We start from the raw sequence: 72089 nt of genomic DNA, 5'->3' as shown, positions 1-72089 counted from the left end.
TGGAAAAGGTGTACTTTAGTCTACCTGTGTACTTTAGTCTACCAGTTAGCAGAGAAGTTGACTGATTTGGCTGGGCTGGTTTGGAGTTGTTGGGTAGAAAATAGGCAATACTCCAGAATGCAGGTGGTGTTGGAGATGACCAGAAATTGGTGGCATAGGTATGTAGTGGAAACCTAGGTGTTAGTGGAGGCAAGAGGCCATTATAGCATATGGGTCATGTGGGAGTATGTAGGTGCCAGCTGAGCCAGGAGGCCTTGAGATTATGTCTTCTGCCTGGGAGCTCTGCTTTCTATGTTATCAAAAAGCTGAGGCTGCCAGGTTGTGGAGGATTGTGTTTTGGGTGTGTGGCTGAGCAGTGCTCCATAGGATGTCCTCACATTCACACCACTTAGTCTCTGCCCATGTTGGAAAACACAGAAGAGGCTCTTCCTTCTGGTATGTCCCTCAAGCAGCCTCTGCATGAGCTTAACATCATGTTCACTTTAAAGGGGAGATGCTTAAGGAATTCCAGAGCTTATCACAGTGTATGTATTAAAGAGGGCATATGGACTGGAGAGGCAATAAGTTGCTAATTGACACCCTACCACATGATGATACAATGTTGAGTAAGATAGGATTTTGAATTAGACTTTATGGTTGAGGAAAGTCAGCCTATACTGAGAATGCTTTTGAGTGACTGGTCATCCATATGAGTTCCTGCATTTTTTTTTTTTTTTATCACTATGAGGAAAACGAAAAGCAAATGAAAATAATATCAAAGATAAATTTCTTGGTAGGACATTTCTTAATTTTAGAAAGTCAGGATGTTCTTGAAGCCAAGATTTTTTAAAAGATGTCTTTTTTTTTCTCTTCTTCAGAAAACTGTCTTAATCATAGTAAAAAAAAAAAAAAAAAAATTCTTACTCTGGGAGAAAAAAATAGTTCTCCTCACACTAAAATTCCATGTTGCTCAAAGGGCATGATCCTGATTAGATTTTAAAAGGAGTAGAGCTGTTTTCTCCCTGGGTGGATTTTGTACTTCTCTCCACCTCCGCATAATAAATCTAGGACTGCATTTTAATGTTCAGGTCATATCCTATTTTAAAATGTGAAAGTAAAAATGGTACTTTAAAATTGTTAAGAAATTTGCTTGTTTAGATAAGATGTATCTTTTGGGGTATGAAAATGAGGCTTTAAAACATTTCTGAGAAAGGTGGCAGTTCAAGGCTTATTAAGTCATCCATAAACAGAACTAGTTTACAATCAGACTCGAAGTCTGAGCAAAGGTTTTGCTATTTTTAGGGTCTTTTACTCCATTTAGTGGCAGGAATGGAAGCTGGGGGGAGCACTATGGGTGGATCATGAGCTGCTCCACACAGAGATTAGCTCCCAGAAGGCTGCCTTGCCTGGAGCAATTTTGTTATAAATGTAAGGACATGTTTGAGAGCATGCTAGAGAGCAATATATTCCCATTTGGGCCTCATATCTTACATCGTGAAAAATGAGTTCCTTTTGCTGGCATCCGTTATGAATGATTTACAAATGTTATCTATGACATAATGTTGCTAATAAAGTAGAGCATCTTTTTAGGCTGTGGTTCACATTTCTGTGTCCTTAAGATACTGTTTCAACAAAGAGATGGAGGGTGTTATTTTATCCTGCCAAAAATGTTGCAGCTGATGGAGAAAACTGTAGGCTTTTGCCCCTGCAAACTCCAAAACCCAAATTAGATTAAGTCTTGATGATATAATATACATGCAACTAAAATTAATCTAGAAACAACCATGAGACATGGAGCAGGCAGATTCCGACCCTTCCAATTCAAGAAAAAGTCAACATGGATAGCAGACTTTTTATGTCTCACGTTTACCTCCCAACATGATGAGACTCCAAGAGTGCAGGAATAGCACACTGGTGCAATCAGCTCTCTTACTGCTTGCATTTTCATTCCTGAGTGCAAGTTTACAAATCTTCATTTTCTCATAAAGCTAAACTGTAGTTTTCTGAGAAACTCTTCATAAACCCTTCCTCAAATGTTCTTTCAGTCCTGGTCTTGTGCCTTTTGACCTACTGATATATAGGTCTTCCTTCCTTTATTATAGTGGCCATAGTGTCATTGCCTGCATTTCTCCCAGCCAGTCACATCCCCAAGCACCTCAGCAGATAACCTAGTATTCTGCATATACCCAAACATCAGCAGAAGCTCTATTTTAGTGCTAGACTCAAGAGAATAAGTGGCAATAAATGGGATTTTTATCACTGGCCCATTATCAAGGCATAAACTCTCCTGGCCCATCATTTTAAACCTCAGGAAAAAAAAATCTCTCCTTTTCAAAAGAAAAACATAGGTAGATAATAGAAAGTATAGATAAAAGAAAATTCCTAACCTCAGGCTTCTGAGATTTGACCTCCTCTTCAACTGTTGCTTTAGTAGCTGGTTACATTGTTAGAGCCATCTCTCCTTGAATATGAAATCCACTACTCAAGGACATGTTCTGCCTCAAGCAAAGCATCAAGGACAGAACAGTCACTGAACAAATTCAAAAATACACTTGGTGCTAGTATTCATTTATTTATGTATATGTATATATATTGTGTGTGTATATGTATATTTGTTATATTTACATATATATATAAATGAATACTAGCACCAAGTGCACACATATGTTCATATATGTGTTTATATTATATATGTGTGTGTGTGTATATATATCTCTCTCTCTTAAGTTTTGCCTTAGATTATACAATAATGAGTTACCTAATAGCTTCCCAGGCAGAGTTGATGGCTCAGTCCTCACTAGCCATGTATTTTCAGTTCATGTACTGCTATTAAGCTCAAGATAGATATTAAATAGGTCTTTATGTCAGATTTTTGGAGAAAGATTTAGTTTCTGCCTAATGAGCCTTTCCTGCAGTTCCTAAAGGTGGGAAACTTTGGGGCCTGCTTAGAAGCTGAAAAGTATCCATGATAATTGACAAATGTTAGTTTCTTTAGTAAATATTTGAATTAAATCCTTTATGGAAAACAATTTATTCTTTTCAACTTACAACTTATGTTCAGAAAACTTCTGCCTGTCCATCAAAAGTTGAATACAGATTTGTAAGTAGTGAATGTGTAGCATTTTCCTGTCAGGTAAATCATAATAGAAAAATGCCTTTTCTTACTGGAGAACCTATAGATTTATTAAATAACAAATTGATAACAAGGATGTATTTACAAATAATATCCAAATGATAGCCAGTTGCAATTTAGCACCTCCAGTTTCAGTGGGAAGTGATGTGTCAGCAGAATCTCCAAGTGCTTTTAGTCCGTGTTGACATGAAGTCTGTGGTTGTTTCTTCACACATTTGTATTTATGCATATTTCAGTAATGACTTTCCCCATATGTCTAGCAATATGCTCATGTTTTTTCCCTCCTAAAATGTTTGTTAACAATTCATTTCTCTCCTCTTTTTTTTTTTTTTCTCCTCTTTGTTTCAAACATTTTTATTTTTTGTAAAGACAGGTCTCACCATGGCTGGTCTTGACTAGTGACCTCAAGGGATCCTCTTCCTCCTGCCTCTCAAAGTGCTCAGTTAACAAGCATGAGTCACTGTGCTTGGCCCATTTCTCTCTTTTAATATTAGCCTATCTTCCTTCTTCACATCATAGGAAAAATTCCCTAAAGGGTGGACTCTAATGCATTGTCTTCATTTTATCCCAGTTTTTTCATTAAACAAGGTTTCCTGTAAATATTTTGATGTTATATTTGATGCATATACAAGAATATATGAGACATAGATGCAAATTATAAATCCATCATCTACACTAGAAGTAGAACATTACCAATATCACTGCATTTTAAAATGTCTCTCCCCTCTGCCCTGCCTTTGTTTTTCCCTGGAAGGTGACCATGATCCTGAATTCTGTTTGCCATTTTGTGGCTTTTTTTGTTATAAACACACATGCCTAAATTCATACATATGTACACACATACATTCATGTGATGTATTTTATTTTGTATAATCCTTAGGTTTACACAGATTACACTATGTATCACCTTCTGAGACTTGCTATGTACCTGAGATTCACCCATGATGTTGCATGTGGCTAGAGTTACTTGATTTTACTGCTGAATATAAAAAGTTATGTATCTATTCTTCTGTCAGTGAACATTTTAGCATTTGAGTTGTGTGTTTTTCCACTACTACATACATTTTTATAGGTAGAAATTTTGTCTGTGGTACATACTTAGAAATGGAGGATGGAATGGAATTGCTGTGTTGCTGTGTTTTTATTCACTCTTCAGCTTACTGCCATTCCTCTACTGAAACCATTCTCATTAAAGTTGCTAGTGAGTTTCTAATTACTACATGTAATAAACTTCATTTTATATCTCATATTATTGATATTATTGACCTCCTGCTCCTTCATTATATGCTCTGCTGTTTTGAAATTGATACCATTTATTCTGGATTTTCCTCTTGGCTCTCTTCTCTGTTTTATCCCAGATATCTTAGAAGGACTCTCATAATTTACCTGCTGTTTAGTGGCTGGGATCTATGCTGGTTATTTATAATTGTTTAACAAACTACTTCAGAAACTGAACAGATATATATATATATATATATATATATATTATATATATGAGAGAGAGAGAGAGAGAGTGTGTCACTGTTTTCTCGGTCAAAAATTCAGGCAGTGCTTGGCTGGGCAATTTTTTTTACTGGGATCACCTGCTGGTATTCAGCTGGTAGCTGGTTGGGTCTGGAGAATCCACTGATTTTTTCACTCAAATATCTGACACCTTGGTGGGAAAGATGAAAGGCTGGCTCAGGTGAGCCATTCTCCTTCAGGCCCTCTCCATGTGATCTTTTCAGCAGAGGGATGGACTTCTTACATGATGGCTCAGTGTTTAGAGAGACTAATGTATAACAGGCCCATTCTCTTAAAGACTAGGCCAGAAATTAGCATGGTGTTCTTCTGCTATACTCCATTGTCAAAATTATCTAATGGGTAAAACATTTTTCAATTATTTAAATGTGTATGTCCTTGACTATTATTATTATGGTTGAGTTTCTTTTAATATATTTACCTATTGCTTTGCTTCTTCAGAGGTTTAGTTGTTTAAATACTTTGTCCAATTTTGATTGGGTATTGTTTAAAAAGTAATTTGTCAGCTATTCTTGCCCATTGGGGACATTAATTCTTTGTGTACTGCATGTTTTACAAGTATTGTCTTCCTACTGAAGAAACTTTCATTTGTTTTATGAAGCATATTTTGACATACAGAATATCAAAAATGTTACTATCGTCAGATTTGTTCATTTTCGCCCTTTATAGGTTTTGAGTCCCCTGTCTTGCTTAGAGAGAATTATCTTAAGATTTGTGACCATACAGTTTGCTAATAGCAGCACAAAATAAACACACCTTCCATAACATTCCTTAAACTAAATAAAATACTCATAAACATGTCACTATATTGAATTCAGTTTAGAATAGCTCTATTATAATGATATATGGACACTAACTTGGAGGATTGATTAGCACAACAAGCAGCAGAAGCCTTTACACAAACTGAGCTTTGAAAGAGAAGTTACTATCCCTTGGCGTTTTAAAGCAGAGAATTCCTGGCAGCCATATGTCTTTTTGCCTTGTGTTTAGGTGATGTGTGTGTGTCCAGGAGAAAAAAGGGCCTTTCCTCTCTTCTCAGTTTATTTAACATAGGCAGAGCCTTGTCTTCTGTGCTCTAGGAGTAGCAGTATTTGTGTGGAGAGATCCATTCAAAAGTCTAGATTCCCCTTCCATAATTTCACACTAGCTTTGGGTATTTTTGATTTCATCTCTATTAAAGTCTCCTTCACCCTGCCGCTGCCTCATCCCGCCCCCCAACTTGATCCTGGTCAGCTGCTGTAGCCTTCTGTTTGTCCCGCTGCGGAGTTTACACTCTGGGCTAGAGTCAGTATTTTTGTCTCTAAAGTGAAGCCTCTATAGGTGGTCACTGCTGGCAGTTTGAGGCTTTTGGCTTCCTTCAAGTTCTGTCTGATCCAGGAAACTTTATCCAAAGGAGTACAAAAAGTGAATGAGAAAGTTATTTTGAAATATCCACTTAAGTTATTATTGATTATAGTCATCCTATTGCACCATTAAATATAGGCATTATTGATTCTTTCTATCTTTTGTACCCATTAAGCATCCCCAGCTCCCCTGCAACCCCCCAAAACTTAAAGAATTTAATTGGATTACTTGTAACTCAAAGGATAAATGCTTGAGGGGATGCATATCCCTATTCTCCATGTTGTGCTTATTTTACATGGCATACCTGTATCAAAAATATATGTATTTTTACATATCCCCAAAATATATATACCTACTATGTACCCACAGAAAAATATTTTTTAAAAAGTCAATGAGAAAGGCCATCTTAGGGTTATTGACAAGTACAATTAACCAAACACAATTTCCTGTTTTATGTTAAGAAACTAGGATGGTTCTCAGGGGTCTGAAATTAAGACTAATTCACTAGGAAGTGACACTTGGGTAATTTTCCAAAATTCTTCTCCTGACCACGCCCTAGTGAACATCTTCACTGATCATCTCATTTCTGAAACTACTATCCCTGTCTTGGACACGATTCACAATATATTCTTTTTTACCCCCCACTTTCATGGGATTCCAGTAAGGCCAGCAATAGAGAACCATCATGGTATGATAGCTGGAGTGTAGTCGATGTAAGACCAGCTCTCAGATCTACTATTTGCGAAGTCAGGCCACTTAACCTGTTTCCCACTTAACCTGGAAACCTGTTCCCACTTAACACAAGAAATATTAACATAAATCTTAACTTGCCGGATTGTCATCAGGATTACTGATAATGTATAAAAATCATCTATAGTAGTATTTGACCCGTTGTCAAGTCCTCAAGAAGATGGTAAATTAATGTATTATAGTTGTTTAGAATGTTGTAATCAATATATAGGGACCTGGCTATAAGAGACCTCCCGGGCATATCAGTGCCATCCCAGGACTCCCAGAGAGGAAATATGTAGAGTAAGTTTCAAACTGTGTTTCAGGGCTACATTTTTATATTATGTGTCTTATTCTCACTGGTCTGCATCACCAAAAGTGTACATCCTCTCAATTAATGAAGAGAAATTAATTTTGACTTATTCTACTATAGAACTTATACATTTACCTGAATCTAGAAATCAGAGAAAGGAGTATGCTAGAGTTTTTGTAAGCTCTCTTGTGACTTTAATCCTATATTTATGAGTGGGATTTTAGGAGGGAAAAATTATCACTTGAACTTCAAATTATAAGTCTAGGACTTCAGTTCTAAATTCTGAAATTTAGTAGAAATTTTCAATCAAATTTCAGTGCAGAGTCCTTTGCCCAAACTAGCATCAGGCCAAATGTAAAAAGGGAAAGAAAATAAGATATCAAGAATAATTGTCCAGACATATATGACTCATTTCCCGAAAAGATCCATATGTTCCCTTGTCCAAGATCAATTCCCAAATTTTGCACTCCTAAAATAATTCGGAAATCAAATAAACAATATGCTTTCAACACTTCTGTGAGTCCTCAGAAGAAGCCTAGATCCTATTCCTGTTCTTCCCAGAAAAGACCTCCCGAATGTTATATTAAAGATACTTTGCTAGTGTTTTCCTTATACTTTGGCCTCTACTAGACTGATCATTTTATTTTAATGGCTTGATCCTTAGCTGTAATTAGTACTACCAGCTGTGCCCTCTCCTGGGCTTTCTTGACATAGCTAAGCCCATATGAACACTAATTAGAGACACTGGAATTGATCACATTATCTCTCCTACATAGTTTCTGCTCTTGCAATGATCAGTTATTGCATATAAATACCCCATTACAGCAATGGGGTAGAGAGAGAGAGAACAGATGAATATGGTGTCCTTCACTATTTCTTGTTACAGGATGCAAATTTCTAGATTAAATGATCTGACAAGTCTAACATGCTCAGTAGAGGACATGACCTGGGACTAGTCTGTCTCACTTTACATTTTCAGCATTTATTGGTAGTTGATACTATTATTTAACCTCAGTATTTCATATTCTTACTAGTTTTTTAAATGTTTAGGGATAATACCACCATTTTTTTACCAAGGGTTTTCCAATCTCCAAGGTAGCTTAGTGCTTTAATGTTGAAGGCTTTCACATAGATTAATATAGATTTATATGTACCAATATTCTCTTGTAATTCTAAATTATTTGTTTTCTGTTACTGTTTTTGCCATTCTCATTTCAAGTTTATAGTTTATAATTTATAATTCCTTACTTCCATTTTCAAAGTTTTCTTTTGTTCTGGTTGTAACTTTTAACTTAGTAATTAACTCATATTCATCCCTGGTCAGCAAGTAATATGTTTAAGGTAGGTTTCTTCTCTGAATGTGTATATCAAAAGATAGTGTATTCTAACCCTTTTCCATTTTATTAGAAGATATAGTCCTTCTTTTTGTTTGCTTGTAATTCACTGAGGTTTTCCTTATGGCTTACCATATTATAATTTTTATAAACATCCAATATGTAATAGAAAAAATAAACATATATTCTCTTTCTGCATTTGCATATTTAATATTTTCCTTTATATAAACTTAACTAATTATACTTATCTATTTAATCTGTAAAATACGAACATTCCCATTGTAGATATGCCTGTCTTTTCTAGTGTAGGACATTTTATTTTATAACTTTGAAAACTTAATTCTGATGGCAAATTGCCAGAATGTTCCCACTGTAACTTTACTGTATTTATGTTTGAAGTTAATTAACAATTTGTGGAGAGACTCTTTGAGACTATCATGCTTCTCATCAAACTTCTTACTGTTGTTACTTTTTTCTCAACATTGATAATTTCCTCTTTCCATTATTTCTTTTATGTTTATTACCTGACATTCTACTATAAGAAAGAACTTTTTCTTCCTTCGTTAATTAATATTTCTGTAGATTCATGGGTTATTATTTTATTCAATAGGTTATAATCTATTGTTATCATTATTTGTTTTACTACTCCGTATTTGGCCAGTGAAAGCCTCTGGGAAGTACAGGTGGCTCTTGTATGTTTTTGATATTTCTTCATCATTCTACAAGTACCTCCTTATATCTGACACATCAAGATGTGAAACTATATTTTTGGTACGTAAAGGCTCATGAAAATGTCTCTCTTTGTGGATGTAATTTCTCTTTTAATTTTATAACATCTATATACTTTAGGTAAACAGAATTTTGTTGTTGACAATAGCCATACTCCTTCTTAACATTGTGGTTTCTTTGGCTTTTAGAGTAATATTCAAAAAGTAAGCACTAGTCAGGGTAGCAGAATCTTAGGAAATGTTAATGTCTTGTGACATTATGAAAAATGGTTCTAGTGAGTATAGAAGACAATTCAGTGAAGGAAACTTTCATTGCTATTTTAAAATGAAAACTTAAGGCACAAAAAGTTTCTAAAAAATCAAAATAATCATTAATTGATTCAGTTGGTAATGGAATCACTTGAATTGATTCAGAGGATTATGTATGTAAAGTAAATAAGTATATAGGTGTTCAAATAAAATGGATCTGAATTTGAGTCCCAGCTCTACCACTTACTAGCTGATAATCCTGCAGATTTTATTTAAAAAGTTTCTAAACTTCAGCATTCTCGTTTGTGTAATTACCATAGTATGTTATCAAACTCATAGGTCTGTTGAGATGATTAAATAATACGATGTAAATAAAGTGCTTAAACCAATGTCTAGCACATGGTGAGTGTTCCATAAATATTAACTCTTATAATAACTTTTATTATTGTTAATAGATTTAAAAACTTAAAGTAATTGATAGTTTACTTAACTTTGCTTTCATTCATTCATTTAGTCATCAAACTTATGTTGAGCTCCTTTGTTCCAGCCTGTGTGCTCAGTCCTAGAAAGAACATCAGTGAACAAAACAGACATGACTCCCATTTTCACAGAGTTCAGAGTGAGGTATTGAGGAAAAATAATGGAATCCTTAAGTTTTTAAAAAGTAAATTAAAACATTTATAAAAATGCACAAAATATGAACATACTATACTTATTATAACAATCCTCATATAAACACCTTCTATGTCAAGAAATAGCACAGTATTAGGACCCAGAAGCCCTGTGAATCCCTTGATCTATCTCATTTCTTTCCTCCCTTCTGGATACAACCACTATCCTGAATTTTATGAGAAAAATGTATTGGCTGTTTGGTTTGTATTATCACTTACGTATGCCCTCTTAAATGATAATGTTAGCTTTGCTTGCTTTTGAATTTTACCTAAATGCAGGCATACTATATATACTCTTCTCTGCCTTACTTTATGTATGTGCATGTATCATCATTTCCCCCCAAACATTTTGTCTGTTAAGGTGATCTATATTATTGCTTCTGTTTTGATTGCTCCAGTTGATGGACATTTGGAATGTTTCTCATTGTTGGCTATTGTGTTAGAGTTCTCTAGCAGGACAGAACTAATAGGATAGATGTGTATATGAAGGGGAGTTTATTAAAGAGTATTGACTCACATGATCACAAGGTTAAGTCCCACAATAGGCCATCTGCAAGCTGAGGAGCAAGGAAGCCAGTCCGAACCCCCAAACCTCAAAAGTAGAGAAGCCAACAGTGCAGCCTTCAATCTGTGGCCAAAGGCGAGAGAACCCCTGGCAAACCACTGATGTAAGTCCAAGAGTCCAAAAACTGAAGAACTTGGAAGAACTCTGATGTTCGAGGGCAGGAAGCATTCAGCACAGGCGAAAGATGAAGGCTGGAGGACAGAGCAAGTCTTCTCTTTCAACCTTCTGCCTGCTATTTGTAGCTCCGCTGGCAGCTGAGAAAGAGGCAGAACCACCCTTAATCTGTGAAGAGGCAGACACACGCAGATTAAGGGTAAATTTGCATCTCCCAGTCCACTGACTCAAATGTTAATCTCCTTTGGCAACACCCTCACAGAAACACCCAGAAACAATACTTTGTATCCTTTAATTCAATCAAGTTGATAGTTAATATTAACCATCACAGCTACTATAAACTATGCTGCTCTGAACTTTTGGATACATATCTCTTGGACATAATTATGCTTACTTCCTTTGGGTATACCCAGAAGTGGAATGGTTGGGGTCATATGACAGACATATCTTCATACCTAGTAGATAATGGCAAACATATTTTTGAAGTAGTTGTTGCAATATATACTAACATTAGTGGTTTATCATGTTTTATTTAAGAAAATAAAGAATCAGAGAAGAAGCCTACCAAATAAACCACTCAGGGAATTAAGTGGTGTCTTTTATGGTTTATGTTTATACTTGCTCCCCCTTTTTTTTTTTTTTAAATAATGTGACCTAGAGATATAATGTGCTTTTGTCCAGATTTAACTTTGACATAAACATGTCAGTACTCTTTGTATTTCCTGAAGCTTCTTTCTTTGCTAGATTGGCTGTGACATAGAAAGCCATTTACTCAGTGCCTTAGCTCTCTGTTGTGCTACTTGTTCACCTACCTTAATTCTTTGAATAAAGTATAGAGGAGGGAAGATGAAGGGATGTTAAAGAGGGAGGAGAAGAGAAAGAAGAGACACAAGGAGATGATTCTTTTCAGTTTTAAAGTTTTTCTGCTAATCAAAACTAGGTAATAAAAGTGTTTACAAAGTGTCCAAAGATTTGAGAGTTGTCATAGCCAGACTATAGGGTCTTACCCTTTCCACTGTAGTATTCACATGGAGCCCCTTTGGACTTTTAATCTCCCTGTTTATTCCTTAGAGTAATGCTAACTTCTGTAACAAATCAGTCTGAACATTTCAGTTGTCTCAATTAGGCGGCTTGCACAACTGGGTGACACTTGTGTAACTAGGTTTTTACCTCACTTGAGAAAGGTTTCCAGTTTTAGTTTCTCACAACTTTCTTCAGTATTTTGAGGTCTCTCTTTACCTATGCTGTAGTAGGAAGAGTTGCAGACAAAACTCCTCAGACACCAAGTTAAGGGAGGGGTTTATTCGGCTGGGGGCATTGGCCAGACTCCTGTCTCAAGAGCCGAGCTCCCCGCGTGAACAATTCCTGTCCCATTTAAGGGCTCACAACTCTAAGGGGGTGCACGTGAGAGGGTCGTCATCAGTTGAGCAAATGGGGTACGTGACTGGGGGCTGCATGCACCAGTAATTAGATTGGAACAAAAGAGGATAGGGATTTTCACAGTGCTTTTCTCTACAATGTCTGTAATCTACAGATAACATAACCAATTAGGTCAGGGATCGATCTTTAACTACCAGGCTCAGGGTGTGGTGCAAGGCTGTCTGCTTGTGGATTTTATTTCTGCCTTTGAGTTTTTATTTTTTCTTTCTTTGGAAGCAGAAATCGGGCATAAGACAATATGAGAGGTGGTCTCCTACCTTATTCCCCGCCTTTGAGACTCTCACTCAATAGTGGGAGTTTTCACTTTCATTTTTACTACCTATGCCTTCTTGCAAGACAGGTCGATAGTGATTCATATAGTACACTTTTGCTGAAGCATTTGGTGAACTACGGTAGTAATGAAGCTTTTTATCATTTGAAGAAGTACAAGTAGCAAACAAGGGAGCAGTAAGCAGGTTCCTATTACTATTATAACTCTTATTATAAGAGTTCTAAATCCTCCTAGTGCTGGGAACCATTTTCTGAACATGGCCCCAGGATCAAATCCATGCCACACTTGCATGGGCACATGTGCCAGCTTTGTCATATCTCTATGTCTTCAACTACTTGCCCTTGATGATCTATGTGTAGACAGCAATTAGTAAGGTTAAATTTCCTACAGACCTCTCCTTTAGCTGCTAGCAAGTAGTCGAGAGCTAATCTATTTTGATAGATAGCATTTCTCATCTGAGTTTCTTGCCAGATCAGAATAGTCGAGGCTCTGCCAGTTTTATTAGTGATTATTTCTAAAACAACTTGTAACCTTATGATTTGGTTGATGATGTAAATGTGGGTCCGGTATCCCCATGAGCCGTCTTGTGCCTAAGTAGGAGGCCCATAATAGTATATGATTCTCTCAGGGGGCCATTTATCATTTTTTCAATTTTCTATAGCTATGCTTGTCTTTTTGTGGGAAGCATAGACAGGGAAGCCCAGGAGTTTGCCTGTTTTTATGGGCCGTAGGAAGAAAGATGGTTTAATAGTGCCAATAACACAACTACCTGCCCACTGGTCAGGTAATATGGTGTAAGCTCTATGCCCACATATCCAGTACAATCCAGTGGGGGCTGTCCAGCCCCAGTGGGACTCTGGGTAGGTCCACATGGTTTGCAGCTTTGGGAATTTACTAAATGGATTTCTCTCTGTGTGATCTGAACTCCACCAAGTGACCATTTTTGTGATACCATTATACAGTTTCTGTCTCAGACAACTAAGTCGTCCTACGGGGTGAGTGAATTCTTTTCCTTCTTTAGCTATGCAATATTGTCCAATAATGAGGCTTTTAGGACCTAGAAATTATCAGGGTAACTCTTTTGAGCCAGGAATTCATCAGAAACTGGGTCTGTAGGTACTAATTCTGGGGCTTCTTATGGCCATTGATCTCCTATTATAGTTCTTCCACATACATAACATGAAGTGACATTGAAGACTGGGCTGCATGCTTGGCTAATTGCAAAATCAAATTTCTTGTTTTTCCTGGAATTTCTGGTACTGGAACGTTTAGTTCATCATAGAAAGTTTGAAACACTCGCTCAGGAGAGCGTTTGTAAACTCTCCTTGACCCAAGATATTTACTCGAGGATCCAGTCTGGCCCTGTTGATTCTTAAGGTCACATGCTCCTCTTTTTTCCAGCGAGGATCAAGGAACTTGGTTATTACTAGCTCTAAGGGGTTACATTGTCCCTTAGTACAGGAAAGGCCATTTTTTCTTTCCTGAAGGTGGACTGGATCCTTTTCTTTTCTTTCTTTCTTTTTTTTTTTTAATCTAAGTGGCCTAAATGACACAAGACCAGTATTTACATTTATTTCCACACAGTCCTAATTTATGACAGATGTACTTATTTTCTGCCATATAGCCTCTTTTCTAATTAAGAGAACCATATCTTATTCCTCACTTATTACTATTAAGGGCAGCACAGGCATCAAATTTTAAGGTGACTTGTTTGGGCATCCCTCTTTCTTCTCTTTTGGCTAACACTTTACTTCTATCATTTATGAGCCCCCACTGATCCTCAGTCCTTCATCTTATTTTAAAAACTGTGGTCATGGGAGACTCAGATGGGTCATAACACACATCAGGTTGGTCATTTCCTGGGTTACATCCTTGTATAGAATAACATTGTACAAACAAGCTCTTTTTAGAGTTCCAGTACACTTAAAATAACCATAAAATAATAGGACTGTAGCAACCTTTTGTCTTACCTCAGTGACTTGATGTATACACTGGGAACAGCCCTCAGTCTGAGGAAGGTCAATTGAAGTCCTTACTGTAAAAGTCCAAATTTTAAGGAAAATGAGTCCCATGATGAGTTTCCTCATGCTTCGGCCATGTGTGGACCAGTCAGCTTCTGGGTGTGACTGGAGCAGGGCTTGTCGTCGTCTTCAGAGTCACTTTGCAGGGGTTGGCGAAGCTGCTCCTGTCCACGTACCTCTCACAGTCTACTGAAGTTTAAGGATGGTCTCGGGGGTTGGGCCTGCTAGAATAAACTGATTCCAACACCTCTACACAGTTATGTTCGATTGGGCTTTCTGATACCGGGAGCAAGGTGGCAGGGTTTAGGTTGTTGCAAACTTTAGTGGTTATGTGGGGACTTTCACATAGCAAGCTTTGGTACTTGTTTAGTCTAGCATTTGTTAACAAATGATGTCCTTTAGTAGTCATTAAAGTTACCACAGCATGGGGGGCCTTTATATTCAGGTTTTGCTTGCGGGTTAGTTTATCTGCTTCTTGTGCTAACAGGGCCATTGCTGCTAGGGCCCTTAGACCTGGGGGACCAGTCTTTGGAAACCCTGTCTAGTTGTTTTGAGAGATAGGCCACTGGCCTTGGCCAGGGCCCCACAGTCTGGGTTAAAACTCCAACTGCCATTTTTTCATTTTTTCTCTTTCTGACACATAGAGTGTAAAAGGTTTTGTCAGGTCAGGTAGCCCCAGGGCTGGGGCCGACATGAATTTTTCTTTTAATTCCTGAAAAGCTCATTGCTGTTGGTTGTAATAGATGTACTTTATCTAATCTACATTTCTATTAACTGCCACCTACCAAAATATTGACTTAAATCCTGCAGCTATTTGATTTCAGGCTTTAAATTGATCTGGTATTCCTTGCGGGACTCCAATTCCATCTAAATAGACATGAGAGTCAAAAGACCCATAAGGGGCTTCTCTTGCTTTACAATGTCTTATTTTTTTTTCCTTCTGGTTGATGAAATGCCAGGGTGAAAGGGATAGCCAATGGGACTAAAGTACAAGTGCCACTCCAGTTATTCGGCAGAGTGCTCAGTAAAGGTCCACCACAATACCACCACACATCCACTCAGGGATGAACAAAGACTGACTGATTGATAAGTTATTGAAAATTCTTAAGCTCACTACATCCTTTCAGGTCTCCAAGGAATGCTAAGTTTCCTCCCTGTCGTGAGAGGCACCAAGTGAACTTGGTGTTGGGAGACAGAGGCTGGATGGCCCTCAAGGGCTGACCCACAGGGTGCCGGACTTTGGGATATAGCAGAGAGAGCTTGGCATGACTTATTACTCCCGACTGTAGAATGTGGGCTACCATGCAGCCCACACCTGGTTGACTGAAGGACCGCCTTAGTGGAAAGGGGACAATCTGGGCCTCTGGCCTGCCATGTGCACAAGAATAACAATTTTTTTTGTTTAATGTGCAGATGGAATATTTGATCCATTTTAACCAGGCATTTGCATCTTGGTATTCTGTCTTATTTGCTAAAGATTGTATTAAGTCCTTAACTTCTATGATCCTCTAGTAAAATGAATGTATGTTTTTAGGAAATTACAAAAACCAGTTGGGGCAGTCCATCCTTGCTCTTTAGTGATCCACAGAATGATGGACCAGCTACGGCATGAAAGCCCTACATCGGGGGACAAGACTCCTGGTTGGCACTGGGGTCTTTATTGAAATTTCCTCAGATTAAATGGTCCTAGTTTACTAATGCCTAGTCTGAGGAGAGTCAGGAGAGACAGAAATACTTCTCTGAAGTAGAAAGCTGTCTTTGCCTTGGCAAGTCCTCACAGGGTATAACAAGGCAAGCATTAAATGCAATAGTTTGAGGCAAAATTGACTTGATTATGTTAATAACTAGATGATCAGCAATAGAACGAGGAAAGAAGAAAGAGCAATAGGATAGATGAAAAGAGTTAAATTTTTCTTTTTTTTTTTTTTTTTTTTTTTTTTTTGAGACGGAGTCTTGCTCTGCCGCCCAGGCTGGAGTGCAGTGGCCGGGTCTCAGCTCACTGCAAGCTCCGCCTCCCGGGTTTACGCCATTCTCCTGCCTCAGCCTCCCGAGCAGCTGGGACTACAGGCGCCCGCCACGTCGCCCGGCTAGTTTTTTTTTGTATTTTTTAGTAGAGACGGGGTTTCACCATGTTAGCCAGGATGGTCTCGATCTCCTGACCTCGTGATCCGCCCGTCTCGGCCTCCCAAAGTGCTGGGATTACAGGCTTGAGCCACCGCGCCCGGCCGTAAATTTTTCTTAGCATTAGTTTGGTAGAGTTTTCCCCTGGGACTATGGCCCACGACTCTGGAGGGGTGGTGCTTTCTTGACTTGGGTGTGATGAGTCCATCCTTTTTTTTCTTTTTCCCTTAGGATACTTCTGAACTGATGAGGTATACTCACAATGAGGTTTCCTCTAAAAGTTATTTTTTTTTTGTTTACGTTTTGTTTGTTTGTTAGCAAAGCAGTTGCCGCTACAGCTTGAATGCATTTGGGCCATCCGCAGGTTACTGGGTAAAGGATATTCGATAGGAAGTCTTCAGTACTTTCGGGATACACCCGTGTTTACACTGACAACAAAGTGGTATTGGAGTGTTATAGGGTTACAGAGAATACCATCAATTATCAATTACAGGTTTTAAATTTACCTTGGCTTTTAAAGGAATAGGGTACACTTTTTTTTTTTCTTAACTACTTGTATATCTCTCTTTCTCTTTTTCTTTCTCTTTGACTTTGTCTCTCTCTCTTTGACTTTCCTTTTGCCTCTGTCTCTTCTCTCTCTCTGCCTCTTTTCCTTTATGTCTCTTTCCTTTCTGTGTCTCTGCTGGTCTTTCCATGTCTCTGCCAACCGCTTATGCTGCTGTTCTCTCAACCACTATGTGTTGGGGGCGGGGGTTCTAAAATCAACTCTAACCAAATGTCTGTGTATGGGAACTGGTCTGGGTTCCCTGGCTTACAGGTTACCTTGTGCCATACCTTTGAAGCAAGGGACCTGTCCAAGCTTCCTTCTAATGGCCAACCTACCTCTAATGCTGGCCAGTCTATCTTATACAAAGTTTTAAGTTTTCCTAGTGTCATAGTACTCCATAGTCTCCTTTAAATTCCTTTTTGAATTTTTTCAACAAGTTCCTAGTAGGGTGGGCTTATTTGTGCCTGACCTATGCTTCTTTGATACAAAACACTGTGCTCACACCACACACACACCACAAAACAAAGAACAGGTAAAAAGGGCACACACACACTTTTGCAGTTTGCACCAAACCAAAATCAGAGTATCCAGAAATCCAAGCCAGGTCACAACCAAAACCAAAGTATCAAGCAATCCAAGTCAAGTCAAAAACAAAGACCACAGTGCCTATACAGGCACACCATGGGTGATTAGGCCACACTTCCACTCAAATGGAGTAGGCAAGTTCCCAAGACCAGTCCTGTCAAGCAATTCAAACCAAGTCAAAACCAAAACCAAAGTGCTGGTAAAGGCATGCCATGGGTGATCAGGCCATGCTTCCACTCCAACGGGGTGGGCAAGTTTCAAAGACTAGTCTTACCAAGTTGTAGATGTCCAGACTCCAAGTGCCCATTCCTTCCCTGTGTTCAGCCACTGCGTTGAACCTCCATGGGGGCCAGCCACACACTGCTCTGGCGAGGTGTCCCACTGAGACAAATGCCTACCTGGGAGTGCTCTCAGGATCCGCGTTGCTCAGGCTGGTGGGAGTCCCCAACAGGGATACTCCACAGGGCAGGCTTAAGCCGCCTAAGGAGCTGTTTCTCCAGTCCGCCAATCACCACACTTCCCAGTTGGGGAACCAAGAAATGTAGCAGGACTAGCTGCAGACAAAACTACTCAGACACTGAGTTAAAGAAGGAAGAGGTTTATTTGGCCAGGGACATTGGCCAGACTCCTGTCTCAAGAGCCAAGCTCCCTGAGTGAGCAATTCCTGTCCCTTTTAAGGGCTCACAACTCTAAGGGGGTGCGTGTGAGAGGGTCGTGATCAATTGAGCAAGCAGGGGGTATGTGACTAGGGGCTGCATGCACCAGTAATTGGAACAAAACAAGATAGGGATTTTCACAGTGCTTTTCTATACAATGTCTGTAATCTATAGATAACACAACCGATTAGGTCAGGGGTCGATCTTTAACTACTAGGCCCAGGGAGTGGTGCCAGGCTGTCTGCTTGTGGATTTCATTTCTGCCTTTTAGTTTTTACTTTTTCTTTATTTGGTGGCAGAAATTGGGCATAAGACAATATGAGGAGTGGTCTCCTCCCTTAATGCCTGCTTTTGGAAATTTTAAGAAATTTTCAGTTTGAGATCTAGGCTACAGGGGCTGTTGATTTTATTCACTGTCATGTGCTCTTTGTATACTGAGCAACTTACTCCTGCACTAAGCAAAATATGATCATGTAGCTCCTTCAGATGTGTGTCATCAAGTCCCAGTCACTTGGTGTATAGATGGCAAATTATAATTGGAATCAACATCCTGTATTGGCTGGAAGCTCCCACCCCAAGCTACAGAGATAGTATGTGTGTGTGTGTAGGTGTGTGTGTATATTTGTGTGTGTGTGTGTTTTCAGAGGAAGAAAGTGTACCAAAAAAGGCAATAAAAGATTACTAAAATAGAATTAAATAATATTATAAATGTAACCATAGTGTCATCGTATTCCTAAAGTGACAGTGAAAACTAAATACAAGTAAATAAATGTCAAAAAAGATTGATTTTGCCATTATGGTATAATTTATTTATTAGAGACTGATCTTTATTACCCAAAAATGTTCAAGTTATTCTTTCCTCCTTAAGTCAGCAGATTTGTAGTTTTGATTTAGGATGCTTAGGATACATGGAAGCAATGCTTCTGTGTGTGTGTGTGTGTGTGTGTGTGTGTGTGTGTATTTAAGTGCTTAGGCACAGCCTACATATGAGTGATTATACACAGTGAGATATTTTAAAATTATTTTAGATGTTGATTTGAGCAATAATAACCAAAATAACCTTGAAAAATGTTTCTCATACAATGGGACTATGAACATAATTCATTTATGTACCTCAGAACTTAGTTTCTATTATAATTAATATTCAGCAATTATGAGATAAGGGAAATGAATTTCTAAACAATTGGCACAAAAACAAAATACTGTTATTTTTTCATAAAATGGTAAAAACGTATAAAATTTTGCTTTTGTACTTAAATGTTATAGCAATGTGGTGTCAACTATAAATTTGTCTTTTGCTTGTAGTTTTCATTTGATTCCAGTAGATGGCAGATTTATTTCCTTTATAGGACAGCTATATTCTAGTTCTATTACAGTGAACAGGGAGTGAAAAGATCTTAGATTTATCATCTATTGAATGTTTTGTTGACAAATTATAGCTGTATTTAGTATATAAAATTTACTCACAGTAGTTATCATAAACAGATACTTCAGATATGGTGGTTAGGTTCTGCTTGGGAAGTTGAAACAGATCAGGTATGTGCTTACACGATACCTGTAGGGGTATCTTAGGTAAGGGTGTTCTTGGAGGCCAGGTCAAGCTGAAAGGAAATTTTTTTAAACCAGGTAGTGATTTATATAAGTTTCCAGGCAAGAAAAGGAATGAAATTGAAGTCAACAGAACAGTCAAATTCAAAGGCTGAGAACAATTTGACAGTGTCCAATGAGTGACCAAGTTGTGAACAGTTAGCCAGATGGTTGAAAGTCAAGAACATTATGGACTGAAGCCCAATTGAGGTCAAATCTGAGGTCAAGATGGTTTAGGTCCCATGTGTATGCACACTATATTATTTTTCTATTGCTGCTGTAACAAATCACCAAACTGTTGTGGCTTAAAACAACACAAATGTATTATCTTGTAGTTCTGGAGGTTAGAAGTTCAAAATGAATCTCACTAGGATAAAATCAATGTCAGCAGTACTGTGTTTCTTTCTGGTGGCTCTAAGAGAGAGTTCATTTCCTTGCCTGTGTCTAGTTTCTCATGCCTGGGATTACAGATCCCTTCTGTCTTCAAAGCCAGCAGTGGTTCATTGACTCCTTCTCACACTGCACCACTCTTGACTCATGCCTCTTGCTTTCCTTTTCGACTTAAAAAGTTCCTTGTGATGCCCTTGCACCCACATGGATATCTCAAGACAATCTCCCTGTCTCAGGCCATCTGATTAGTAACCTTAATTACCTTAACACATTTGCAACTGTAGTTTCCATTTGCTATGTAATGAAACATAACCACAGGTTCTGGAGACTAGGGCATGGCCATCTGTGAGGTTTTTCCTCTGCTTATCACAGACACTGAGCATATTTCACACTTAGACGGCTGGCAGGGGTAAATGTTTTTCTCAAAATAGTAACACTAAACTAGGCTGGCCCAAATAAACATACAATTCTATAACTACAGCCTGTTTATATAATCTGCAGGTTCATTCTCTGCACAGTGATACAACTACAGGTGAAAAAGAACAGGTTTGGGCCAGTAATTCTCTTTCATTTTCTTTCAAAGACAAAGCTTCATTTCTATAAAAGTCAACATCTCTGCAAGTTAAAAACCCTCAACAAACTGGGCATTGAAGGACTGTACCTCGAAATAATGAGAGCCATCTATGACAAATCCACAGCCGACATCATACTAAATGGGCAAAAGCTAGAAACATTCATCATAAGAACTGGAACAAAATAAGGATGTCCACTTTCACCACTCCTATTCAACATAGTACTGGGAGTCTTAGCAAGAGCAATCAGGCAGGAGAAAGAAATAAAGGGCATCCAAACTGGTCATGAGGAAGTCAAACTATCTCCATTTGCAGAAATTATCATTCTATACCTAGAAAACTCCAAAGTCTCTGTCCAAAGACTCCTAGAACTCATAGACAACTTCAGCAAAGTTTCAGGATACAAAAATAAATGTACAAAAATCACTAGCATTCTATACACCAATAGCATCCAAGCTGACAGTCAAATCAAGAATACAATAACATTCACAATTGGCACAAAAAGAATAAAATACCTAGAAATACAGGTAACCAAGGAGGTGAAATATCTCTATATGGAGATTCACATTTCATCAGTTTCTCTTATGTTTCTGTATTCTGTGTCATAGTTTCCCTTGGAACAAAGCCGATTAAGAATCACAGACTTACCTGTAGTTTACTTATTATTTACTTATTACTTTACTTAATTATTTTACTTAACTAGCTCATTAATATATACTTTATATATATACACTTTTTTTTTTTAATGTTTGAGATGGAGTCTCACTCTCTCTCCCACGCTGGAGTGCGGTGGTGCAATCTCAGCTCACTGCAACCTCTGCCTCCTGTGTTCAAGCGATTCTCCTGCCTCAGCCTCCCAGGTAGCTGGGACTACAGGCACATGCCACCATGCTCGGCTAATTTTTTTGGAATTTTCATAGAGAGGGGGTTTCACCATATTGGTCTGCCTGGTCTCGAATTCCCGACCTTAGGTGATGCACCCACCTCAGCCTCCCAAAGAGCTGGAATTACAGGCATGAGCCACCGTATTCAAATTAGGTAATTGAGAGAAGTACTGTCATTGTTGGTGTTGACACTTAAAGCCTCAGCTCTGATTTTGCTTATAGATTCTTTCAGGTTACAGTGACATTCGTAAGATTTCACTAGCCAAGAAATTTTAGCAAGTAATATATCTGTAAATCAATAGAAAGTCAAACAAGTATTAGCTCATTGCTCATGAACATCTTCCATTTCAGTAGTTCTCAAAACTACTTCTACATTAAAAATTATCTGGTGAGTTTTAAGAAATATGACACACAAAGTCCACCGTAAACGAATTAATTTCAAATTCCTGAGGATAAGGCCTGAACATTGGTATTATATGAAAGCTCCTTGGGTATTTTGGATGTGCAGCCACAGTGAAGGACTGTGTAGTTTTCTCCCCTCTATTTTTCATTCTTTTCTTGTCTACCTTTTTCTCCTCTTAGTCCGGGTTTAGCTGAAAGATTACCTTTCTCAGTAATAGACAGAGTTAATTGGAAGCCTCTGTTTTTATTGAAGCTGCCAGGCTATATTTCCTGTGGAAAAGCAAACCGGCTTGTTCCTGACAGCCACTGCCTTACCTGTTTCTCTGAATCAACAGATAAATTAAGGTACAAACATATTCAAACAGATAACAATAGGGTTTACTCTGCAGGCTCAAAGTGGTTTTAAGTTACTCAAGTGTTTCATATTTATCGCTGATAATGTTTTAACAACGAGGTGCTGAGTTATGATTACCATAAACCACTAGCAAATTTGCCATTTCAAGTCCAAAGTATGGTGCAATGCAAGTCATTTGCATTTATCTCTTTATCACCAGCCAGACTTAAACTACTTAGAACTGACTTCATAACAGATTACTATTAGAAACAATGTTTGGACATGAATAATGTTGAAGGCACCATGAGGTGTCACAAGAATTAAGTGCCTCTCGGGTCATGGCATCTCTGAATGCCATTTTATTTGCAGAGCTTTATGTTCCACAAATATTTGGTAGATACAGTACAGAGGTGCTATAATATTTGTACAGACAATTCTGAATGAGTATAACATCATGTTACAGATTGGAGGAGAAAGACGTTTATTTATCTCACATGTCTGCAGCCAACTACGTAAGTTTGTCTTTTCATGCCAGGAGATTTTTTTCTGTCCCTTCCTTGTATAATAATGGATTTGGTCAATATTAAACAAAATTTAGACTATATTATTATATAAAATTATAGGTTATTTGCAATTCTTCCTCTGTTGAGGCTTCCTGAATTTCCTGCTAATTCAGAGCTTCTTTCTACTTTTATAGCAATGTTCCCAGAGTGGGAGCCTAAGCTGCATTCATATGATAAATTTGTCACTATCTAGGCTTGCCTTGAATGTTCGCACTGTGTGCTAACTAGAAACTGATTGGAATGTTGAACTACATACAGGCATACTTCGTTTTATTGTGCTTCACTTAATTGTGCTTCACAGATACTGCATTTTTAAAATTAAAGGCCATGGCAACCCTGGCATGGCATCCAGCCAGTTTATCAGGACCATTTTTCCAATAGCATGTACCCACTTCATATCTCTGTGTCACATTTTCATAATTCGTGCAATTTTCAGACTGTTAAAAATATTCTATCTGTCATGGTGATGTGTGGTAAGTGATCTTTGATGTTACTATTGTAATTGTTTTGGGGTTCCATGAACTGTGCCTGTGTAAGATGGAGAACTTAATCAATAAATGTTATGTATGTTCTGACAGCTCCACTTACCAGCTGTTCCCCCATGTCTCTCTGTCTGCTCGGTCCTCCTTGTTTCCTGAGACACAAGAATGATGAAATTGGGTCAATGAATAACCCTACAATGGCTTCTAAGTGTTCACAGGAAAAGAATTGTCACACATCTCTCATATATAATCAGAAGCTAGACATGCTTAAGATTAGTGAGAAAAGCATATCAAAAGTTGAGATAGGCCAAAAGCTAGGCCTCTTGTCCCATCCTGTTAGTAAGCAAACTTGTGATGGCAAAGGAAATCTTCTTGAAGAAAATTAAAAGTGCTACTCCAGTGAACGCACAAATGATAAGAAACCGAAACAGCTTTTGCTGTTTCAGTGAAATTGCTGATAGGAGAATATTTTAATGGTCTGGATAGAAGATCAAACCAGCCACTACACTCCCTTAAGCCAAAGCCTAATTTAGAGCAATGCACCAACTCTTCAATTCTATCAAGGCTGCAAGAGGTGAGGAAGCTGCAGAAGAAAAGTTGGAAGGTAGCAAGTATTAGTTCATGAGGTTTAAGAAAATAACCCATTTTCATAACATAAAAGTCCAAGATGATGGAGCAAGTGTGAAGTAGAAGCTTCAGCCAGTTATTCAAAAGATCTAGCTAAGAGAATTGATGAAGGTAGCTACATAAAACAGTAGATTTTTCATGTAGACAAAACAGCTTTATAATGAAAGAAAGTGCTAGCTAGGACTAGCAAGAGAACTAGATTTAGAAGTGGAGCCCGAAGATGTGACTGGATTGCTGCAATCTCATGATAAAACTTAAATGGATGAATTGGTTCTTATCAATTAGCAAAGAAAGTAGTTTCTTCAGATGGAGCCTACTCCTAATGAAGATGCTGTATACATTGATGAAGTGACAACAAAGGACTTAGGATAATATATAAATTTGGTTGATAAAGCAACAATGGAATTTGAGAGAAATGAATTCAATTTTGAAAGAATTTTGACTGCAGTAAAATGCTTTTAACAGCATTGCATGCTCCAGAGAAATCTTTCATAAAAGGAAGAGTGAATCAATGTGGCAAACTCCATTGTCTGATTTTTAAAAATTGCCACAGGCCGGGCGCGGTGGCTCAAGCCTGTAATCCCAGCACTTTGGGAGGCCGAGACGGGTGGATCACGAGGAGATCGAGACCATCCTGGCTAACACGGTGAAACCCCGTCTCTACTAAAAAATACAAAAAACTAGCCGGGCGAGGTGGCGGGGGCCTGTAGTCCCAGCTACTCGGGAGGCTGAGGCAGGAGAATGGCATAAACCCGGGAGGCGGAGCTTGCAGTGAGCTGAGATCCGGCCACTGCACCCCAGCCTGGGCGACAGAGCGAAACTTCGTCTCAAAAAAAAAAAAAAAAAAAAAAAAATTGCCACAATCACTCCAATTTTCAACAACCACCAGCCTGGTCAGCAGCCATCACATCAATCCTCCACCAACAAAAAGATGATGACTTGTTGAAGGCTGAGATGGTAATTAGCACTTTTAGTAAGAAAGTATTTTTAAATTAAGTTATATGCATTGCTCATTAAGATAGATATAATGTTATTGCACACTTAATAGACCAGAGTATAGCTAAATGTAACTTTTATATGCAGTAGGAAACCAAAAAACTTGTGTGACTTTCTTTATTGTGATACTCACTTCATTGTGGTGGCCTCAAACTGAGCTCACAATATTTCCAAGATATGCTTGTTGTTTCACAGGAAATACATCTGACTGGAGTCCATAATGCCTGTGGACCTCCAGAGCTAAAACTTCAAAACTACAGTGAAAGAGTGGTCTTCTCTTCACTGTTATGCCCTCATAGGAGAAGGGACTTATTCTGAGGAAAGGGAGGTCTGAGGTGCAGAATTCTAGACAGAGACATCCTGTTGCTGAGACAGCGGGAGTGTCATCCAGCCTCCACACTGGTGTTGAAGCCAAAGCTGCACCAACAAATGTAAAGGCAAGGAAGACGTTATTTATTTATTTATTTATATATTTTTTGAGACAGAGCAGTGGTGAGATCTCCGGTCACTGCAACCTACTCCTCCCAGCTTCAATCAATTCTCCTGCCTCAGCATCTTGAGTAGCTGGGACTACAGGGATGTACCACTGTGCCCAGCTCATTTTTGTATTTTTGGCAGAGATGGGGTTTCACCATGTTGACCAGGCTGGACTTGATCTCCTGACATCAGGTAATCTGCCCGCCTCAGCCTCCCGAAGTATTAGGATTACAGGCATGGGCCACTGCACCCAGCTAAAGAAGACTATATTCAAGACTATTGAAATAGGAAAAAGAGACTGAACTGTTCTTCACTGAAACAAAAGTTAGAAGGGTTTTTAAGCACTGGGATGAGCTAATGGAAAAGTACTGGTTGACATTAGGGGCTAGATTGATCAATGAGATAGTTGGATCACATGTAGTTATTCCTGAGTTTGCAAATGTTTTTCTCTGCATATAGGCCATCTGTGTTTGCTAATTGTTATCCATCAAAGTTAGGTTCCTCCCTTCTCAAAGAGACTGAAATATAGTGATGCCATCTCCTTCGATGTTTGCATGTCTAAAAGATGGTTTCCAGGTTCTTGAGAAAGACATTTCCTTGACTGTAAAACTGGCAAATAGCTGGGAAGAGACTGACATGCATTTCAAAAGGGAAGAGAAAGAATTTACAATTGCAAATTTTCTAAAGTAAATGCTCTAAAAAAAATGGAGGTCAGGGGTCCATTGTCTGATAGAAATATGTCTAAAGCTTAGTCAGGCTGAGGGGAACTATTTTCACCATTGGAGTAGTGCTAATGTCTCAAGGAGAGATGACCTCAATAAAGAGTGACTCCTAAAAAGTAGTGTCATGAAAGTTTCTTTAATAAAGCAAAGACCTGTGGCAGTGCTGAGAGAAGAAGGGCATTTCTTCATACCAAGTCTGCACAGTAATCACTGAAGCAGATAGGAGCAAAGTCTCTGCCAGGGCCAATGAAGAACAAAGTCAATGAAAGATCAATAGGCAGTAACAGCAGAACTGACACAAAAAGCATTCCTGTAATAGCATCTTTCTGGGAAGTAGATGGGAAGTTTAATTCTCCATTTGGCCAGTGTGACAGCTGTGGTGCCAAGCACAGGGAAGTCAGTGGGTGTGATGGAAGGTGGCAGCTACTCATAGGCACATGTGAGCACCCCATGAACCACTCTGGAGTGAAAGGGAAATATGCATTGCCTAACAACAGTCATATGTTCTGAGCTATGTGTCATTACACAATTTCATCATTGTGCAAACATCATAGGGTATACTTACACAAATCTAGATGATAAAGGCTACTATGCACTTAGGTTGTGGTGTAGCCTACTGCTCCTAGGCTACCAACCTGTACAACATGTTACTGTGCTGAATACTACAGGCAATTGAACTGTTCAACCAATGTAGCCTAAAATTGCCTCCTTACATAGTTAAGTTTGGCCTAAAGTTTTTCCTGTACGTCATGAACTATATAACATGTGGAGGGGTAAACCGATCACAGCCCACACCTGTGCCAATCACTGAGTTTTGGGCAATCAAATGTAGCCAACTGTTCAAACCGTGTTCAAATAAGGCAAACACCAAGCTGTAATCAATCTAGTTGTTTCTGTACCTCATTTCTGATTTCTATATGTCACTTCTCTTTTTTTGATCTATAAATCTTTTTCCACAATGTGGATGCATGGGAGTCTCCCTGAATCTGCAGCATTTCTGGGGGATGCCTGGTTAGCGAATTGTTCATTGCTCAGTGAAACTTCCTTAAATTTAATTTGGCTGAAGTTTTTCTTCTAACAGAACACAATGGTAAATATTTGTATATCTAAACATAGAGAAGGTAGAAGGGTGGTAACCATAGGCTGGGAAGCATGGTTAGGGGGTTGGCAGGGAGGCGGGGATGGTTAATGGGTACAAAAAAAAATAGAGAAAATGAATAAGACCCACTATTTGCTAGCATAACAAGGTGAGTACAGTCAATAATAACTTCATTGTACCTTTTTTTTGGAGCCAGGTTTCACTCTTGTCACCCAGGCTGGAGTGCAATGGCGTCATCTCGGCTCATTGCGGCCTCTGCCTCTCAGGTTCAAGTGATTCTCCTGCCTCAGCCTCCTGAGTAGCCTGCCACCATGCCTGGCTAATTTTTATATTTTTTATTTTTAGTAGAGATGGGATTTCACCATGTTGGCCAGGCTGGTCTCAAACTCCTGACCTCAGGTGATCCACTGGTTTTAAAGTAACATAGAATGTAATTAGATTGTTTATAACTCAAGGGATAAAAGCTTGAGGGAATGAACACCCTATCCTCCATTATGTGCTTATTTCACATTGCCTGCCTGTATCCAAACACCTCATGTATCCCATAAATATACACACCCGTTATGTACCCACTGCATTTTTAAAAAATGAAAATAAATTAAAAAAGAAAAGATACAGTAAAAACGCGGTATTTTAATCTTATTAGATAACCATTGTACATGTAGTCTGGCCTTAACAGAAATACTCTTATGTGGGATATGACTGTATTTGGAAGTGGTTATGGTTTTAGTGACATTGTAGGGGGAAATGATCCTAGGAATTTGTCTTTTTTTTATTTCTGATTCTGTAATATCTTTCCAACTGATGTAGTTTTGGAGGTAGCAAACTTCATTAAAAATAATACAGTTGTCTTCATTATTCAAATGGAAATTTCAGTTTCAGTTTTTGCCACTTACTACCTATGCTATCTTTAGCAAGTTCCTTACATTTCTTATGCTTGAATCTTTGCTTCTGAAAAAATAAAAATAGAAATCCTGTGTAAGATTGGTATAATGTTTAAATGTATAAAAAGCACAAAGCATGTGCCTGGTACATGACACGCCCCCTACAAAGGTAAATCCCCATCCTCCATTATATTCCTATACATGATAGTCTCCAACGTATTAAATTATCTCAATACTCAAAACTAACTGATGTTAAAAACTTGACTAAGCCATTTGCTTTCTTTACATAGTCTCTGTGCAAAGAAAGTTTAGAAAGTCAAGAAATTCTTTTTATTATTAAGATGACTGAAACATCTGGCCTCAATTACTTGGATAATTCAATTGAAAAAGACATAGTATTTTCTTAGCATGATGACCTCAATTCTCTAATCTATTTTGCACGTTTAGGCATACCCAGCAAACCAAGAGAACTGGAACAAAATGATCACAATTTGCAACTAGAATATCACAAAATCAGTTCTAGTAACACTTTTTGACAAGGTGAAATTTTGTTATGTAATAAAACACTAATACACTTGTAAGAAATCTCTTTAACTTTTCTCATGCTTTACTAAAAATATAAGGATGCTATGGTTTTTAGATTGAACACCACCTTTAAATTTATGACTTCTATCCTATGGAATACATCAAGATATATCATCTAAAAGAATGATTTACAAAGATGTCATGTATTAAATTAACATTAATACAAATTTATAATGTAATCATACTTGTTTATTTTTGATTTATTGCCTGGGCTTTTGGAATCTTATCCAAAAAATTATTGCCCAGAACAACATAATGGAGCTCTTCTCCTGTTCTTTTTCTTTCTTTCCTTCTAGTAACTTAGAGTTTTTGGTCTTATGTTAATAAGTCTTTTATCCATCTTAAGTTGATTTTTGTATGTGGTATGAGATGAGATCCAATTTCATTTTTCTGCATGTGGATATCTAATTTTTCTTTAATTTTATTTTAAGCCCGGGGGAACATGGGAAAATTTGCTATATAGGCAAACTTGTGTCATGGGGGTTTGTTGTACAGATTATTTCTTCACCCAGGTATTAAGTCTAGCACCCATTAGTGTTTTTTCTTTTTTAACCCTCTCCATCCTCCTACCCTTGGCCCTCTGATAGGCCCCAGTGTATGTTGTTCCCCTCTTTATGTCCATGTGTTCTCATCATTTACTTCCCATTTATAACTGAGAACATGCAGTATTTGGTGTTCTGTTACTGTGTTACTTTGCTAAGGAAAACGACCTCCAGCTCCATCCATGTTCCTGCAAAGGATATGATCTCATTCTTTTTTATGGCTGCATAGTATTTAATGGTGTATATGTACCATGTTTTCATTATCCAATCTATCATTGATGGGCATTTAGGGTGATTTCATGTCTTTGCTATTGTGAATAGAGCCACAATGAACATATGTGTACATGTGTCTTTATAATAGAATGATTTATATTTCTTTGGGTATGTACCTCGTGGTGAGTTTGCTGAGTCAAGTGGTATTTCTCTTTTTAGGTATTTGAGAAATTGCCACATTGTCTTCCACAATGGTTGAATTAATTTACACTCCCACCAATGGTGTATAAGAGTTCCTTTTTCTCTGCAACCTTGCCAGCATCTGGTAATTTTTGACTTTTTAATAAATAGCCATTCTTCCTTGTGTGAGATGGCATCTCATTTTGATGTGGATTTGCATTTCTCTAATGATCAGGGATGTTGAGCTGTTTTTGATATGATTGTTGGCTGCATGTATGTCTTCTTTTGAAAGCTGCCTGTGTCCTATGCCTACATTTTAATGGAGTTGCTTGCTTTTTCTTGTAAATTTAAGTACCCTTATAGATTCTAGATGTTAGATATTTGTCAGATGCATAGTTTGCAAAACTTTCTCCCATTCTGTAGGTTGTCTGTGTACTCTGTTGATAGTTTCCTTTGCTGTGAAGAAGCTCTTTAATTAGATCCCACTTGTCAATTTTTGCTTTTGTTGCCATTGTTTTTTGTCACCTTTCTTATGAAATCTTTGTTCATTCCTATGTCCAGAATGATATTGCCTTGGTTATCTGCCAGGGTTTTTATAGTAAATAATCTGTAAAACAAACCCCTATGACACAAGTTTACCTGTGTAACAAACCTACACTTTTACTCCTGAACTTGAAAGTTAAAAAAAAAGTTTTGGGTTTTATATTTAAGTCTTAAATCATTCTCGAGTTAATTTTTATATATGGTATAAGAAAGGAGTCCAGTTTTAATCTTCTGCATATGGCTAGCCAGTTATCTCAACACTATTTATTGAATAGGAAATCTTTTTCCCATTGCTTAATTTTGTCTGGTTTTCAAAACTTAGATAGTTGTAGGTATTCAGCCTTATTTCTAGGTTCTCTATTCTGTTCTGTTGGTTTATGTGTCTGTTTTTGTATTAGTACCATGATGGTTTGGTACCTCCAGCTTTGTTCTGTTTGTTTAGGATTGCCTTGGCAATTCAGGCTTGTTTTTGGTTCCACATGAATTTTAAGACAGTTTTTTTCTAGTTCTATGAAGAATGAGGTCAGCATCTTCCTGATACCGAAACCTGACAGAAACACACAATAAAAGAAAGCTTAAGGACAATATCCTTGATGAGCATCAATGCAAAAGTTCTCAACAAAATAACAGCAAACTGAATCTAGCAGCACATCAAATGCTTATTTACCACAATGAAATCAGCTTTATCCCTAGGATGCAAGATTGATTGAACATATATAAATCAATAAATGTGATTCATCACATCAACAGAACCAAAGACAAAAACCACATGATTATCTCAATGGATACAGAAAATGTTTTTTTTAATAAAATTCAACACCCCTTCATGTTAAAAACTCTTAATTAGGTATTGAAGGAACATACCTCAAAATATAACAATAAGAGCCGTCTATGACAAACCCACAGCCAACATCATCCTGAATGGGCGAAAGCTGGAAGCATTTCTTTTGAAGACCAGCACAAAACAACAATGCCCTCTCTCACCACTCCTATTCAACACAGTATTGGAAGTCCTGGCAAGGAGAGTCAGGCAAGAGAAAGAAATAAGTGTATTCAAATAGGAAGAGAGGAAGTCAAACTATCCATTTTTGTGGATAATACGATTCTATATCTAGAAAACCTCATAATCTCAGCTCAAAAGTTTCTTAAGCTGATAAACAACTTGAGCAATGTCTTAGGATACAAAATCAATGTTCAAAAGTCACTAACACTTCTATACAGCAATAGTCAAATCAAGAGCCACATCAGAAATGCAATCCCATTCACAATTGCCACAAAAATAATAAAATATCTAGGAATATAACTCATTTGGGAGGTGAAAGATCTCTACAAAGATAACTACAAAACACTACTTAAAGAAATTAGAGACGACAAAAACAAATGGAAAAACATTCCATGCTCATGGATAGGAAGAATCAAAATTGTTAAAATGGCCATACTGCCAAAGCAATTTTTAGGTCAATGTTATTCCTATTAAACTACTATGGATATCTAGATTACCAACTTCATTTGTTTAAAAGACTGTCCTTTCCCCATTTTGTGTTTTTATCACTCTTGTCAAAGGTCGGTTAACCAATACTTACATTTATTTCTGGACTTTCTGTCCCATTCCACTGATCAATATGTCTGTTTTCATGCCAGTTTCATGCTGTTTTGATTACAATAGCTTTATAATATATCAAACTAAAAAGCTTCTGCACAATGAAAGAAACAATTAAGAGAATAAAGACATAACACACAGATTGGGAGAAAATATTTACAACCCGTACATCTAACAAGGGGCTAATATCCAAAATATATAAGGAACTCAAGCAACTCAATAGCAACAAAATAATAAACCAATTATAAAATAAGCAAAAGACATGAATAGACGTTTCTCAAAAAAAGATATACAAATGGCTGATGGATATACGACAAAATGCTCAACATCTCTAATCCTCATGAAAATGTAAATTAAAACTGCAATGAGATACTGCCGCACACCTTTAAAAATGGCTATTATCAAAATGACAAAAGGTAAAAAGTGTTGGTGAGGGTGTGGAGGAAATAAAATCTTTGTATGCTGTTGATGGGAATGTAAATTAGTACAGCCATTTCAGTAAATAGAATGGAAAACAAAACAATAGTATGGAAAACAAAAAAAACATAAAAAAGAATGATCATATAACCCAGTAATCATACTTCTGGGCTTATATTTAAGGGCATTGAAATCAGTATGATGAAGAACGGTCTGTACTCCCACGTTCATTGCAGCATTATTCACAATAGCAAAGGAGTGAAAGCAACGTAAGTGCCCATCAGTAGATGAATGGATAAAGAAAATGTTGTATGTACATGCACAGTAGAATGCTATTTAGCCTAAAAAGGAAGAAAATGTTGTCACTTGTGACAACATAGATGGAACTGGAGAACATTATGCTAAGTGAAATCTGGGCACAGAAAGACAAAAATACTGTAGGATCTCACTTATATGTGGAGTAAAAAAAAGTTGATCTTATAGAAACAGAATAGAAATGTGGTTGCCAGAGGCTGGGAGGCAAGGAAAGAAATGAGATAAGGTAAGTTGATTAAAGGGTACAAAATCTTAGATAGACTGGAGCAATAAGTTGTAGTAATCTATCATATTGCATGGTATCCACAGTTAACGATAATGTGTTATATATTTCAAAATTGCTATCTTTTTTTGTTTTTGTTTTTGATAAGAAGTCTGGCTCTGTTACCCCGGCTGGAGTGCAGTGGCATGATCTTGGCTTACCACAACCTCCACCTCCCAGGTTCAAGTGATTCTCCTGCCTCAGCCTCCCGAGTAGCTGGGATTACAGGAGCCCGCCAGCACGCCTGGCTAATTTTTGTATTTTTAGTGGAGACGAGGTTTCACCATGTAGGTCAGGCTGGTCTTGAACTCCTGACCTCAAGCCTTTCACTCACCTGAGCCTCCTGAAGTGCTGGGATTACAGTTGTGAACCACCATGCCCGGCCAAAACTGCTAACAATTTTGTTCTCACCACAAAAAATGATAAATTGGTGAAACAACAGATATGTTAATTAGCTGGATTGAAGCTTTCTATAATGTATTTATAGATCAAAACATCACATTTTACCTAATAGTATACCCAATTATTTGTCAATTAGAAATAATTTTACAAATAAATATATATCCTAAATATGTTATATGAAAGAAGAGTGGTAGGTTTTGTGTTTCTCTGCAGGTATGTATGTATGTATATGTGAGGCTCTGGAATATGAATTGAGTTAATCTTACTTTCTTGGATCTCTGCAAGTAGGTATTTGAAAGTATTTCTCCTTTTCTCTTGCTTTGTGTAGCATCTGTTTCAGTGCAAATATTTTAATGAATTTATATGGGTAATTAGTTTCATGTGATTATACTTTCCTCCAGCATTTCTAGAAACATCTTAAATACCAATATTTCCTATCTTTTATCACACAGATAAAGGAAGGCTGACAATCAGCAAACGACTATGTTAAACTCTGCATAGGTGTGCTACTGTGCCTTGAGCATTTTTTCTCACCCCTGTTTCTGAAAGTCCATTTGCTTCATTTATACTGATACTCCATATTCTTGTGTTATAGGAAGAATAATAGCCCCCAAAGATGTCCACATTTGTATCCCTGGAAACTGTGATAATGTTACCTTACATGGCAAAAGAATTTTACAGATGTAATTAAGATTAAAAACCTTTAGTTACGGAGATGATTCTGGATTATCCAGTTGGAGCCAATCTGATCCCATTCATCTTTAAGAATAGAGAGCCTTTCCAGGCTGTGATCAGAGAGAAGTGACCATAGAAGAAGGGTAAGGGAGCTGGAGATTGCTGGCTTTGAAGACAAAGGAAAGGGATGTGAACAATAGGGCCAAGGAATATACAGATCCTCTAGAAGTAGAAAAAGGAGGAAATGAATTTATCTTTAGAGACTCCAGAAAGGAATGCAGATCTGCTGACATCTTGATTTTAGCTCAGTGAGATCATGTTGGACTTTCGACCTACAGAACTATAGAACAGTAAATTTGCATCATTTTAGACCATCCCATTTGTAGTAATTTTGACAGTAGCAATAGAAAATGAATACACCTTGAGTCCAAATATATAAGCCTGGTATAAGCTGAATGATGGGAATGAGTTGTGGGGAGGCATTCAGCTTTACAATTCAAGTATGAGTCCCGTCTCTTTCCTGATATTCCACTGAAAACACTAACTTGAACAGGTTTCAAGACCAGTTCTGGCCACGTCTTCAACATGGTATGTTGATTACTTATTTTCCAGAACTAGTCTTTGTGTACATTTTGGGGTTGTGTATAAAACCTTTTCAAACAGAACTACTTTAGCCCCACTAATGTCTCTTCACATTTCTAATAATCCACAGACCATGTGATTATCACCAGCCACTTTACCTGTTCACTCAACCTGTGATTTCTCATTGCTGAACTCTTACTAATTTAGCTGAGGGAGAGGGAAACCTGATTTGTTCTTTTCTCCTTACTCTTAGGGAGTTTAATGTTTCTCTTCTTATTGCCTCTTAAAGGTATTTCCTCCAAATCAGACTTATAAAACCTTTCTCTTATATACCTACTCCCACAAGGGTGTATTGTACGTGTGTGTGTATGTGTTACAAGTTTACTATAGAAGGGCTTATTTCTCATTTTCTTTCAGTCTACATTTCTATCTGTAATGTGTTTTTTTTTCTTCCCCACCCACACCCAGTTTACCTATCCCATGAATCTTTGACTTTATATGTTCACAATACAAAACCAAAGAGTGAATTTAAGTTCATGCCTATGTGTGCATGTGTATGTGTGCCAACAGGTGCTTATTATCTTTTTACTTATAAATTGCTACTCAACTGCATATACACACATATGTTAACATGAAATAAATCGAATTAAAAATGAAATAATTAATATTAGGTAGCTTTTGCTTTTGATTGATTTTCTTTCCAGGCCTATAAGTGTTGATGGGAAAATGAGTATGTAATCCATTAACATTCTGGAGGCTTTTTGTTAAGGTTGTAGTTGTCGCTCCTTACTGAGATTATACCATATACTCTGATTGCCAGTGCTTGTTTTGGCTCATATTAAGAGTGATGATAAAAGTTTTTATTTTATCAAAGCATGCTTTATCTTCTGCCCACTAAATAATTCACTGGATAAATATGTATAAATTTATATGTAAAATATCTGTAAATTATATGCCACACATCATTTAAAGAGAATGTAGACACACATTTATTATCCTACTCAAAATTACATTAAAAATAGCAGGGTGTGAAATTGAGTCAAGGATGTGATAAAGTTAGTCATGGATTTATCAAATATTTTAGCTATTTAAAAGAGTACTGGATCTTCCCTAGTCTTCACCATCTCTTACTGTTGTTCCCAGTGTCCCAATATTCCTACTTTATTATTTTTCTTACACATATCCTAAAACAAATAAAATGTTTATTATAAACTCAAAGATTAGAACAAAAGCTAAATATGACTGTAGTCATAACCCTGCATGTAACCTAGAGAAAATGTTTTTCCACCACTTAGGGAACTGAAAGATTACTTGCAGCAGGCTGGATGCCGATACATTCTTATAGAAGTTACTTTGGGGACAAAAAATAGACTACCACAAGAAATTTGGAGCAAGTAAAAGGAAATTAGAAAGACTTGTTGCAAAGTGCAGATGGCAGTCCAGGGGATTTTGTGACTTTCTAACATAAATAGTTCTGTGAGGCAAGCATCCAACATACCAGCCCAATTTTGTTTGAATTGCACTCCAGGAACAGAAAAATATAGGAGTGATAATAATGCATATCAACTAGATACAATTCAGAAATAGCAATTCTCTTCCGTTTTCAGTTGGTTGGAAGATGAACATACGATGGGAGAAAACAAAACATGGTCATTTAAATCTCTTTTTGTGGTATTCATGTTTGTATTTTTGTATATTATAATCCCATGGTACCAGCTGCATATAACTGCTTGCTATCTATTCCAGTTAAGTAAATTGTGCTTTCTTGAATGTTAACTACTCATAGACCTGTTATGATGACTCTGGGGTAAATTTACCCACTTCAGTGAACACACTAATAAGGCAGACTCTCTATATCATGTTCTAACGGAATTAAGACACCAAGAGCATGGCATTCCAAATCTTTGGAAGCAGAAAAAGGTAGTCAACAAAATGCTATCCTCTAATTGGAAGTTAACCCAAAAATGTGAGAGTTTACTTTAGAATCGTTATACACACGCACACACAAAATCATTATATATACACACATATATATAGATCATTATATACATCATTATATATACACATATACATATGTGTATATACATGCATATATACATATACATATATACCTACATATATATGCACACACACCCATTTTATGGGTGTATGTATAGATATACCTATTTATATGTTTTTAAAATAATACATTTACATATATATATTATCCATAGAGCTATGTAGTCCTGTTCTGTTTCTCTTTCTATCTGCACACTCTGTGTCCTATAAATATTTTATATTCCTTTAGCTTTGCATTCACACTTACTTTCTCAGAGAATAATTGAAATTTCAGAAAGCAGAGGAAAATCACATATTAAAGTCTTGGTCTCAGGAATCTGGATGTACTCATGGCACAAACTATACATTTGAGAGAGTATTTGATAAGTAAGGGAAAAGTTTCCAGGTTATACCCCAACTGTATTTGAGACTAAACTGCATTTCTAAAGGATGGGGAAATAAATGAGGAAAAGATGTAGGGATTTGGATAAGAGGACTCTGCTTTTCTAACTCTGGGATGAATCTGGGGGAAGAGGGACAACAGAAACTCAGGTGGGTTTAGAGGCTCCTAAATGCTGAGAGAACCTGTGCCCCTTTCCTAAGAAAGGTACAGGAAGATAGCAAGACCTAGATTAGTAATAGCTGTATGGAATATCTAAGCAAATGATCTGAGTCAGCTACATAGAGCTCTCCTGGGTCTTAGCATGGAAGTAGTCTAATAAATTCCATGTTCTTGAGAGTGGAATGAAATAGCTAGTCTTTCTGAGTTTTCTATGAATCAGCCTTGGCATAGGAATAGAAAAATGATGCCCCATGTACAAGAAGGACAAATAATTGACCGGAGAGTTAGACACAGATTAATCTGCCTACGAATGGTGATCAGTGTGACTCATAAGTATAGTCTAGATATGGAATAGGGAGCTCTCAACTGATGTAGGCATGAGTCAACGATGACCTAGTTCAGATGACATCCTTACCATGTCTTTGCATTATTTAAAACCCCAGAATTTTAATGCAACTGAGGGAAGTGGAGGAAATCCTAAATTGGCTTAAATTAATTATTCTGCCTACACTGAGTAAGAAAATATTATTGCAGAAATTAAGATTTATTACAAAGAATATATTATATTTCATAGACATTGAGTTTGTATACTTGGATTTATTTCCATAATTTATAGATACCACATTAGAGATGCATAAATTAGCTATCATAACAATGAAAGGTTTCACTGGGGTTAGAGTTGTCAGATAAAACCAGGATGCCCAGTTAAATCTGAATTTCAAATAAACAGTGAATTTTGTAATGTATATAACAAATACCACATGTGACATAATTGTGCTAAAAATATTGTTACTTGAAATTTAAACTTAACTGGTAGTTCTGTTTTTTATTTGCTGAACTGACAACCCTAACTTGGGTAAGTTGTTCAGGCCTTAGAAAACTAATCTTTAATAGGCCAAAAGCTCTTTAGAAATGAATTGCAACTTCTTGATGCAAATCTTCTTAAAATGTTTTATGTACTTTCATTACTTTAAAAATATACCATAGATAAGCTTAAGTTGAAATTTAATACTATAATTATGCAATTATGGGTTATATATTTCTTTTAAAAATATTGATTGATTATAATAGCATATTAGGAAATAGAGTCTTAGAAAATGGAGGATAATTAGAAATAGAAAAGAAGTCTGTTCTTCCTCCCCATTTTTAATATACCCTCTCTAGTTCAGTCAAAAGTAGTATTAGTTATTAAAAGTACTGAAGCAATGTTGACAATATTTAATTTCTCATTAAATTTAGGGAGTGACAAATGAAGTAAAAGATGGATCATGTTTATTGTGTCATTTGGGATGATAGTGCCACTAAATAAGCTAAATTTCAGGAGGGAGAATAGTTTTTGGTAAGAAAATGAATTTATTTTTAGACATTTGAAGTTGATATGCCTTTGGGGCATCAGAGAGAGATTCCTAGACTACAGTTTGTGAGGAAGTTTTGACTTTTGGAGAAAGGTGGGTAGATGAGAGGGAGAGGGAGAAGGAGAGAGAGAGAGAGAGAGAGAGAGAGAGAGAGAGAGAGAAAGAGATGATAAATAGATAGGGAGGGAAATGTATAAATACTCTTTATTCTTCAACATTTATGTAGCAGTTGGAAACATGATTTCATAAGATCATCAAGGGATACTATTTAGAGTGAGCTTAGAAGAAGGCTGAGCAAGTTTAGGCCATAAAGGAGATATAAGAAAATAAGAGAAAAATAAAAGGAGAAGTAGAGTGTATTTTCACTGTGACTAAGGGAGTTTTGAGAAAGAAGGTATGATCAGCAAGGTCAAATGGCAATATTCAAATATTTTAAACTATAAGATGACAGTTTTATGTGGTTCGCCCTCGTAAACCTAATAAGTTAGGACCACATTGGTTTTGATAATTAGACAGATCATTGGGGACAGTTTTCTTGAGCATGGGGGATAAGACCGATTGCTCTAGGTTGAAAAAAAATGAAAGTGATAATGTGGTAAAAGCAAAAATTTTCAGAAGACAGTAATATACAAGAATGGATTATAATATATGCTCTATCCTTTAGCATGAATGTGGGTCCTGGGATTCTGAGTCTTAGGTTTCAGACAATAGAGTTGCAACTGGGAAGCAAAAGCACTAATTCATTTATGCAGAATATGGGGATTATAAAACCCAAAGCTCAACTTATCAGTTTGGGATATATGAAATATTAAGTTTAAGAAAACAGGGAAAGTTTAAGAGCTAGAACCTAAGAAAATATTTGCAGAGGTCAATGAGAAGTACAAAGTAGGTAGGAAAGCTCAACCTTCTTATGATGCTGAGGACTTAGTGGCAAGAAGCCTTTATCCTGGGTAAAGGGTGAGTGGTTCAAGAGGCTTATCCAGTCAAGAAAGTTTGACATAAATAGAAGCAAGATCAAATGAGGGATTACGTTTTTACTTTTTAATGGAAAACCATTGAACATTCGTATAGGGTAAAAAGAATTAATTATTTAAAAGAGAAGAGAATATCAATAGATATCAATCGTAGGGGAAGCAGGTGAAAATGAGATCAAGGACAATGATTAAGTGATTACTTTAATAAAGGGGAATAGATACCTCTTCTTCCACGACAGGAAACTATGTAATGATTGGGTATCAAAATACAATTGAGGTTTTGGAGATAGAATATTGTTATAGATTATACTTGTCAACGTATGTCTTTTCATAAAGTCAGAATCCATATTGTTGTTGAGAAAGGGTCTCCTTTTGTTGAGTAAGAGGCTTGAATAGAGTTGTAAAGTCTTGGAATAGAGCTGCAGTCTGTAGGACACACTGATGAACAAATAAAAAATAAATGATTAGTGGCATTTCTGAGTGCTCAGCTAGAGGCTGGTCACCATGAATTTGTAATCACACAAGCCTTCATAGCTGTGCATTTTTTCATCTTTACTAAGTATTACAACTGGAGGAGGTAGGCTTTAGAATTATTTTAGTGTTGTGGTTTTGCTAGGCTGATGCAAAAGAGTATGAGAGTATCTGAGTTTATAATTTCTTTTTACCAGAAGATCAAGCATCAAATCTAGGTTATGAAAGGTGGCCCATGATGGACATAATATAAAAGCAAAAGATAATAGGAACAATGAAGTAGAAATTTCAATAAAGTCAAAGTTTAAGAGTGAAAGTGACAGGATAGACAAAGCACCAAAAGATTCAATGAAATTGGAATAATTATTAAAGGTCAATATTACAAAGATAGAACTATTTTAGTTGACGCCAGGAATGGATGACCAAACTGAAGAGGGGCTTGAATGGAGATCATTAGAGTTGAGGTCAAACAATTATCAAGTCAGTGTATGTTCTTATGGGCTTTGAAATCACTCATATTGATGGGAGGATTAAGATGGATACATGGAATGAGTCATGGTATGTAAGTGTTTAAAGAATATGGAGGAGTGATCACAAGTTTGTAAATATCAAATAAGGAGGCACCAGTATTGCTCAACGAAACTATAAAAATCTTATATTTAAAGGAGGGTAGAAGAGGAGTCATAGAAGCAGGTCTAGAGAATGAGGGGAACTCTATTTCATTTTCTGATTTGGAGGTTCATGGGCAGTCAGAGGGTTGTTACATTTTATTGGAGATATCTCATGGGGGCGCTGAGTTTTCCAGAGAAAGCCTGGTTTTAGTTAAGGCCAACAAATGAACAAATAATTTAGGGAGGAGCTAGGATTCCGCAGTGCACAGAATAAAGGATGGATAGCATTGGGCAGAGTGGGGATAAGAATATAGGAGGTTATTACAGTTTGGGAGGTTATTACAGTTGATAGAGATGTAAAGAATTGGGCTCTTAATTGCCTGGCTGTTTTAAACATATCACTAAATAAGAATTTTGGTGTTGATGAGAACTGAGGCCTCAGAAGCCTGTTGAAAAAATTGCCAGCAGCTAGGTCTGAATTGCAGGTGGAGTAGGGCAGAGCTGGAATAGATCTCAGTGGCTAAAGACCGTCTCTAGGTGCTGAAGCTGCCATAGGACCAAGTCAAGTGACCAGAGAGACAACAAGGAATAACCCCAGGAACAACTCTAGATGGTGAGAGGCCTTATATGCTTCACTGAATGCATACACTTTGCAAATACACACAGAAGTATCTTTTTATTTATAAATTAAATTTTAATTATTACTTCATTATATGCACATTTATATATGTTCACTTCAGTCATTTTTCAAGTTATAAAAAATGTTTTTATGTCTCAGACTGTGCATAACTAAAACAAAAATGGGAAAAATAAAAATATATACCAGTGGCTTTATCCACACCACATAAAGAGCCTGATTTGCTTGAATTTCTTTTTTATATTGAATGGGCTATCCTGATTTTTTAAAAATTATGTTGGCTTTTGTATATAACCAAGAACACCTAAGTGAAATTAATACACACAGCATGGGGCATTTTGCTGAGTCATTCAAGGGGGAAACTGACCTGCCCTGACTTTTTGAATAGGGCATGGTGATAATTGGTAAAGTGGTGTGGTGGCAGGTTTACCCAGCTGGTCACCTGCATGGAGAACAGCTTTCCTATTAAAGTTAATCCATCCATGAAGGATCTTTGAATGTGTTGTTTCTGCAGGTTGGGTGCTCTGCTGATGTATTCCGCTCAAACCCCAAATAAAGAAACGCTTGAGTTATTTTTGATTCAAACCAAGCAAAGGGGTGATAAGCAACTGCCTGTGCAATTGGAGCATATGCTTGCTGAGTTCTAATTCTCTTTTTGCTTTGAGACCAGATGCTATATCCTAGTAATTCCCAAACCTGGCTGATCTTCAGAATCATCTCGGGAGCTTTAAAAAATACCAGTATCTGGGCCTCTCACTCAGAGATTTTGATTGATTATATTTTGGCTGGAATATAGAAATTGGATTTTGGAATATGCTCCAGATAAATATTTCATATTTGGGGAACACTGCTCAATATCAGGGTCTTACAACCTTGATATGAGGTTTGTGATGTGGAGGGGAACTCTTCCTATAATTCAGACACATCACCCATTGTCAAGCCCCTAGTTCCCAAAATGACAATTATTGCCCTAGACCACTTATTAGACATAGATGTTTATCCACAAGATGGGCCTGCTTTAGAATTGGATTGCCTACAAAAGTGTAAAAGGATAAATGGGAACTGCTTGACTTTTTGATAAGATACAGAACTGGGACCTCTATCTACCCCTCCCAGACTTAAACTTCAGTCTGCTTGGCCAAGAAATTACCTTAGATACTTTAACACAGGGGCCTAATGTTTCCCCATCAGTAGAATGGTGCATAAAAATCATGAATGGGCCACTTACCAGTAGGGATGATTGTAATAGCAATATTCATGTATGAGAGGCTGGTGCCATGACTAAGTGTTAGTTCTTTAATAAGTGATTAGCTCAAGAGCATGCTGTATCACAAGCGAGAATACACATAGGAATATGGGGAGAAAACACAGGTTCAGTAACTTGAGCAAAAGTGAAGAATGAAGTCACTGGGTTTTGGCCCAATAATTGGTAGCAAATGTGCCAACGGTGAAAGAAAGCCAGTAACAGGATGATCAGAAATGAACCGGGATACCATAGAGTGAGAAGGGCGTTTCAAGAACTAATTCTGCTTACCTGTATAACAGCACTATTATTAAACACTGCTCAGCAGATTTCTTTGATTAGGCTGATTATTCATGAATGAATCATTATAGATGTTGAAGATACTGCCATGCAGTCTAATTATATATTTTACCATTCATTTCCTTCCCCCATGAAGCAGTTACATGGAGATACCAAGTATATTCTACAGTGAATATATGTTGTTTTTGTCACCTAGCATTGATCTCCCTTATTTAGTAACAGCATTCTAATACTCTCTGAAGAATTACCCTTTCCTAGGTAGACACATGAATCAGTCTCTGCCCATTAGGTTATTATACTTTTATGGTTACAGTGATAGTCCTGTTACCAGTTAGAGTGATGAGACTGAATTCTTAGCCAATTGTTAGAATATTAACGAAGGAGATACATGCTTTCCATAGGAGCTTCCAGGAGGATTGGATAAAAGCCTGGAGCATCTGGCAGTCATCTTGTTGTAAGAAAAAAAAAAAAAAAAAACTACCCATAAATGAAGCCACCATGAAGAAAACAGAACCAGGAATTTTAGCTCCTGAATCCAGACTTTACACTCACTAATATAACCTGGACTTTCCAGAGATGTGAGGCAATAATCTCAATCTTTCTCTCTTACTCTCTCTCCATCATTAATAATTGAGTCAATTTGAATTGGGTTTTCTTTCCTTTTCTCTGTTTTTCTGTTTTCCTTCCCTTCCTTCCCCTCCCCTCCCCTCCCCTCCCCTCTCCTCTCCTCCCCTCCCCTCTCCTCTCCTCCCCTCCTCTCTCCTCCCCTCCCCTCCCCTCCCCTCTCCTCCTCTCCTCCCCTCTCCTCCTCCTCCCCTCCCCTCTCCTCTCCTCCCCTCTCCTCTCCCCCCCTCCCCTCTCCTCTCTTCTCCTCCCCTTCCCTTTCCTCTCCTCTCTTCTCCTCCCCTCCCCTCCCCTCCTTTCCTCTCCATTTCTTTTTCTTTTTCTTTTTTTGGAGATAGAGTTTGGCTCTGTTGCCCAGGCTGGAGTGCAGTGGCATGATCTTGGCTCACTGCAACCTCCACCTCCCAGGTTCAAGTCATTGTCCTGCCTCAGCCTCTTGAGTAGCTGGGACTACAGGCACCTACCACCAAGCCTGCCTCATTTTTGTATTTTTAGTAGTGGTGAGGTTTCACCATGTTTGTCAGGCTGGTCTCGAACTCATGACTTCAAATGATCCACCTACCCTGGCCTCCCAAAGCGCTGGGATTACAGGCATGAGTCACCACGCCTGGCCGGAATTGGGTTTTCTAATACCTTAAAACAAAAGAGTAATGATTAATATTTTCTGATGGAGAAAGCTATTTACTTATTCAAAACTAGGTTTGCTTATGATTTAAATTTAGTGTATAAGAAAAGTAAACCTTTAGAAGATTGCTGATAATAATCATTTGTTGAAAAAACTGGATCCAAGTAAAAGTATTTGAAATAGTTGGGAGACATATCTGCAAAAATATACTTGAAATTTATAAGTAGCAAAGGAACAGAGAGAAAGAGTAGGATTAGAAATAGAGAAGAAGATAAGAGGGAGAGTCTTTCGGAGACTTGAAATTTCCTGACAGGAAAATGCTAATGACACCTATGGCAACTTGAAACCATGTAACCAAGGGATCACTTATTTTTCTAAATTTAATAGCTATTTGTCCTAGTTCTTGCCTTTCAGATAGAAAGACAGAAAAGAGTCAGGAAAATATATAATATACATTCTAATTAGTAACTGGCTGTTAACTAAAAAGAACAGGTAAATGAGAAAAAGTCAAAATGTCTTGGAGGTATTGGTAGGTAGCAAATTTTCTAAAGTTGAAATAGCATGAAAAAAATATTTTATTCATTTGGTTATTTGTCCAAACTGGTAGTAGTTGTTTTAATCCTTCTCCAAGACTGGAGCAAGTTCTCTACAATCACTAAGGGTGAAAATGTCAGATCTAGTCTGAACTTGGAGAGGTGTTTACACAGGGCCAAGACAACATCGTGGAAAGGAGGGAATGACTGGTGGGCGACGAGAAAGGTGGCTCAGCTAAGCTCAGTTAATCCATTCCTTACTCTACTCAAGCTGTTGGTAAATTTATTAATAACTTGTAGCAGAACTCTCAGCTTGAAGCTATGCCATGTTCATTTCTGCAGATCAGGCCTATCTGTACATGTCTGAATAATTGGTAAGAAGCGAAAAGATGCTTATTTATATGCAACATTGATAACCCACCTGGGAGAGAATTCATTTTGTAGTGTGCATCAATGAATTTGGTGATTTGGGGAAGAGAGATTCTGAGTCAACTCTGGTAGGGTCACTGCATCTACTCTTCACTTTCCAACAGTGGCTGTACATTAGAAGAATAAAGGCATGCAGGTACAAGCTAGAAAGTCTGTTATATAAAAATCTCAACAAAAGAGTAAGCTATGAGCAGAAGGGCTTCAGTAACCTTCTTAAGTGTGTTACAAATAGAATTGTTCTTATCCATTTTACCACAATTTACAGAGCACCAGGAAATTTCAGTATTGCAAGAAGCACATCTATGACAATAATGCTTTACAGAAGGCAACCATGGTATCAAACAGAGACATCTTGACATGGCAGAGAGTGGTACTCAGCAGCAGTAGTAGTAGTGTGTTTAGCAAAATTAGAGTTACTGATCAGAAGAGATATCTGTGGCCACAATAGTGGTACTGTCTAGTGTACATGACTGAACTTGGCAGGAGACAAAGTAACATCTACAACACCCTCATGCTGAAGATGAACAGCAGGACATGGTAAAGGTGGAGGTATTGTCCTGTGGATGGATTAGAATCCAACTGAAATAATAGTAATACAATTGTCAGAGCTGTTCTGCCTGAGGTTTACGGTCAGAAACAGACACACATACACCACCCTCCCCCAACACACACTGGTATTTAAAGGGTTAATTTCTAGTGTGCTTCTAACTGGCAGTGGTATTACAAAGTAAAATTTAGTTTCTAAGAGTATTGAAAGGCAAAGTTGCCCCGACCCATAAAAATTAAGTGCTGATTTTAAAACCATTTAGACAAACAGTTGCCGGCAATATGGCTATTAGGCTCCAGGAACAATGAAAAAAAAGCTGTTTCTCTCATTCCCTATTTTCCTGGAGCAATGCATTCACATAATGCCATTTTGACGTTGTAGAGACAAGTCTATTAAAATATGAATTATGGTTGCTTTGTCTCTTATGTTGGTCCATTTAGCATAATAGTTGCAACTGACCTAAATAGCAGATAGTACATTTTATTCTAAGTATTTGAAATTAAAATAGATTGAATGATTTTCTTGTATATATCGTTGTTGAAGTTTTTGTTACACTCTGAATTAATACAAATAGCAGTAATAACACAACTGGATGCACCTAACATGTATTATTGGATTTATCCCAAGCTGCTTTTTCATAAATGGGCATTTCTATCCATGTAACTGAAACTTAGTAAGGGTTTTAATGCTTTAAAATTAGAATGTTTTAAGAATCAAATTAGAATGTTTTAAGAATCAAACTTGCAGAAATATAATCAAGATAGCAGGCGAGGTGAGAGGATGTGGTAGCCTGTAAAATAAGAATTTACCATTTTTCTGAAGGATATTTTGACTGTGTCTATCAAAAGCCATAAACTCTACACACCATCTGATATAGCAATTCGCTTTCTAGGATTTATTCTAAAGACAATGTTAAGGTTGTGCACAAAGATTTAACTAAATTTTGTTTATTACAACATTATATAGCAAAAAGTAGAAGTAATATAAATGTATAATATGGATTTGGAGTGATAAAACATACAATCATAGTAAAAGATTAGGTCAATTTTAAATTAGTTTGATTATTCTTTTTAATTTTATACTAAATTGCAAATATGGAAATACCACACAGAACATGTATAATGGAATCAGTGATTTTAAGTTGGAGACCCTTATAAATGGGCACCCCAGGAAACCTCCTTGTGATCCATCCCAATCATACCCCTCAATTTTCATAAATAGCAACTATTTGGGATTTTGTAGCAATCATTTCTTTTGTCTTTATTGATTTTATATCGCAAGTCTTCATTCCCAGACACTAGTTCAGTCTTGTTCATTAATATAAATAAAAATACAAAGCCATTTCCATATCTTTTAAGTCTCTTGCAATCTGTAAGTTTCTCTGGTGTCTTGCATTTCTTTCTTTTTTTTTTTTTTTAAATGCTGAAGACCCCAAAACATTTTGACCTACAGAGTTTTCCATGGTCTGGATTTTGTAGACTGAATATTCTTGGTGCACTTCTACTTGTTATTCTGCCCTCTGTATTTCCTGCAAACTAACAGGCCCAGAAGCATATCAAGTTCATGTCTGATCCCTTTGGCAGGACTAAAGGAAGTAGTGTGTTCTTTCATTAATAGGTCAAGTAGTTCCACATTTTATGATTCCAAAACTGTTGTTGATTACTCTTAGAACTATTAATTATTGGGAGTTTTAAATTAGTCACACTCTAATTATATAAATTCTTTTTAAATTTAGTAATTGAAAAACTATTATAAATACATGATTTACCTTATCTACTATTTGGTTACCAAGTAATACTACTCCTATAAGAAAAGTGAGATTATTTCTCTTATTTGCCAGTTTTTAAGATTACCATCCAGTATACATTTTGCCTATATTTAGTCTTAGTTCAGAAATAAATTATGTATTTGATAATCAACATCAGTGCTTATTTCAATGTCTGTCTAATCATTTTGGTTATCTGAAGCTCTTTCTCAAATGGATTCCTTGGAAAGTTCTTGTGAGAAAAATAATTATTCTTTGCTTGTTGATAACAGTTTGTATCCTTTATAATTAAAAGTTAGTTTCGATGGATATAAGTCTTGCTTACATTTTCTTTTCTTCAGCCTTTTCTTCAGTCAGCATTTCCATTTTCTTTTGCCATAAATCATAGTGCTGAAAAATCAGATGATAATGTGAGGCTCTCTAACATGTCATGTACTCTTTTTTCCTAGATAACCAAAGATTTTGTTTGTTTGTTTTTTATGTCTAGGATTTGTACTGGAATATGTCTTGCTGATATTCTCAAGTACATGATATGCTTATAAAATCATTTTTGATTTTAGAAAACTTCTGGAATGATAGTTTTTTATGTTTTGCCATTTCTTTGCATTGTATTGGCTTTCATCTTCAGGGACTCTTAAATATTTACCATTATTAAGCCATTTCTGTTTTTCTTTGCAACTTAAAAAAAGTCCTCTTTTTCGCCTTAGACTTTTTTCTTAAATTAACGTGTATTTATTCAATTTTGTATTCGTCCTTTTGAAGTCATTTTATGAATTCTTTTTATTTCTAATTCCTAAATTCTGAACATTTCTGAGATTTAATTTCATTTACTGCTTATTTTTTAAATTGACAGATAAAGTTGTATGTATTTTCTGCATATAAATGATGTTTTGAAGTATATATATACGCTGTAGAATGACTAAAGCTAGCTAATTAACATATGCATTACTTCACATAATTATCATTTTTGTGGTAAGAACACTTTAAAACCACTCAACATTTTCCAAGAACAATATATTAACTGTAGTCAACCTGTTGTACAATACATTTCTTGAACTTATTTCTCCTATTAACTGAAATTTTGTATCCTTTGACAAACATCCCTCTAACCTCCCCCATCTCCAGCCATTCCTGGTAATCACCATTCTACTCTTCTATGAGATCAACTTTTTTAGATTCCACATATAAATGAGATTATGTGGTATTTGTCTTTCTGTGCCTGGTTTGGTTTATTTCACTTAACATAATGTCCTCCAGGTTCTTCTATGTAGTCAAAAAGTATAGCATATCCTTTTCCTTAATAACTTAATGGTATTTCATTGTGGATACATTCCATATTTTCTTCATCCATTCACCTGTTGATGGATACTTAGGTTGTTTCCATTGTCTTGGCTATTGTGAATAGTGCTGCAATAAATATGGGAATGCAGATATCTCTGCAACTTACTGATTTCATTTCCTTTAGATATAATAGTAGAATTGCTAGATCCTATGATAATTCTACTTTTACATTTTTGAGAAACCTCTACACTGTTTTCTATAATGGGTGTACTAATTTACGTTCCCACCAACAGTGTGCAAAGGTTCCCTTTTCTTCACATCATCAACACTTGTCATCTTTTGGTTTTTTGAAACAGCCATTCTAACAGATATGAGGTGATAACTCATTGTTGTTTTAATTTTCATTTCCCTGTGGTGGTCAGTTATGTTGAGTTTTTGTGTTTCTTGGTCATTTGTATGTTTTTCTTTTGAGAGCTATGTATACAGGTCCTTTGCCTATCTTTTAACTAGGTTTTGTTTACTAACTATTGAATTGTTTGAGTTCCTTATATATTTTAGATATTAACCCCTTATCAGATGCAGAGTTTGTATATATTTTTGACACTAGATTTTTCTCAGTCACTTTACCAACTGGGAACCGCTAGCTGACAACACCCCTACCTGGGCCTTGATTGGGCATGTTACCTGCCAGAAGAGGTGGCCTGCTCACCTGGCCCACCCAGGCCACACCTGGCTTGTGCAGCAGCCCAGCTTGCCTGTGTTATAGTTCATACCTGTGTTCAGTGGTTCCTGAGTTCTTGTCCCACATCCAAGAAGAATGAGAACATGCTGACAATTGAAGAGTGAGGAGGGCGGAGAAGAGTTTTATTGAGCGATGGAATAGCTGTCAGCCAAGAAGGGGATGTGAGGGTGTCCCCCATCCACAGTCAGGTGATTTATTTCACAGTGTTCCTGAGTCCAGGGCTTTTATGGTCTCAGAATAGGGGAGTGGCAGGCCATAGATAGCACTGGAAAAGGTAACATTTGAATGGTTAAAAAGCATTATTCAGAAAGAACCAATCAGGAATGAACGGGCAAATGGGAATAGAAGTTCTCACTTGAAGTTGTGGGTTTCAGGCTGTTTTTGGCTTGAAGGTGGGGTTTCACTGGGGAGCCACCACTGTGTGCCTAGGATTTGTCTGCCTCCTGTCACTATCATTTTATTCAATTTTGTTAGTTGTCTCTTTATTCCCACATTTTCCAATGTTTATTTCTGTTGGTCTTTTATATTTTGTATTATTTTCTTAATGTGAACATTATGCTATATTTGCAATTACTGATAAGTCAGTAGATAGATTTTAGCTGCTCTTGGCCCCCACCCACACATGTAGGTAACTATATGAGCTGATGGGTATGTTAATTTGCTTCACTATAGCAATTATTGTACTATCCATATATATCCCATAATATCATGTTGTATACCTTAAGTATACACAACAAAATTTATTTTTAAAAAAGTACTAAGATTATGTACATCACAAAAGAAAAGGGAGGACATGTCACGTTTATGGCTTAGGATAAATTTTTTGTTGGCAACAGCATCATACATGAACTTACAAATATTTCAAGTTACTTATAAAGAAGTGAAAATAATGTGCCCTGGAAAATTGTATAGGTACTCTTGATTTTGGTGACGTTATGGGTATAGAAGATAAGCGTGAAAACTAGGATGAAAATATTTCATGCAAATTAATTGTAAAAATTGATACTTTTAAATATATCTCATGTACTAAGTGATTTCAAGTATGTATGTAAATTAAATCACATGCTGTATGTATTTTCTATATCTCTTCAAGTTTTTACATTCAAATTGACCTAAACAAAAGTCATTTGACCCTAGTTATTGGTAAAATGAGGATGTGTTATAAGTAGTCACAGATACTATTCATAATTTGTAGATTGCCTATATTTTTATTTATTTATAGATAAGTTTTCTAAGGATAAATAGCTTTCATAGACTTCCATGTCTTATTTATCTTCATCATTCTCCTAACACATAAATATGCAATCAGGAATTCAATAACATGAGTTGATATAAATTACATTGTGATATCTGCATAAAACTGTTGCTTTCATTTGTTTATTTTTTTTACTCCCTTCAGGAACATATTGCTCATAACTTTTTATAACTTTTTACTCATTTCAGGCTCTTCTGTAACATCCCTCCTTACTATAATCTTCTCTTTTCAGGTTGTATTAATATTTCTTATTTAAATTTGGGTTTTACACCTTATAGTTGTTTGGGAAATAGATTTCATGAAAGCACAATAAAACAAAAGTTTTTTTTTACAAGGAAAGTTTATATATCAACAATGGTCTTAAGCTATAGTATTACAATTTACCTTTTAATCATTTAAGAAATACCCAACATACGCCGGGCGCGGTGGCTCAAGCCTGTAATCCCAGCACTTTGGGAGGCCGAGGCGGGCGGATCACAAGGTCAGGAGATCGAGACCATCCTGGCTAACACGGTGAAACCCCGTCTCTACTAAAAAATACAAAAAACTAGCCGGGCAAGGTGGCGGGCGCCTGTAGTCCCAGCTACTCGGGAGGCTGAGGCAGGAGAATGGCGTGAACCCGGGAGGCGGAGCTTGCAGAGAGCTGAGATCTGGCCACTGCACTCCAGCTTGGGTGACAGAGCGAGACTCCATCTCAAAAAAAAAAAAAAAAAAAAAAAAAAAAGAAATACCCAACATACTATTTGTTTGGAATCAAGGAGGTTAATTTGGTGAGTTAATTTATTACATATCCTGGGATATACTAGATAAATTCTTATTCTCTAAATTCCCAATACACTGAGTTTATTTTAAAAAATGAAATATAAAAGCAATGGTTTCGTTTAAGAATTCAGATGTATAGTGTATCTGGGCAATTATAAGGTATGAAATAGATCAGGATGATCTTACAAAAGCAATATAAGGCTATGTATTTTACTTTATAGGGAAAGTTCCTTCTCCCAGATAAAGAGAGGCATAGAGACAACAGAAATTAACTACTTTATCTGCCTTATATCTGTACTTTGTAGCTGGTGAACAAAGAGGACAAACTTGAGTGTGGTAGATGCTCTATTGTAAGAAGTGAGAGATTGTTTTAGAAACCAAATAATATTTAACACGGAAAAATATACAGGAGGCTAGGGTCAATTAGAAATCAGTTGAAGCAGATAATGAGACAACAGTTAACCAAGAGTACATATCATATAACTAATCTCTAGTCACATATAGCATTCTTGAGATCACAGAGTATAAGTATTTGAGGTAATAGATATATTAACTAGTTGATTTAATTGTTCCACATTGTACTTGCAAATTATAACATTACTTCATAGCCCATACATTTATACAGTTATAAATTATCAGTTTATAGTACAAATTATTTGCAATTTTTTATGTAAAGAGTTACGATCTTTCTGCAACCCCTATATGTCTAAAACTTTTATTCTTGTGATATCTGCATACTAAATGTTATAAGCCTCTGGCATAAAGTACCTGTTTTTTTCTGACTCAATTTGAAATCAAAGAATATATTATACTGATGTATTTAAAATGTTCCTTTCCCATGCCAACATTAAACTCATAGAATGTATTTTTTTCTGTTTCTCTTACCACAGGCAATTAATTTTTGAGAATGAATAAGAACGTTTGCCTCATTACACACATTGTATTCTCACTTTGTTGTTGTTGTTTTTGTTGTTGTTGTTTATCAGGACCAACTGAAGTGCCTGAAACATATTAATCTTCTGCTAACTGCAGCATATCAAGTTTGCATTTTCTTTGCTGTTTTCTGGTCATCTTACATTAGGACCATCAGTATTAAGAACTTATCTACCTATTGATTGCAATAACACTAGATAGACATATGAGACATATGAAATCCAAAATAAGATGAAATGAAATATCCACACAAAATGCAACAGTAAGAAAACATATCCGATTTTTAAAAATATGTAAAAGACTTAGACACTTCTGTAAAGGATGATATATGGTAGGCAATTAAGCCCATGAAAACATTTCACCATCATCAGACATTAGCGAGATGCAAAATAAAATTATGCTATGATGAGATAATACTATATATCTATTAAAATGGCTAAGGTAAGAAAATACTGACTCTTCCAAGTGCAAGCAAGTTTGTAGAGCAAATGGAACTCCCATGCATTGTTAGTAGGAATACAAAATGATGGGACAAAGATGGCAGACTAGAAGCAGCTTATATACATCACTCTCATGAAGAGGAAATGAGAGGGCTGGTGAACACTGACCCTGCAGGCCAATTATCTGAGAAACCATGTAAGGATCCATTAAGAAAGCAGGGGGACACAGAGAACAGAGAGGAGTGAAGCTGGACAACATCATTTCTGGGCTCAGCATGAAGCCAGGAGAACCTCTCCAACATGGGAAAGTGTGAGCAAGTGGGAGACTCCTGGGTATTCACACTCTCCACAGAGACCTGTGCAAGCCTGGGAACAGGAGAATTCACCTGGCCCCAGGACATCCCCATACCACCCTTCTAGACTGAAGCAGAGAGCCATCTGGATGTTTTTCAGGGGCAACTCTTGAGTCCAAGGGGCCCTCTACAAGCCTTGGGTCCCAGAAAAGACCAGCACCAATGACATAGCCATACTAAAGGACACAATCATGGTACTGGGAGAAGTAAATTTGCTCCGTCCCCCTCGCCTGACTTGGTGCTAGCTTCCAGTCTAGTAGTCCTGCTTCAGCCTCAAATCAGCTGACAACTGCAGCCTCCTGTTGTCTTGGGAAGCATCTGGATGGCAGGGCGAGTGATCTAACCTACCCCACCATTTGTGCCCAAGCAGGCAACACATGCTTGAGCTTCCAGCTCAGCAGTCCCACTTCTGTGTGAACTCAGCCAGAGGACACAGCCTCCTGTTGTCACCAGAAACACCTGAGCTCTAGTAAGTCTAGCCTGCCTGGCTACTACTGGTAACCTAGCCACTCCCACCACTAGTAGTCAGGCAGGCTAGGCTTACTACTAGAGCTTCCAGCCCTGTGGTCCTAATTTTATGTGAACTCAGCCAGTGATTGCAGCTTTCTGTTGTCCTAGGAAATGCCCAGACAGCAGGGCAGGTGACCCTATTTACCCCAACGATTGGTAGCCAGGCAGGCAACATTTGCTAGAGCCTCTAGCTCAGCATTCCCACTTTAGCCTGAACTTCATGGGCAGGTATAATCCAGTGTCTCCCTGGTAAGCACTCGAACAGAGGATTAGGGCCAACCTGGCAAGAATATGGCCTGTCTGCCAATTGCAGCTTCTACCTGAGGGAGCCCTGTGGACCAAAACACTCCACAAAAGAAATGTGGGCATTGAGACAGCCAAGACCCAGGAGCAAACCAGAATCAAAGCCAGTGCCTCAACATCATTTCTGGGCTCAGCATGAAGCCAGGAGAACCTCTGTGTTTATACCAGAATCAAAACCCCAAGGGCATCAAAGAAGATAAAAGCAAAAAACAAGCATACAAACAAACAAAAACACACATTAAAAAAACTCCAAAATATAAAAACATCCAAACAGCAACTTCAAATATAGAAGAAAAATCAGGACAGGTAAGAAAGAACCAGTGTAAGAACTCTGGCAACTCAGAAACCAGAATATCTTCTTACCTTCAAATAACCACACCAGTTCCCTAGCAATGGTTCCTAACAAGGCTGAAATGGCTAAAATGTCAGAAATAGAATTCGTAATATTGATAGGAATGAAGATCGTTGACACTCAGGAGAAAGTCAAATTCCAATCCAAGAAATTAAAAAATCCCATAAAAGGATATAACAGATGGAAGGTGAAATGGTCATTTTAAAATAGAACCAAACTGATCTGATAGAACTGAGAAACTCACTTTCAGCATTCCATAATACAATTGCAAGTATTAACAGCAGAGTAGGCCAAGTCAAGAAAAGAATCTCAGAACTCGAAGGCTGGTTCTCCAAAATAACCCAGTCAGACAAAAATAAAGAAAAAACAATGAAGAATAATCAACAAAACTTCCAAGAATATGGGATTATGTGAAGATGCCAAATGTATGATACACTGACTTCCCTGAAAGAGAGGGGGAGAAATAAACAACTTGGAAAACGTGTTTGAGAATACCATCAATGAAAATTTCCCCAATCTTGCTAGAGAGGCCAACATTCAAATCCTGGAAATGCAGAGAGCCCCTGTGAGATACTATACAGATGACCATTCCCAAGACACATAGCAGATTCTCCAAGGTCAAAATGAAAGAGAAAATGTTAAAGGCAGCTAGAGGGAAGGGGCATATCCCTTACAAAGAGAATCCTATCAGGCTAAAAGTGGCCCTTTCAACAGAAACCCTACAAGCCAGAAGAGATTGGAGCCCTTATTAAGCATTCTTAAAAGAAATTCCAACCAAGAATTTCATATCCATCCAAACTAAGCTTCATAAGTGAAGAAGAAATAAGATTCTTTTCTGATAAGCACATGCTAAAGGAATTTATTACCACTAGACCTATCTTATAAGAGGTCAGTGAGGTAGTGCTAAATTTGAAAAAGCCTATTACCAGCCACTACCAAACACACTTAATTATATAGACAAGTAATACTATAAAGCAACCACACCATCAAGTCTGCATAGTAACTAGCTGACAACATCATGACTGCATCAAACCGGCATATATGAATATTAACTTTAAATGTAAATGGGTTAAATGTCCTAATTAAAAGTCACAGATTGGCAAGTTTTGTAAAGAAGTAAGACTCAACTGTATGCTCTCTACGAGGGACCCATCTCACTTGTAATGACACTCATAGGCTCAAAGTACAGGGATGAAGAAAAATATACCAAGTAAATGAAAAACAGAAAAGAAGTAAGAGTTGCTATGCTAATTTAAGACAAAACAGACTCGAAACCAACAATGATTGCAAAAGACAAAGAAGGGCATTACATAATGAAAAAGGTTAAATTCAACAAGAAGACTTAACTATTCTAAATATATATATGCACCCAACAGAGGAGCATCAAGATCTATAAAGCACGTTACTTACAAAAAGACTTAGATAACCATGCAATAGTAGTGGGAGATTTCAACACACTACTGACAGTATTAGACAGATCATCAAGGCAGAAAACTAACAAGGATATTCAGGACCCAAACTCGACATTTGACCAAATGGGCCTAACAGACATCTACCAAAATCTCCACTCAAAACCAACAGAATATACATTTTTCTTATCTGCACATGGCACATACTTTAAAATTGACCACAAATCGGCCATAAAATACTCCTCCAAAAATTAAAAACTGAAATCACACCAACCACACTCTCAGACTACCGCACAATTAAAATAGGAATCAATATTAATAAAATTGCTGAAAACCTTATGATTACATGGAAATTAAACAACATGCTCCTGAATAATTTTGGGGTAAATAATGAAATTAAGGCAGAAATCAAAAAGTTATTTGAAACTAATGAGAAGAAAAATACAACATACCAGAATCATTGGAACACAGCTAAATCAGTAGTAAAGGGGAAGTATACAGAGCTAAACACACACATCAAAAAGTTAGAAAGATCTCAAGTTATCAACCTAACATCACACACCTAGAGGAACTAAAGAAACAACAGAAAACCAACCTCAAAGCTATCAGAAGATGAGATATAATCAAAATCAAAACTGAATTTAATAAAATTGAGGTGCCAAAAATACAAAAGATCAACAATTTCAAAAGTTTGTTATTTGAAACTATATATATATATAAATTGATGGACTGATAGGTAGAATAATAAAAAAAGAGAGACGATCCAAATAAACACAATCAGAAATGACAAGGGGCCATTAAAACTAACCCCAGAGAAATTTTAAAAAACCCTCAGAGACTACTAAAAACACATCTATGTATGCAAACTAGAAAACCTAGAAAAAAAAATGGATAAATTACTGGAAACACACAACCTCTTAAGACTGAGCCAGGAAGAAATTGGATCCCTGAACAGACCAATAATGAGTTCCAAAATTGAATCAATAATAAAAAGCCTACCAACCAGAAAAATCCCAGGACTAGATGGATTCACAGCCAAATTCTATCAGATGTATAAAGAAGAGCTGGTAACATTCCTACTACTGTAATTATTCCAAAACACTGAGGAGGAGGAACTCCTCTCTAACTCATTCTAGGAATCCAACATCATCCTGATATCAAAACCTGGCAGAGATACAATAAAAAAGAAAAATTTCAGGCTAATATCTTCAATGAACATAGATGCAAAAGTCCTCAAGAAAATATTAGCAAACTAAATTCAGCAGCATATCAAAAAGTTAATCCAGTATGATCAAGTAGACTTTATCCCTGGGATGGAAGGTTGATTCCACATATATAAATCAATAAACGTGATTCATTGCATAAACAGAACTAAAGACAAAAACCACATGGTTATCTTAATACACGCAGAAAAGACTTACAGTAAAATTCAATATTGCTTCAGTAAAAACCCTAAACACAGTAGGCTTTGAAGAAACATATTTTAAAATAGTAAGAGCCATCTATGACAAATTCTTAGCCAATATTATATGGAATGGGCAAAAGTTAGAAGCATTCCTGTTGAAAACCAGAATAAGACAAGGATGCCCTCTCTTACCACTCCTATTCTACATAGTACTGGAAGTCCTAGTCAGAGCAGTTTTGCAAGAGAATGAAATAAAAGGCATCCAAATAAGAGAGAAAGTAAAACTATCTCTGTTTGCAGGTGATATAATTCTATACACAGAAAGCCCCATAGTCTGTGCCCCAAAGCTCCTAGAATGGATAAACAACTTCAGAAATGTTTCAGGATAAAAAATCAATGTACACAAATCAGTAGCATTCCTATATATCAACATTCAAGCTAAAAGCCAAATCAAGAACTGAAACCCATTCACAATAGCCACAAAAATGAGTAAAATACCTAGGAATTCAGATAATCAGGGAGATGAAAGATCTCTAGAACAAGAATTATAAAACACTGCTCAAAGAAACGAGAATTGAAACAAATAGACAAATGTTTCATGCTAATAGATACAAAGAATCAATGTTGTTAAAATGACCATATTGCTCACAGTTATTTACATATTTAATGCTATTTCTATCAAACTACCAGTGACATTCTTCACATTGTTAGAAAAAAACTATTTTGAAATTCATATAGAACCAAAAACAGCTCAGATAGCCAAGGCAATTCTAAGCAAACAGAACAAAGCTGGAGGTATCATATTACTTGAGTTCAAATTAAACTGCAAGGCTAGAGTAACCCAAACAGCATGGTACTGGTACAAAAGCATACACGTAGAACAATGGAACAGAATGGAGGGCCCAGAAATAATGCTCCATACCTACAATCACCTGGTTGTTGACAAAGTTGACAAAAACAAGCAACGAAAAAAGAAAGCCCTATTCAATAAATGGCTCTAGGATAACTGATTAGCCATATGTAGCAGATTGAAATTGGACCCCTTCTCTATATCATATACAAAAATAAACTCAAGATGGATTGAATACTGAACTATAGAACCCCTAGAAGAAAACCTAGGAAATACTATTCTGGACATAGGCCCTGGCAAAGTTATCATGACGAAGATGAAAAAGCAACTTTGACAGAAACAAATAGCGACAAATTGGACCTAATTGAAGAGCTTCTCCTCACAGCAAAAGAAACTACCAACAGAGTGAAAGGACAGCCTTCAGAAAGGAAGAAAATATTTGCAAACTCTGCATCTGACAATGTCTAGTATCCAGAATGTATGAAGAACTTAAATTTACAAGAAAAAAAAAACGTTAAAAAGTGGGCAAAGGACATGAACAATTTTCAAAAGAAGACATACAATGGCCAACAAGCATATGAAAAAGTGCTCAACACCACGAATCATTAGAGAAATGCAAGTCAAAATGACAATAAGATACCATCTTACACCAGTCAGAATGGCTGTTATTGAAAAGTCCAAAAAATACACAGATACTGGCAAGATTTCAGAGAAAAGGAAACACTTAAACACTGCTGCTGGGAATATAAATTATTTCAGCCATTGTGGAAAGCAGTTTGTCAGTGTCTCAAAGAACTTAAAACAGAATTATCACTTCATCCAGCAATCCCATTATTGGGTATATTTCCAAAGGAACATAAATATTTCTACCATAAGAAACATGCATGTGTATGTTTATTGCAGCATTATTCACAATATCAAGGAGATGAAATTAACCTAAAAACCTATCAATGGCAAACTGGGTAAAGAAAATATGGTACATATGCAGCCATAAAAAAATAAGACCATATCATTTGCAACAACATGCATAAAGCTGGAGGCCATTATTCTAAGTGAACTAACAGAGGAACAGAAAACCTAATACTACGTATTCTCACTTATAAGTGGGAGCTTAACATTGAGTAGACATGGACAAAAGAAGTAAACAATAGTCACTGGGGTCTACTTGAGGGTGGCGGGTGGGAAAAGGGTAAGGATCCAAAAACTACCTATCAAGTACTATGCTTATTACCTGGGTGACAAAATAATCTCTACACAAAATTCCTGCAACATGCAATTTATCTATAAAGCAAACCTGTATATGTAGTCCTGAACTCAAGAATAAAATTTAAAAAATAAGTAAAAATAGAAACAACAGCAGCCAAAAAAAAAAAAAACCAAAAAACACGAAAATAAAAACCCAAACAAACTCAAAATATTACAACCACCCTAAAAAAAAATTGGCACTTTCTCATAAAATTGAATACATAATTACCATACATCCTAGAAATCTTATTCCTAGGTATTTACCCTAGAGAAATAAAAAGTTATTTTCACACACAATCTGTGTAAAGTGTTTATAAAAGTTTCATTAATAATTTCCAAAAACTGGATATAACCCAAATGTGCTTCAGTAGGTGAATGGATAAACAAATTGTCACATATCTACGTAATTGAATGCTAATCAGCACTAAAAAGGAATGAAATATTGATACACATAAAACTTGGATGAATTTCAAAATCTTTAAGCTATATCAAATAAACAAGTCTTGAAAAGTTACATGCTATATGATTCCGTTTACAAAATATCCTGAGAAAGGCAATATTATAGTAAAAAAGAGTATCAGTGACTACTCCAGATAGGGAGTGGGCATGAGTATAAAATGATGGTATGGGAGTCTCTTGGGCTGTTAGAACAGTTCTTTACCTTGATTGTAATTGTAATTACATGAATCTATACATGTATTAAAATTCATAGAACTGTACATACAAAGACGATTTCATTGTATGATAAAAACTAAAATTTTCTCCTATGTTATCTTTCAGGAATTTTATAATTCTGTGTTTCACATTTAGATCTGTCATCCATTATGTATTAATTGACTTTAGTTGAGAAAAATACTGTATATATTTATCATTTATAATGTGATTCTTTGAAATATACATACATTGTAGCATAGCTCAATTGAGATATTTAACAAATGTCTGACCTCAAATACTTATTTTTTTGTGGTGGTAACACTTTAAATATCTCCCATTTTCAAAATACAATACATTTTTATTAACTGTACTCCACTTTGACTTAATTTTTTGTGAAGAATGTAAAGTCTATGTCTAGAATCTAGATGATCTTGAGTTTGGTAATGACCTTTTAGATACAACACATGAAATAAGGAATTGATAAGTTGGGTTTTATTAAAACTAAAAATTTCTGATCTGCGAAAGACACTGCCAAAAGTATGAAAAGACAGGCTACGCACTGGGAGAAAATATTTGCCAAAGGCATATCTAATAAGACTGTTATCCAGCATATACAAGAAACTCTTAAAACACGACAATTAAAAACCAAACAATCCAATTAAAAAATGAGCCAAAGATACCTCACCAAAAAAGCTATATAGGATGACAAGGATATGAGAAGATGCTGCGTATCATATTTCATCAGGGAAATGTAAATTAAAATGACAATTGGATACCACTGTATCCAATTGAATGACTAAAATTCAGGGCACTGACAACATTGAAAACTGACAAGGATGTGGAGTAACAGGAATTCTCATTCTTTACTGGTGGGAATTTCAAAATGATATGGCCACTATAATCACTATTAACATTTAATAAATTAAGTAATAAAATACAAACCCTAAGGCCTCAAGATATGTGAATGAACTATATTCTTTGAACAAGTAGGAATCTTAAAGTGTACTATAATAATTTACCAGGATGACTTTATATTGGAGAAAGCTAAAGATCCAGACCTTCTGGGGATTACTGGATAGCAACTCTTAATGTACTTTAATAGCTAGAAATCTGAATTACTCTATGCTTCACCAGTTACAGTAGGATCCTGTGGAGATCAGAGGATGGATTAAGTTTTGGCTCAATTTTGTTTCACGGGATTTTGTGGGACTAACTACAACACTCCAGTTGTTTCTCCACTTTGAAAATTTATAATGGAAACAGGTGTACTTAGTTAACTGCGAATTCTTACATTAATTTTTGAGTGATGGAGGGAGAGCCACTTCACAATGTCATTATCTTCACTGATCATTACTATATCACAAAGTAACAAAGGTCAACTTCTTTGGTGGTCCTTCAACTCTAATTGTTATATCCTCAGGCATATGATACGGCTGTAAGCTCCAGTTCTTTGCTTTTCTGTGGCGGACAGTGCCTTGTATCTTGTTGCTATAGGGCCATATGGGAAATATTGATAAAGAAAGTCAAGCTCACTTCAATGTGTTTTCATTTAGCATCCTTCTAAAATTTTGAATCATCAAGTTCTGAAGGTCATGGTCATAGTCCAATGCTGTGACTTTAAAGAGCTTAGGTATTTTCTTTAAAAGTCAACTTTTGTAACTGTTCCTGGAAGGTTGTTTGAAGAATTTTTAAATGCCAAGAAAATTTACTTTTTGTTATAAAAGTAAGTAGAACAGTGCATCTGTTCTTATCTGTGGATTAGCAGAAGTTGCTGTATGGATGTCACAGGGATGCCCTCGATCCACTGAGTATTGGCTGAATAGCCTCCCCACACTGTGACTGCCATCACACTAGCTCTGTAGGCTGTTCCATCTCTTGCCAGTATTTGCCTGCAAGCTGCTAGTTGTGAGGGGGGTGCAGCACAATGAAATACTTAAAACAGGTTCAGGCTGTAGTGCAAGCTGCCCAGCCACTTGGGTCCTTATGACTCACCACATCCAAATATATTGGAAAGATCTGCAGCAAACAGAGTTGCTGTATGAAGTCTCTGACAATTACTAATAAAATCTCTAGGGTTTTGGACTAAGTCATGTCTTCTTCTGAAAACGACATACTCTTAATTTGAAAGCAGCTGAAAGTTTAGAGCAGCTGAAAGACTGCATACACAATTACTGGACACCAAATAACCATTTGAGTCAAACTAATCATGAAATGTGTCTTAGTAGTTTATTGAAGCTTACAATTGGACACGTACTTTAGCATTTCATTGTAAAACAGAAATATCTTACAGGAGTCAGTGCCCTAGCAAGTGCAGAAGTTTCCAGGAAATAGCATAAGCAGGCACAACTTTCCATGTAACCTGCTCCCATTTCGTTATAGCCTCACCATGATCCTCATCCCATGAGGAATTACTTATCATGTGTCAATGGATAGCAAAAGTAAAAAACTGAATTACAGATGGATTCATATGCTTTGCAGGCACCTGCCAAAGTGGATGGTTGCTGCCTTATGTCTATATTCAAGTATGGCCCCCCAAATAGTTGATTTCCAGTTGGCATATCTCTGGGTGTCACATTTGTTTGTCTACCTCATGTGGAAAGAACGACTGACTAAGATATGTATTACAGTGCCTCATGGAAAGAGGCAACCCTTTCTCTGACTGTTGAGTAATTATCAAGATCAAGTTTAAAAAAAAAAAACGGTGACAATGAGGTCTCAAGAAGAAGTATGTGGATGGGCCTCTCCTATTGGGCTTATTTGTATTCTACATAAATGCTACAAGAGGGCATTTATTACTAGAGGAGAATCTAAAGAACCAGGCATATATGATAAATTGTTGTGTGAATGTCATCTTCCCACGCCCTCAGTCTTCTGATGCTTTCTCTATGTGTCTGTCTAGAAGGTGGCCATAGTGGCAAAGATTAAGGATGTGGAAGATGCTGCCTGTGTGCTCTGCCAATATGCCTTGAACGCTACATTTTCAGAATGTTTAGATGACTTCAAACTGCCAACATATACATCTGTGTCTAAGCATTTTTTCTGCCTCTGCCTCTGTGCCTAAGCATTTTATCCTGGTCATTATTTTCCATACATGCATCACACCCAGATTTCCTGGGCATTAATACCACTAGGATCAAACTTCAACCAATGACTGATTGGAGAGTTAATGCACAAATACCTCAGCTTCCTCACATTGATATGTGTCGGTTCTGAGATACATGTTTTATACTTTTCCTCAGAGTTTCTCCTTGAATTAAGCCCACTTGCCCACTGTGGTAGCTGGCATAGTAACTCAGCACTTATTGGCTGTCCCCTTTTCCCTGTATCACTTTATCATTCCACTGCTTGTTTTCACTGGAGTCCCAAATAAACTTCCTGCATTACAACCATTTTATAACTATACATTTCCAGTGCAATTGAAACTGTTTTGGCTACTCCTACTTTTGAGTGCCCAACATTCCAACAACAGAGGCCAAAGCTGAATCTGTAACATATCACCATTTCCTGTAGATTCCAGTAAGTTCCCTCATAATGATGATTACATTAGATGCTGTCCATCATAGAGGGCATGACAACATGTCCTTATAGAGTGAAAAGATACTTCTGGTAAGTATTTGCAGTCTAAACAAAAAGTTTTTCTACCAGCATTATACTTAGGACTTTATGGAATATGTTATCCGTTGCATGGTATCTCGTAAAACAACATCTCTGACCAAGGTCATACTATGGAATGATGGCAGTGGCTCACAGCCATCGAATTCACTAGTCTTTCTTTGTGCTCCACTAATAATAACAAGTTAGATTGATATTACAATGAAATGTTGTTGAAGAGTTAATTAATGGCAATCGTTGGGAGATAATATCATGAGCTAGAGACACTAACCTAAAAGGTTCAGTAATATGTCTTAGACCAGTGCCAGGTTACCTCATACCCAGAATGTACAGGTTGGATAAGAGATGAAAATATGTGTGACTACTCTAAATAATGTACTTTATAACACTTGAATATGATTGTTGCCTGCTTTGACATTTTTAGGCATTGATCAGTTTGCAGGTCCTTGTGTACTATGGAGGATTTTTTTTTTTTTTTCCCCACTAGAGGACACAATCATGGTTCTACTTAATTAGATGCTGACAATACCACCTGCAATTTTAGGTTCCTCATTCTTCTGTACCAATGGTTAAAGTAAGAAGGAGTCAGTGTTCTTGACTCCTATAACAAAGTAGAAATGTGGTTTCTTATGTACAATTAGGGTAAGGAAGACTATTTCTGAAACATGGGAGATTCATTGAGACACCTTTTAGAATTCTCTTGACAAAATGTTCTTGTCAATGAAAAACTAAAGCAAAGTGCTGAGAGTGATTAAAGATTACATGGATTGGGTGGTAGAAATAGATAGTTGTGATTAATTTAGGCTTAATGATCAGCAACAGAAGCAGGTACTGAAACACATTTGTCTTATGTTAATTATTTTTTCTTACCTCCACCTACTTTTCTCATATTATCCTATGTAAACAGCATTGCCGGCACCTATTATAATATGTTTGGTTTCAGCTAGAAATCCAACCAAATTGAAATGATCTCACGATGGTGTAAAGGTTAATGGAAATTTTACTGTCCTTTATTTTGAAGATAGAAAATTTTACTTGAAAAAAGGACAACAAATTAATCTTAGAGGCAAAAATAGTAATGACACTCTGGTTATCATCTGCATTGTGCCTAAACTACCCATGCATTTGTAATAATATTTTTAAGTATATCTTCTCATATACTCAGTTTGAGTGTACATCTGCTATCTATTTCTTGCGTAAACCTTGATGAATGCACTTTTGAAGTCATACTTTCAGAAGAAGAGTATGTTTAGGTTATATAAAATGTTAAACTGCCACTAAGATACAACATAGTTTATTGCATTAGTTCAGTATTTTTAAAAATTTTTATCACCATGTTTTATACTCCCTTTTTCTACAGAAAATTACTTATTGAACTCTATCACAGATCTTTTTGTTTTGTTTTTAGTTTGTACAGATTCCTTATAAGTGTTTTACCTTCTAGATTATAGATAATAAAGGCAGGTTTTACATCTTTACATGGATGTTCATAAAATAATATAACCCAGTATTACATACTGGTATGTACTAAATAAAGATTTATGATATAAATTGCATTATTCTTAAAAACATGGTAAATAGAATGAAGTGTATTAGGAGGAATAAATACTAAAATAATGAGCTCAACAGTTTCTCCCTTCAATATACAATGCTTTGGTTTTGAACAAAAGAAACAATTCAGGGAACATCTCTATTGTTTAGGAACACTGCCACACTAACTTAGAATATTATTATCAAAGTGATGTGAACATTTACAACTTTCAGTAGTCATTAAGAAATGTGAAAGATGATTAATATATTTTACTAGTAAAGCTTATTTAAAAATTCAGCAAAAGAATGAAGAGTTCAGTATAAAAAGAATTTTACATTGTTTGATGAGTTTATCCTTATTTGGTCATTTTTTCTTCCAGGCCCTAGAGTATAATACATACATCCTGATAGAATAAACTATCACAAGCCATTTCAAGCTTTCTTTCATTTCATTTTGATATAATCCCACTAGTCTTCAAGTTCTTCCTTACTTTCTGAAACAAAACTATATACTAAGTTAGTATTATACTCTCACTGTCCCGGATCTACAATCAACCATTCTCCAAGGAATTTTTAAGTAGAAATGGTGCTATTTGAACATCATTGCTTCTAAACCTCCCAGTGAGTATATATACATGTACATATAATATTATATAGAATATATGTCTTCATATATAGTATATATAATCATGAATTTGTATCAGTATCCTCCATTCATGTCTAATATTACAGCTTCCTCCCAACTTGCATTTCTTATCTTTTAAAAAAAATTTTTCCAACTTTTAAGTTCAGCGATACATATGCAGGATGTGCAAGTTAGTTTCATAGGTAAACATGTGCCATGGTTTTGTGCTGCACAGATCATCATTACCCGTCACCTGACATCCTATCCCATCACCCAGATCATCCTATCACCCAGCTAATGGAAGCCTAGCATCCATTAGCTATTCTTCCTGATGCTCTCCATCCTCTCATCCCCCTGACCCTCCAGCAGGCCCCAGGTGTGTTGTTCTCACCCCTGTGTGTCCATGTGTTCTCATCATTTAGCTTCTACTTATAAGTGAGAACGTGGAGTATTTGACTTTCTATTCCTGCATTAGTTTGCTAATTATAATGGCCACCAGCTCCATCCATGTTCCTACAAAATACATGATCTCATTCCTTTTTATGGCTGTATAGTATTTCATGGTGAATATGTACCACATTTTCTTTATCTGGTCTGTCACTGATGGACATTTAGGTTGATTCCATGTCTTTGCTATTGTGAATAGTGCTGCAGTTAACATACACATGCGTCTTTCTTTATGGTAGAACTATTTATCTTCCTTTAGATATATATTTAGTAATAGGATTACTGGGTCAAATGGTTCTTCTCTTTCTGGATCTTTGAGGAATTGCCACACTGTCTTCCACAATGTTTAACCAATTTAAACTAGCAGCAACAATGTAAAAGTGTTTCCTTTTCTCCACAACCTTGCCAGCATCCGTTGTTTTTTTGATTTTTTGATAATGGCCATTCTAACTGGTTTGAGATGGCATCTCATTGTGGTTTTGATTTGAATTTCTCTAATGATCAGTGATGTTGAGCTTTTTTTCATATGTTGGTTGGCCATATGTATGCCTTCTTTTGAGAAATGTCTACTCATGTCCTTTGCCTGCTTTTTAATGTGATTGTTTGTTCTTGTAAATTTGTTTAAGTTCCTTACAGATGCTAGATATTAGACCTTTGTCATATGGATTGATTGCAAAAATATTCTTCCATTCTGTAGGTTGTCTATTTACTCTGTTAATAATCTCTTTTGCTGTGCAGAAGCTCTTTAATTAGGTTCTGTTTGTCAATTTTTCCTTTTGTTGAAATTGCTTTTGGCATCTTCGTCATGAGATCTTTGTCCATGCCTATGTCCTGAATGGTATTGCTGAGGTTTTCTTCTAGGGTTTTTATAGTTTTAGGTTTTACATTTAAAAGTCTTTAATCCATCTTGAGGTCATTTTGCATATGGTATAAAGAGGGGTCCAGTTTCAATTTTCTGCATATGACTAGCCAGTTGTCCCAGCACCATTTGTTAAATAGGGAATGCTTTCCCACTGCTTGTTTTTTTCAGGTTCGTGGAAAATCAGGTGATTGTAGGTGTGTGGTCTCATTGCTGGGCTCTCTATTCTGTTCCATTGGTCTGTGCCTCTGTTCTTGTACCAGTACCATGCTGTTTGGTTAATGTAGCCCTCTAGTATAGTTTGAATTCAGATAGTGTGATGCATCCAGCTTTGTTCTGTTTGATTAGGATTGCTTTGGTTATTCAGGTTCTTCTTTGCTTTAATGTTAATTTTAAAATAGTATTTTTTCTAATTCTGTGAAGAATGCCAATGGTAGTCTTATGTGAATGGCACTGAATCTGTAAATTTCTTTCGGCAGTATGACCATTTTCATGATATTGATTCTTCCTATCCATGAGCATGCAATGTTTATGCATCTGTTTCAGTCAATTCTGATTTCTTTTAGCAGTGGTTTGTCGCTATCCTTGAAGAAGTTCCTTCACGTCCTTGTTAGCTGTATTTCTAGGTATTTAATTTTTTTCTGTGGCAATTGTGAATGATAATCCATTTGTGATTTGGCTCTCTACCTGCCTGTTGTTGTTGTATAAGCATGCTAACGATTTTTGCACATTGATTTTTGAATCCTGAGACTTTGCTGAAGTTGTTTATCAGCTTAAGAAACTTTTGGACTGAAGTGTTGGGGTTTTCTAGATATTGGATCATGTCATCTGCAAACAGATAGTTTATCCGTCTCTTCCTATTTGAATACCTTTTATTTCTTTCTCTTGCCTGATTGCCCTGGCCAGAACTTCCAATACTATGTTGAATAGGAGTGGTGAGAGAGGGCAACCTTGTCATGTGCTGGTTTTCAAGGGGAATGTTTCCAGTTTTTACCCATTCAGTATGATATTGGCTATGGGTTTGTCATATATGGCTCTTACAATTTTGAGAGACATTTCTTCGATACCTAGTTTATTGAGAGTTTTTAAAATGAAGGGATGTTGAATTTTATTGAAGGCCTTTTCTATGTCAGTTAAGGTAATCATGTGGTTTTCATCTTTAGTTCTGTTTATGTGATGAATCACATTAATTGATTTGCATATGTTGAACTAGACTTACAGTCTGGGGATGAAGCCTACTTGATTGTGGTGAATACGCTTTTTGATGTGCTGCTGGATTCTGTTGCTAGTATTTTGTTGAGAATTTTTGCATCGTTGTTCATCAGGGATATTGGCCTGAAGTTTTCTTTTCAGTCATATCTCTGCCAGGTTTAGATATCAGGATGATGCTGGCCTCATAGAATGAGTTAGGGAGAAGTCTCTCCTTGTGAATTTTTGGGAATAGTTTCAGTAGGAATGGCACCAGCTCTTCTTTGTACATCTGGTAGAATTCAGCTGTAAATCCCTCTGGTCCTGGGTTTTTTTTTTTTTTTTTTTTTTTTTTTTTTGGTTGGTAGGATATTTATTATTGCTCAATTTTATAACTCATTATTGGTTTGTTCAGGGATTCAATTTCTTCCTAGTTCAGTCTTGGGAGGGGGTATGTGACTAGGAATTTATCCATTTCTTCTAGATTTTCTAGTTTATGTGCATAGAAGTTTTTATAGTATTGTCTAATGGTTGGTTGTATTTCTGTGGGGTCAGTGGTGATATCTCCCTTATCATTTTTGATTATGTTTATTTGAAACTTCTCTCTTTTTTCTTTACTAGTCTAACTGGAAGTCTATTTTATTAACTTTTTTTCAAAAAACAGCTCCTGGATTTGTTTGTTTTTGAAGGTTTTTTTGTGTGTCTATCTCTTTCAGTTCAGCTGTGATTTTGGTTTTTCTTGTCTTCTGCTAGTCTTGGGGTTTATTTGCTCTTGGTTCTCTCGTTCTTTTAGTTGTGATGTTAGGTTGTTAAGTTGACATCTTTTTAACTTTTTGATATGAGCATTTAGTGCTATAAATGTCCCTCAACTCTGTGTCCCAGAGATTCTGCTACATTGCATCTTTGTTCTCATTAATTAAAAAAAATTTCTTGATATTTGCCTTAATTTCATTATTCACCTAAAAGTGATTCAGGAATTCATTGTTTAATTTCCATGTATTTGTATGGTTCTGAGTGAATTTCTTAATCATGAATTCTAATTTGATTGCACTGTGGTTCAAAAGACTGTTTATGATTTCAGTTCTTTTGTATTTGCTGTGAAGTATTTTACTTCTCATCATGTGATCAATTTTAGAGTAAGTGCTATGTGGCAATGAGAAGAATAAATACTCTGCTGTTTTTCAGGTGGAGAGTTCTGCAGATATCTATCATGCCCCACTTGATCCAGAGCTGAGTTCCGGTCCTGATTAGCTTTGTTAATTTTCTGTATTGATGACTCATCTAATATTTTCAGTGGGGTGTTAAAGTCTTCCACTATTATTGTGTGAGAATCAAAGCCTCTTTGAAGGTCTCTAAGAACTTACTTTATGAATCTTAGTGCTTCTGTATTGGGTGGATATATATTTAGGATAGTTAGCTTTTCTTGTTGAATTGAACCCTTTGCCATTATGTAATGCCCTTCTTTGTCTTTTTTGATCTTTGTTGGTTTAAAGTCTGTTGTCAGAAACTAGGATTGCAACCCCTGCTTTTTTTTTCAGTTTTTCATTTGCTTGGTAAATTTCCCTCCATCTTTTTATTTTGAACAGATGTGTGTCTTTGCATGTGAGATAAGTCTCTTGAAGACAGCATACCAATGGGTCTTGATTCTCTATCCAGCTTGCCACTCTGTGTCTTTTAATTGGGGCATTTATCCCATTTACATTTAAGGTTAGTATTATTATGCCTAGATTTGATCCTGTTATCATGGAACTAGCTGGTTATTTTGTAGACTTGTTTATGTGGTTGCTTCATAGTGTCACTGGTCTATGTACTTCAGTGTGTTTTTGTTGTGGCTGGTAATGGTTTTCCCTTTCCATATTTAGTGCTTCCTTCAGAAGTTCTTGTAAGGCAGGTCTGGTGGTAACGAATTCCCTCAGCATTTACTTGTCTGAAAAGGATCTTATTTCTCCTTCACTTATGAAGGTTAACTTGTCTAGATATAAAATTCTCGGTTGGAAATTTTTTTCCTTAAGAATGTTGAATATTGGCCCCCAATCTTCTGGCTCATAGGATTTCTGCTGAGAGGTCTGCTGTGAGTCTGATGGATTTCCCTTTGTAGGTGACCTGACCTTTCTCCCTGGATGCCCTTAACATTTCTTCTTTCATTTTAGCCTTGGAGAATTTGATGATTATGTGTCTTGGGGATGATCTCATGGAGTATCTTACAGGGGTTCTCTGCATTTCCTGAATTGGAATGTTGGCCTGCCTTGCTAGGTTGGAAAGTTCTCCTTGATAATATCCTAAAGTATGTTTTCCAAATGAGTTCCATTCTCTCTATCTTTTTCAGATGCCCCTATCAGTTGTAGATTTGGTGTCTTTACATGATCCCATATTTCTTGGAAGTTTTATCCATTCCTTTTTCTTATGTTTTCTTTATTATTTTCTGCCTGTCTTATTTCAGGAAGATAGTCTTCAAGCTCTAAAATTCTTTCCTCTGCTTGGTGTATTCTGCTGTTAATACTTGTGATTGCATTGTGAATTTCTTTCTGTGTATTTTTCGGCTCTCTCAGGTCAGTTATGTTCCTCTCTAAACTGTCTATTTTGGCTCTCAGCCCGTGCATTGTTCTATCATACTTTTTAGCTTCTTTGCTTTGGGTTACAGCATCCTTCTTTAGCTCAGAAAACTTCTTTTTTATTCACATTTTGAGCCCTACTTCTGTTATTTATCCATCTCAGCCTCAGCCCCATTCTGAGCCATTGCTGGAGAGGTGTTGCAGTCATTTGGAGAAAAAGGGGTGCTCCAGGTTTTTGAGTTTTTATTGTTTTTGCATTGATTATTTCTATCTTTGTGGGATTATCTACCTCTGATCTTTGAAGTTACTTCTTTGAATGGGATTTTTGTGGTTTGCTGTTATTGTTGCAGCTGTTTTCTGTTTGTTTCTTTTCCTTTTGACAGCCTGGCCACTCTTCTATAGGGCTGCTGCTGTTTGCTGGGGGTCTGTTCCAGACCTTAGTCACTTTGGCTTTTCCTGTACCCAGAGGTATCATCCATGAAGGCTATGAAAGAGCAAAGATAGCAGCCTGCCCTTTTTTCTGGAAGCTCTATCCCAGAGGTTTACTAACATGTTGCTGGCCTAAACATGCCTGTAGGAGGTGGCTGGAGACCCTAGTTGGGAGATCTCATCCAGTCAGGAGGAACGGGATCAGAGACCCACTTAAGGAAGCAGTCTGGCTACTTTTTGGTAGAGCAGCTGTGCTGTGTTGGGGATCTGTTCAGCCCCCAATCCATTAGAGCTCTCCATGGCCCACAGACTGGACTGGACTGATATGCCTGAACATACTTTGGCCCGAGGATCCCCAACAAAGGTATTTGCAACTCAGGCAAGGCAGGAAGTCCATACATACCCCTAGAAAGGGAGTCAAATCCAGGGAGCCAAGCAGCATCAGTCTGCAGGCCCTACTTCCATGGCACTCAAGGCCCCGGTGGCATGCAACCCCTGATCCAGGGGTTGCAAAGATCTGGGGGAGAAGCGTGGCTATTCAGGGTCACACAATCACTCTCTGTTTCCCTTGGCTGAGGGTGGGAGTTCCTTTGGCTTCCTATCACTCCTGTGTGGGCCAGTGTCCCATCCTGCTTTTCTTCATTCTCTGTGAGTCTAGTTGTTTCCCTGATAAATCCCAGTGCCAGTACCTGGATATTTCAGTTGAAGGTGCTGTATTCACTTTCCCCTTTCATTCTTCTCCATGAATGCCATAGACTGCAGCTGCTTCTATTTGGCCATCTTGCCCACCCCCTATATTTCTTACTGATAACTTTCTTGTTCCTTGGTGAATACCTGCAATCCCAAACACATCAATACATTTACTCATTTGCATAATTCTACAGTGCTAATAAAATAGCTTCATAATACTATACCAATATCACTACTCACAGTGAACTACTAATTAATATCCATGGACTCTGAGTTATTTTTATCCTTCAGATA

General features: G+C 36.8%; 1 long non-coding RNA gene across 1 annotated transcript; it reads left to right on the top strand.

The window, feature by feature from the left end:
• Positions 1-16490: 16490 nt before the first annotated feature.
• On the top strand, positions 16491-25811 carry LOC117099411. Its single transcript, XR_004443804.1, has 3 exons — positions 16491-16502; positions 18645-18649; positions 25646-25811. It is a non-coding gene; the product is annotated as an uncharacterized LOC117099411 (long non-coding RNA).
• Positions 25812-72089: the final 46278 nt, after the last annotated feature.

Source organism: Trachypithecus francoisi, unplaced genomic scaffold (genome assembly GCF_009764315.1).
Source record: "Trachypithecus francoisi isolate TF-2019V2 unplaced genomic scaffold, Tfra_2.0 Lachesis_group16, whole genome shotgun sequence".
Lineage (NCBI taxonomy): Eukaryota > Metazoa > Chordata > Mammalia > Primates > Cercopithecidae > Trachypithecus > Trachypithecus francoisi.
The sequence above is the reverse complement of the archived record's forward strand: the minus strand, read 5'-3'. Positions and strand labels throughout refer to the sequence as shown.